Genomic DNA, 65365 nt, shown 5'->3' with positions numbered 1-65365 from the left:
AAATTATGTGTCACCTGCTATTTCATTTCTGTTCCCTTCTTTTGTTTGAGTCTGTGCCAGTTGTTGGAATATTCTTGACAACATGGTTGATGTTCAAATAGTGTGCAAGGTTTTTTTCTCACTTTATCAAATAAAGCACTTATAGATTTACTTGTCAACAAATAGAGCAGAATACCCACCACACATATATCAAGACTTGTATGACAAACAGATGAAGATGGATAGGAAGCTGCAAAGGTTACTTGGTCATAGTAAAGTCAGATGATTGTCTTAAACACCAGTGAATTAAATAATAGTAGTTCAAATATGGAGAACTTTTCATATTTGTAATTGAAAATAGGATATTATTAAAAGAGGAGGCTGTTCGACTTATAAGCATAGCACTGCACTGAATCTTATTTCTCATGTCAGTGCAAGCAGGTTTCTAATACCTGGAGAAAGCTGTTTGTCATTCATATTTGTCTCAATGGCTGTGTCCCCTGTAAGACCCTGCAGTGCTAGCTTTACAAAATTACACCACAATGTCATTTTTTCATATTTAAACCAAAGTACATAAAAGCCTGTGGAAAATAAAGTAGGAGCATTAGTCTGCAATACTATTTCATTGGTCATGACTGCTATAAATCAAAGTGACAAGTCACACTGTATTGGAGTAAAGCATGGTACACTATACTGACCTTAGAACAGATCTGATTCAATAGCCGAACGCTGAACACACTGCTGCTCATTTCTTTCAAGGTGGACACATGCTGCTGTGACAGTGATGTCAGCTGCTGATAGGATATGTTCCCTGGAAAATGGTATTATATATATCACAGTGTCCATTTCTCTTATGTTGACAGAGTTTCCATCCAGTTCAATTACAGTATTTTCCAAATTGGTTACATTTTCAATTCAACTGGAGTCATGATAGCAAACACATCAAATGCATTTGAGGCAACATATTAAATTGTAACATAATAATGATACGAATAGAGTATTAATGGCCATTATTCTGATGACGTAAAATGGTTGCACTTTGTGTGCTACTGCCGCTACCTGTTGCTGTTTTTACTGCAACACAACTCTGAATAGACAACTCTGAAAATAAAATACTGATATGATGACTACAGCTGTCGAAAAAATTTACATGTGGTGATGGATATTAGTATAGGCTTAAACCAAATGCCGTACCTTCGATTTTTTTTTCCCCACAAGGAGTCAAAACGCCCGAATCTCAGGGGAAATCTGTGCTGAGAAACTCCTCCAGCGGCCGCAGCATCATGATTAGCATCGGCATGTTTACATCCCTAACAGGATGGCATAGCGTTTCTTGTCTCAGCCGTTTCTAAGCTGTTTCAGAGGCTGAGGTCTACTAAAAGATTCAAAGGCATCAGGGCTAAAAGTGGAGAGAAAAAAGCGGGTCTTAAAGAAGTTTTATTCGTCCATATGCAACTTCCCATTCTTTTCTCCTCTTCTTATCGCTAAGAAATCTGTGATGTCTTATATTGCTTCTCTTGTTGTCCTGCGACTGAAAATTTCAACCAAAAGCCACACAATGTGGTGTTGTATCAGTATTGTATTTTTTGAGTTGTTTATTCTGAGTTGTGTCATGGTAAAAAGCACCAGTAGCTCACCGAGTGCAACCATTTGCGTCATCTACGCAGAATGTACTGTGCACAATGCACATAAAATAATTGCGCCTCCCATATTGTAAAAACAATCAAAAAATTTTTTTTTTTAAATAACATACATCTTTCATGGGTTTTCTACTACATATTTAATCATTTTTGTTATGTTAAGCTGTGGTGCATGTGATTTTCTGGATCACCATCTTTGATTTTAGGAATAAATTATGGGTAATGTTAGGTTTAGTGGTAGGGATTGGGTTAAGTCAAAATTTTTGGACAATAATGTCGATCCAGGATCATCAAATTATGTCGATCCAGGAACATGTCCAACTTGTCAAAATCACGGCGACCATTAAGCTATACGTGTCCTAATACCCGGAGATCCCTTTAACCGTGAAGAAGGGATATTTGACAGATCTTCATGAAGTTAGCTTCTCAATCACTCTCTCTCTTATTGAAATTCATGAACTCGCTTTTCCAGGCGATTTTAATAATGGTTTAAGAAATCATTTGCAATGTACCAACCATTCTGACAGACACTGTGATCATCTGGTGAATCACTGTCAGTGTCAGCAGATAAAAGCAGATTATTACAGTCAATTGTTCAGTACTTTCCTGAGCAAAAAAAAAAAAAAAAAAAATGCTTGCTTGGATTGATTTAGCCTTAAGTCTATGAATTCCTAAGCAGAAAAAAAGGATGAATAAAAATCCAGCGGAAATGGCTTGCTTCCTAATTAAGATCTCATTTCAGTGCCCCAAAGCATTATTATCTTTTTTGCTACTGTGTCCTGAAATGTTTTGTTGTTTGAAAATTCAAGTGTATTCACTATTTCAAAAGGTTTATTTTTTTATTTTTTTTTATCTTTTATTATCATTATTAATTAGTATTTTATTATAATTATTATTTTCTGTGTTTTACTAATATTAATTCAGTACTAATATTTATTCTAATATTAAATGTTCACCTCAGTTATATCCAAAATGAGGACTGTGTAAAGTTGTTTGTGCAGACATGAGATATATATTCACAGCCGTTGAGTGTAGGCATCCCATAAAAGTCAATACAATGACAAATGTGTGATTCAGCTTAATCATATATTTTAGCCCCAGCAGCAGTCAGTGAAGGGTGGGGTGGTGAGCCTGCTGTTACAGTGTTACATTGCTTTCTCTGATGAAAAAAATGGTATGAAACTGTACAAGATGTATTGGTTATTATTGAGAAAGCCTTTGTTTGGCAGTCAACAAAGGTCGTTTATGCAGCTGTCTGACATGCCCAAACATGCCTTATAAGAAAAAGATTTGTTCACTCATTACATGCTCATCGTTTTAAGAAAAAAAAAAACAATTCTGATATTAACTTTTTCCTAATTTCTCATTGATGTTTATACTTTATTTCTTCTGCACAGAAGGTAACATCAATTCATTTCATACACTGCGGCACTCTTTTAAGAGAGGGCATTGCTTAAAGTGCACTCATTCACTGATGATCTCCAGTGGAGCCATTCATGTTCTGCGTCATCTGACATTAACCACAATTTAGTCTAAACAGCACTTAAACAAATATAGCAGCTCAGGGAATTTAGGACCATAGACCTGCAGTGTGTGTAGGATTTTGCTAGCTCTCAGGTGGCTGATGTTTGAGGACTTTATAATTGAATTTTATTTTATTTTATTTTATTTCAATATTTTATTCAGACTGAAATAAGGACTTCTTAAGACAAAATTATTATTTTTTGTTTTTAAATGAGGACTTCCTGTAGAGATACGTCACATTTCATGTGTCAGAACATTTTTACAAGGTGCTTTATACCTCTGATTTCTTCAAACCATGATAATGCATTAAAAGAATAGATACATTTCACAGACCAATTTGCCTCAACTCTAAAAAACGCTCTACACTGTTTGTTTGCCAAAGCACAAAGCGGTTTGTAACATTTGGGATTTTAGTAAGCTCATTGCACCAGCATGTAGCTTGACAGTACATGAAGGTTTGGTCTAATTAAACGCTAAAGCTCTTGTTTCAAAGGTCAATTTTCCTGGCTGATCTGCTTCGCTGGGCACTGATTAGATGTCTTTTGTCTGCAAAACCTCCGCAGTAACACCCCCTTTTCGCTGCTTTCCACGTCTTGACTGGACTCCTGAAATGAGTGGTGTAGGTGGCAGTGCCATTTCATCACTGCTCTGATGATGAAGCAGAGAGGTCTGAGAAGCGGTTGCCAATTGTAATGGTTAAAAGGAGAACTGAATTTTTGGGTCTCACCAGCTCTGGCCCACATGAGGGACCCATGTGGTTTGTTGCTATGGTGAACAATCATGGTGGAGATAGGAGTTGACAGGAGGAAGCACGGCTGTGGGCAATGAGACTGCCACAGTAATTATAATCCACTCTCAGCAGTGAGGTGTGTAAAATGACAGATTGTGACAACTTTATATGTGAGCTTGACTGTGCAATAATAATGTGTAAGTAGGGAATTTTTCGATAGGCTGCATGCATAAGAGGCACTACAGAAACAGATATTCTGAAGGAAATATGCAAAGTCATGAACACTGCTGTAAAAAGCCAGTTATAACAAGAGCCTAGAAACTCTCCATAACTGCATCATTATGATTATTCTGTTTCAGATATTCTTGCTGGAAAAGACATGCCCTGGACCCCTGACACTCATAGACCATAGCGAGGTGTGTGTGTATGTGTGTGTGAGTCTGTATACAGTACATACCCTCACCTAAAGGATTATTAGGAACACCATACTAATACTGTGTTTGAGCCCTTTCACCTTCAGAACTGCCTTTATTCTTCATGGCATTGATTCAACAAGGTGCTGAAAGCATTCTTTAGAAATGTTGGCCCCATATTGATAGGATAGCATCTTGCAGGTGATGGAGATTTGTGGGATGCACATCTAGGCATGAAGCCCCCGTTCCACTACATCCCAAAGATACTCTATTGGGTTGAGATCTCGTGACTGTGGGGGTCATTTTAGTACAGTGAACTCTTTGTCATGTTCAAGAAACCAATCTGAAATGATTCGAGCTTTGTGACATGGTGCATTATCCTGCTGGAAGTAGTCCTCAGAGGATGGGTACATGGATGTCATAAAGGGATGGACATGGTCAGAAACAATGCTCAGGTAGGCCGTGGCGTTTAAACGATGCCCAATTGGCACTAAGGGGCCTAAAGTGTGCCAAGAAAACATCCCACCAGCAGCCAGCCCAGTGGTAACAAGGCATGATGGATCCATGTTCTCATTCTGTTTACGCCAAATTCTGACTCTACCATCTGAATGTCTCAACAGAAATCGAGACTCATCAGATGAGGCAACATTTTTCCAGTCTGCAACTGTCCAATTTTGGTGAGCTCGTGCAAATTGTAGCCTCTTTTTCCTATTTGTAGTGGAGATGAGTGGTACCTGGTGGGGTCCTCTGCTGATGTAGCCCATCCGCCTCTGTTGTGGCTTCACAAATGCTTTGCTGCATACCTCTGCTGTAACTAGTGGTTATTACAGTCAAAGTTGCTCTTCTATCAGCTTGAATCAGTCGGCCCATTCTCCTCTGACCGCCAGCATCAACAAAGCATTTTCGCCCACAGGAATGCTGCATACTGGATGTTTTTCCCTTTTCACACCATTTTTTGTAAACCCTAGAAATGGTTGTGTGTGAAAATCCCAGTAAGTGAGCAGATTGTGAAACACTCAGACCGGCCCGACTGGCACCAACAACCATGCCACGCTCAAAATTGCTTAAATCACCTTTCTTTCCCATTCTGACATTCAGTTTGGAGTTCAGGAGATTGTCTTGACCAGGACCACAACCCTAAATGCACTGAAGCATCTGCCATGTGATTGGTTGATTAGATAATTGCATTAATGAGAAATTGAACAGGTGTTTCTAATAATACTTTAGGTGAGTGTATATATGTATATATATGACCCTGGACCACAAAACCAGTATGTCGCTGGGGTATATTTTTTAGTAATAGCCCCCAAAAAATTGTATGGGTCAAAATTATAGATTCTTCTTTTATGCCAAAAATCATTAGGAAATTAAGTAAATATCATGTTCCATGAAGAAATTTTGTAAATTTCCTACTCTTAATATATCAAAATATCGTAATATTTGATTAGTAATATGAAGTGCTAAGAATTCATTTGGACAAATTCAAAGGCAATTTTCTGAGTATTTAGATTTTTTTCTGAACCCTCAGATTACAGATTTATTAAATAGTTGTATCTTGGGCAAATATTGTCTGAACCTAATAAACCATACATCAATGGGAAGCTTATTTATTTTCGAGAAATTGACACTTAAGACTGGTTTTGTGGTCCAGGGTCACAAATATTGTTGTGTGTATGTGTAATATAGGGGTGCACATAAGTTTTTCAGTTCTCATGAGAGCACATAGAGATTTGGATCGGTGCTTACATTACACACAGAGTCAGAATTGGGCACAACACCAGCACATAGCCTAGGTTTATGCTTACAGTTTGAATTGGAAATGTTATTGTTATGATCCCGGCCTGTGTTCCCCTGTTACACTCTTATTTTAAAATGTACTTCCCCAGTGTTTCTGTGTTCCCTTTCTGTGCTCACTAGTTCTAGCCTGCTTGTCAGCCTTGTTATCCTGTGTATACTCCTGTGTTTGCTTTGTTCATTGTCAGTTGGTTCTTTGTAGATGCTCTTGTCCTGGGGGTATTCTAGAAAGCAGGTTATGTGATATGCATAAAATGGACATTGAACAGAAGAAGAAAGAAGCAGTATGGCCAGAAATTGTTTTATTATTTACTTATCATTTGAAAAAGTGTAATGGCTAACTTTGATCACACGAGGCACCTTCTGTGAATCATACTATGGCAGTGACAGTTATAGTTTACATTTTACAATAAAAAAAGAGCGCAAATTTCGGAATAATTTCTGGTCACTGCAAGTTAAGATTAGGTAAAAAAAAAAAAAGCATGATTAGGCATACGCAACAGTTAAAATGTTATTTTTTGTTGAAATCTAGAAACCATAGAAAGAAAACCTTATTCATTAAAATATATTTTTTACCTTTATTCATTAAAAAGCGTTATATCATCGTCATGTGCAGCAGTCACAAGTCCCATTTCAAGTCTATTTTTTGATACTCTGAAGTCATAGAAAGAACATTTTATTTTCATTAAACAACAAGAATGTCTGGCATGTTAACCATGAACAGTGTTGGAAAGAGTACTGAAAAAATATATACAAGTCAAAATACCATTAAATTCCAAAAAATGTAGTGAGTAAAGGAAAATTACTTGTCTAAAAACTACTTGACTAGGATTAGCTTATATAAAAGTACTCATGAGTTAATCATAGTTCATTAGTTAATTTAATGGCTTGCTAAAAAACATCTCATTCCTATTTACAAACCTGTTTTAGGCTATAGAAAAAACTTATATTATATGATCTGCTTTGTAAAAAAAAAAAAAAAAAAACACAATTTAAGATATACTGTTATTGTACATCTAGCCTGTTATTTATAGGCTATGCTTTAATTCATTATGTTTAAAACAGTTTTATTTTTTTGTAATCAAATCCTATAATAAGAGTCCGATCTATCATGACACATAAGGAAATATGTGACAGAGATTACAAAACCATACAAATAAAGTATTTCTTTATTATATAAATCAGGGGTATTCAATTAAAGTTCAAAGGCACTGCCTTTATATTCTCTTCCAAGCAGAGGTCCAGACAGAAAACAAACAAAAAAACATTTATTGCAGTTTTCCTCCTGAAATCTATAATGTCTTAATATTTTAGCCTACTTAAAAGTATTATCTAAAAATAATGTTGCTACAATAATCAAAACGTTCTCATCTTCAGCAAAAAAGACAAATATAGCAATTTCAAAGTTTAATTTCCATCCTAGCCATCTAAAAACCAGATTTTACCAATTATAATTACGATTCTTTTGAAATGTTCTTAGTTTATTCTTAGTTATTATAATATTTTTTTGATTGCAGATTAATAATGCTAAATGTAGATTAGAAACGTCTTGTCACATCTGGTTTGAACAGTCAGAGTCATAGGTTATAGATAGATAAACAGATAGTATGAAAATAACTATCTTTGCAGCATTGTTGTTTTCTGCTGTGTTTTGTTGTTTCTGTAGATGTTAAAATAATCGCGGCATCCGCAGCTCTAACTTGAAGGAGAGAGAAAGCGCACGCAGCTGAAAGGTCTTGAATAAAGCTTGTTTGACTTTTGAAAAAAAAAACAAATACTAGAGGATATAGTGCTGAAAGATATTTAGCATAAACGACCCTGAACGCTTATTATATGACCTGCTCAGCTGCTCGGCTCGCGATATGGATGGATGAATATTGGTTTGCCTTTTATATCATTCCTATAAGTAGTTAAGGATAAAATACTCTAATTGCTTTTAAAGTTTTCACAAGTCCTTTTCATCGAGTCGAGTCAAGTCAGGAGTCATTTCAGTCTATAAAAATGTGACCATCTCTGCTCCTACTCTTTCTTTGTTCGCATTTCTACAACTACTTACTGTCCGACAAAAATAAAGTTTGTAAGGAAAAGTAATGCATTAAACAGGGACGTATTTCTGAGGAAACTTTTTCAAGCGAGAATGCACACTCTCTTTTTTTTATATATTACTCCCTTTTATTGTTGTTGTGTGTTTTATGACCCTTTTATATGTACAGCACTTTGGTCAATTACTGTTGTTTTTAAATGTGCTTTAGAAATAAATTTAACTTGAAACTTTGCGGGGCTGCTGTGGTCTGGCCTAAAATCTTCTCTATCAACAGCATCCACAACTGAATGGGAAAAAAAGACCTTGAAAAATGTTTTTGTGTGAGTGAACTTGCTAAATAAAGGCAGATTCTATGAAATGGATTAAACAAAAAACATTTGTTTATTAACGAGCTGCAGATTTATTACAACACGCGCTGACAGAGATGCAGTATAATAATGCAATGGGTCATCAATAAGGTGCACACTGAATCTGGTCCTCCAATTTCAGTACATTAAGCCATGGTAAGCGCACAGAAAATATTACTTTTTAGCACACTTTGAATGGGACCATTTGTTAATTCATAAGGCTTATCATATTTTCTCATGATTAATCTTTGCAACGATTTCAAACAAAGTCGTCATAAAAACACAAAATGCTAAAATCATATGGAGTTAAAATGTAAGCAATGAATCTGCACCCACCAGTTGACTATACTGTATGCATGGTTACTTCCTGGTTTTAGATAAGACAGCTCAGTCATTTCCGGTCAACTGTTTCTTTAAATAATCTATTTACAATTTGAAGAAAAGTTTTGTTTGTCTAAAAGACCAAATGTCCAAGTATGCAGTTTCAGGAATGACTAACACATAAAAAATTATGCAATGAATCTGCTAAATTGTGCCGTGAGTCATTGCTATGATTGACAGTGATAAAGCAACAGAAAGGAAACATCTGATGAGCTGATGTCAAAAACACAGCTGTGCATTAAGTGATTCAGACTAAATTCAGACTAACAAAACTAAGCTGCAACAAGACTGGCTGAATATATTTAGCAGCTTCTACAGCTAAAGAAAAAACTTAAAAATGTAGTTCTTAAGATCTATTAAAAAATATTAATGCATTATCATTTAATTATTATACCAATATAATTAACTTCTTTAATTTGTAGTTAACTAGTTAAGTATTAAAATAATTTACCCTTCTAGGCTGTTGGTGTCTGGGCTTATTTTTTTAAAAAAAATTACACGAGACTTTGTGACTTCCTGCACTTGCCATAGTTTATACTTCAGTACAGTAAAAGTACTCAAATATATTACAATAGTGATTTCATTCTAAATCCAAAAGCAAGTGAATTTTACTGCACAGCTGTAGATTTGAGAATAATAATGTGTAACATGAAAAATAATGTGATATAGTTAATAATATATACAATATAGTTATTTAACAATAACATTGATAAAGGTGTGTCCTTGTCACCGCGTGACTCTCCCGGACAATCGAAAATGTGCAAAAAGGCGGGAGCTGGTTGCTGAAACCACGCCCACCTAGCTTGACGGCAGTGTCAGCAGTGGCAATCCACCTGTCACTCAAGTGGCCTAACCCTTATTTATGCAGAACTTTAAGACTTATATATATAATTTAAACTGATGAGTTATAAAAAAATTCACAAAAAGATGGTGTTCTGACAGTGAGCAGAGGGGCTGCCAGACAATAGCAGAGGAGGAGATAGGAGAGGATGGGCATTTGTGAGCCTCTTGGCTTTCAGACCAGAACTTAGGAACAAAAGCCCTCTCCTCTTTATTCGCAATGCCATACTCTGTTCACCCTAGACTGACGTCACGGCCCCCGGCTCTGCGGTGATCCTCAGCTCTATCACTATCTCTGGTGATGGCTCCTCGGCTGCAGAGCCTCTGGCTCTCCACCGACGGTGGGCCAGGCCTGCAGATCCTTGCAGTGGGGAGATGGTGGGCTGGGCTCTGGGTATGAAGTGGTAAGAGATGTTTCTGTGAGGGTCTCAAGAGTCTCTACTTGTATACTACAACATCAAATGATGCTTTCCCAGACTTTTACGAGCTGGCTTATCTTTATGCAGAAGTTCTAAAGAACACCCTATGCATATGGTCAATTAATCCACAAATATCTGCTCTCTGGTACAGTAGGTACGGTATGCACGGTATGTATGTTATTGTGAAATGTAATTATTATTTTAGGAATGCTTATTATTTTTCTATTCATTAAGCTATATGTTAGTTGTAAATGCTCATTTAATGCTGAGAGAATTTGCTTGCTTTTAGAACAGGCACAGTAGTACTGAACACCACAGTTTGAAGCACTGACTCTTACAGAGATCCATACTGAGTTTAGAGAGTATGCTTTGATTATGACACTACACGCACTTTTAGAAGATTTAAGAGTAAATTTATAACAAAGAAACCCACCCTGGAGAGAGCTGAGGGCAGTTTCCTATAGCTTACTGGTACATTCTGTGCTAAGTGCAGAGCAGGGAGCTTATAGACCGGCACACATCACCGTGAATCTAAATGAAGCAAATCCACAGGTGTGGAATGGTGTAAGGCTTCCTGCATGCATATGTGTGAAGGCATGGAGGAGCGGATGATTAATAGATGTAGATACAGTAAAGCTATGGGCTGTAAGTTGGTCAGTAGGCTTGTTGAATAAATATATATTCACTGAAACTGTAATATTTTCTGTTTGTCAAGATGTTATGGCATTAGGTATATAAATGAGCTTGTAGCTGTATGGAAGAGATTCAGATTACTTATTACTCTTTTGTCTTTTGAGACAAAATTGTATTAAAATATTATTTATGTTGCTTATTATTCAGAATGAGACGATAACAAGAATGTCAGAAATGTTTTCATGGTGCCACATTCTGCTAAGAACTCTAACACTAGTGCTCCATCTTGTGGCTGCGTACAGAAGCATAAATCAATAGGTCAATGTTTGGCTGGTTAGCATGGATGCTATATATATTTTTTTAAAATCAACATTTACAATTTAAGTTTATATTGAATTTTTTTGTAGTAAACCTTTTTTTTTTTCAGTGAGTGACTATTTGGAGGGTTCTAAGAAGCAGGGAAATGGTTTATTTCTTTAGCTAGTCTGCTGTCACATCACAGCTCAGCATCGTCGCTTGGGACTTGTGATGAAATCAATAATTCAGCAATGTCCGCATGTCAGGATGTTCTTTTACTGTGGGCTATGAAAAAATGACAATTCAAATTATGTGCGAGAAAACAGACCTTTGAGATGAATACAAAATGCTAACTGCTAGCTTTCACTAGGTATTGTAAACCTTCTTGGCATAAACACATTGGTATGAATATGTGATTTATTAATACCTAGTTATGTGTAAGTTCATTGGTATATTATGATAAAGCTTTTACTTGTTATTAATAAATTATAATTACATTTAGGTTCTATGATGATAAAAAAAAAAAAAAAGAATAATGAGTATATATATTTAAGGGTCTTGGATTCGATTTGTCATAATTTAGCAAGGGTGAAAAATAATGATTTTTTATTTTCCACTAGATGTCAGTGCAAATCCTTTCCTTGAACTCCACAGACTGTTGCATGTTTAATCAAGGAATACCAACTGGATGTTTTTCAAAAATAGATTTATGTATTTATATCTATGATTGATTAGATCTTTTTTTTTATATGGAAATATAGTGAATAGATGGTAAATACACACACATTTATATCAGTATGTGCAGCTCTGTATTGTTCTTCTCTCTGTTCTAATGTTTCCTCTCTGCAGTGTAGCGATAAGGCATCTCCTTTCATAGCTCATCAGTGTATGTAAGTACGACTACAATAGCAGAGCTGATGGCTGCACATGATGTGCTCCATAGGCTGACACTGTGTTCCATTTTGTTCTGCCTTTTTTTTGGCAGTAATTAGTGGCTTGTTGCTATGGTTGTGGGCTACAGTGTTGTAGTGCTTGTGTTATATGAGGCAGCCAGACGTGGCAAAGACGTCATCTCATTAGTATCAGTCGGCAACAATGGAAAGGCAGACAAACTCCCAGGCAAGCGTGCATAATCATTGCTAAGAAATGTCAAAAAGTAACCTGTAATTAGGCTGCTGTGTAATAGATGGGATTCTTTAGGTTCAAGCTCTGATTCAGTGATATGTAAGGAGAATTAGATGTGGTATTTGGTCCTGCAATTAAAGAATATGATGTGTCAGTGGGAACACAGAAATGGCATGTTTTGAAAAATATGAATTTAAACATTTGACTAAATTATCTCGCAAATGAAGTGTGACATGTCCTGTAATAAATGATTATTATGGTGGTTATTATAATGGTATTATAATAGTTGTCACAGTTTTGTTGTTATATAAACCTAAGACTAAATAATAATAATAATAATAATAATAATAAAACTAATAATAATAATAATTGAATTATCTAAAAAAAAATAAATAAAAAAAAAAATATATATATATATATAATATATATATATATATATATATATATATATATATATATATATATATATATATGATGTAAAATGTATTAAACTCAAAAAACTTATAAGAAAATGATAAATGTTGCCTTAGTAACTAACTGAAATAAAATAAGTTTAAGATGTTATAAAAACTAAAACTTAAACTATATAGAAGTAAAACAAAAACAAATAAAATGTAAAAAAACACATAACAAAATTACTAAAACCTAAACAAATATGTAAATTAAACACATAATATACATATATAATTTGAATTTTTAAGTTTTAGTAATTTTATGTGCTTACGTAATTTTTTTTATTACAATTTATTCCTAGCTTTCATTTATTTCCATTTCAGTTTTAGTATGTAATTAATATAAAACATTATTAAATACTATTATTGTATATTAATAGCATTAAAATAAGTTGCATATCAGTATTTGTATTTGTATTTTTTTTAACTAACCTCCTTACAGTGAAGCTGGGCTGGAACAGAGTATACTGTCTACCACAGGGTGCTAGAAATCTTTTTACATAAGCTCACTTAAGAAAAGACACATGGTAATATGCGCTTTTTAATGTTTGTGAATGTGAACTTTAAAATGCTGACATTAATTTTATCTAATGATAGTGCTGTCATTGTTGAAAATTAAAATCATATTTATTTATCTTTATCATGAACTGCACACTTAATAGTTCAGTAAAATAATCTGCTTTGCTTAATTTTTTATAAATTTTTTATATGATTATTTAATAGACTTTTGTTTTATTGTCATAAGCCGCGTTTCCACCGCAGGAACTTTATCCAGGAACTAGGGACTTTGGGCTGGTACTCTGTGTGTTTCACTGCAGGAACCAGGAACTAAATAAAATTCCGGATAAAAAAATTGCCCCTCAGAAAGTCCCTGCTGGCGAGGTAGTACTTTTTCAAAGTTCCGGAACTTTCAGGGGCGGGACTTGGGTGCAAAACATCCTGATTGGGTGAGTTCACGCAGCATTGGTCGAGTTCAACCACCATTTATTTGGATCATTTTCAAAGTATTACTGTTATTGTGTCATGAAATGTAATTTCGAGAAGGCAAGAATTAGGGCTGCACGATTCTGGATAAATTGAGAATCACGATTTTTTGATCTCATATAGAGATCACGATTTTCCTACGATTCTTTATTATTATTATTACTATTAACATTATCATTATCACAAGTATATAAATTAATTATTTTATTTTGCAAGGATTCTTTAAATTGATCAAGTGTGACAAAGACATTTATAACAAAATATTTCTATTACACACAATTATTGTTCTTCTGAACTTTCTATCAAAGAAACCTGAAAAAAAATCTACTCATCTGTTTTCAACATAATAATAATAATAATAATAATAATAATAATAATAATAATAATAATAATAATAATGTTTTTTTTGAACGGCAAAACAGCATATTAGAATGATTTCTGAAGATCATGTGACACTGAAGACTGGAGTAATGATGATGAAAATACAGCTGCACACCACAGAAATAAATTACATTTTAAAATACATTCAAGTGAAAGCAGTTATTTTAAATGGTAAATATTTCAAAACTTTACTGTTTTTGCTGTACTTTGGATCAGATAAATATAGTTTGGTGAGCAGAAGAGACTTTAAAAAAAACATTACACATCTTATGGTTCAAAAACTTTTGACTGGTAGTGTATATATAATATATTTAAAACCCCAGTTTTTTTTAATATTAGAATGATGAAAAAGTTGTTTAGATCACTGATTCAACGACTCACTCATAAACCTACTACACTTGTTTCATTTCTGGATGAATCAGCGTTTTTGAACGATTCTCTTGAATGAAAAATTAATTCATTGACAAATAAATTAAGACACTTGTCGCCACCTATTGGTGAAACAATGCAATCGACACAAACGTTATTTAAAGCGCAGTACTTTCAAAAGGGGATTTGTTATATTTTGATCGCTGCCATATAGACATCAATGTTTATATTTAAACTATAAACTTTATCCCAGTATTTCTACAGTATAACTGTAAGACAGATATAATACTGTGTAGTTGAAAAGACTGTTTGTGAAGATGTTTCTTAACCAAACATGGTAAGAGCTCTCTCTGTGTCAGCGGCAGTGCGCGCACGGATTTGAATGATCCGGTAAGACTTTGTCAAAGGTTTAACAGACTCGGGGAATCGTTGTCTTTTAGAAATGAGATCGAGAGGGTGTCTGAATCGAGATCGCGATCTTTTAACGATTAATCGTGCAGCTCTAGCAAGAATGTAGTTCTTCAAAACTCATAGACAGTAGTATACCTATTAAAAAATGTGTTTTGCCGATTTTGGAGATGATTAACTCCATGCGATCCGCGGGAGCTCAGAGCTCATGTATCTGCTAGGGGTGTGCACAGATAGTTGAAAATTTGAATATTCCTTCTGCTGTAATTATTCGGTAAATAAAAATTATATTCGAATTTCGCTATATTTTTGCTTGCCATAAAAAAATTCAATAAATTTAAAAAATCCACAGTAAAACCTAATTCGGTAACTTTTTGTGATTTTTCTACGGCATATTTGAAAATGTCTGTAAGCAAAAAAAATTTAATGAATAAAATGTATTAAATTTTATTTTATTCATAAAATTTCAATTTTATTCATAAATTTAATAAAATTAATGAATGAATAAGAACTGCAGTCTTTTACAGTGCTTTAAAAATGCTGTGGAGAATCACAGAAAAAGAACAAATTTAAGAACATTGTTGCATCTCTCAAGCAACGAATAAACACAGCTAACTTGGAGAATGCAGGGAAAAGTCTTCTTCTCGTGTCTTTTCTAGACCCTCAGCACAAACATCTCAGGTTCCTCGACAAAAACATGAGAGAAGTAAGAAAAAAAAAACTTTCTGAACATTATCAGAGCATTTTCATTATCAGAGTGGCACGGATGCAGATCGGGATTACCCGATCATGTTGACATGCCTGTGTTCCTTAACAAGAACATGTAAAACAACAGGGGAAAAAAAGCAAAAAAGATTTGCAGACAGTTTAAAAGTTTCCAAGTTAAATGTAGGCTACGTTCTGTACAACAGCCTAATTGCTTCAGGCTGCTTTATTTATGTTATGTTACCTTTTCTTTTTTTTTTGCTTTTAATCTGTACTTTTTAAATTGCAGTATCCAAGGCGAGCTGACTAATGTTATCAAGTACGCTGCTGTTTGCAGAATTACTGGATTTGCAACCTTCAGAGTTTGCATTCGAACTGTCAGATGATATCACTAAGGTAGATTCAATTTCAAAGCATTTTGCAAGAGTTTTCTGATACTAAAGATAGTGTCAAAAGTGATGCATGGCATCCCTGGAAACACATTCCCTATATCTGTGTATCTCAAAACGTAGATTATTGTGATTCTGAACATGCTTTACTTTTTTTTTAATATACCAATATGACACTGAGTCAGTATCCCTAAAGAAATGAACACAAAAAGAAAAATAAGTTTATTCAAAAATTTGAATTTACTCAGCCTAAGGCCTTCCAAGATTTAGCACTGCGTCACTTGCTCACCAATGGATCTTCTGCAGTGAATAGGTGTCATGAGAATAAGAGTATATATAGAATATATAGAGTCCAAAGTGCTGATAAAAACTTGACAGGTAATCCACATGATCCCAGACCATCAACTAACATCTTTTGAAGCTAAAAACTGTTTGTAATAAAGAAATTAATCAAGGCTTTTTAACTTAAAACAGTTGGAAAAAGTCTTGTCTGAATCAGGAAAGAAATTTGCAAAGATCAAGCACTGTTTGCAAGCCAAACTTTGTCGGAGAACTTTAATGTGAGAGGACAAACAGGAGATGGATTATGCTTTTGGCCAGAAGCAATGGTTCAAATGTAAACACCTTAATGACAGGTTCTTACAAACATGCAGCTTTTCACTTCACAGGACATTAACTGATCAACTGGAGTCGTGTGGATTACTTATGGATTATTGTGATGATTATTGTATCAGCTGTCCTGAGGGTAAGTAAATGTTTAGCATATGTTCATTTTTGGGTGGACTACTCCTGTAAAGGGTACATCAGATGCCCATTTTCCACAAGTTGGTATGATTCTTTAGGGTCTTCATGAAATGTCTTTAACATTTGGTTAACAATTTTGGTTAAAATTCCTTGTGGTCATGTAAAACAACGCCATTTTTTCACCTTGTCAAAAACAGCTCTGTTCACAGGTGGTCTTATTCAAATAGCTAGTTATCTATGTAGAAACCGACTGCAAATTGAAACATCTCGCTGGATGGCAGTATCAGACTCAGACAGCGCATAACAAACATGCTGTGAGTTTTCTTTTCAGCTTTTATGAGCTGGCAGACACACCAGAAACCTAACCGCATTCAAAAAAGGGAACATTTTATCCGATGTCCCCTTTAAGGAAAAATCTTGTATATACCCTTATGAAACAAAAAATATATTGCAGTATATTAGAAAATATCATGTAATATATTAGGCATATATTCTTATATATATTTATTTTTTCCAATATTTGTATATATTTTTTCAACATTTGTATATTTTGCAATATATTATATAATGTATGCATCATTAATATATTATTAAATGTATTCAAATATATAATATATTAGAAAATAAAAAGGGATAATAATATATTACAATATATGACAATATATTTTAAGAAATATATTGGTAAATATATTTTCCTTTCGTATGGGTAGTACACATTTGGATTCACATTGTTTAGTCATTTGCAGCTACAGTTATTATTAAGACAGATGGGATCTCTCCATGTGTACTGCTCATGATGACATTTTCAACTCCACATCATTTTCAATGCATGTGCATATTTCACGCTGGTGCTGGAGTGAAACTGGGGAATTTGTTGTAGGGCTGCAGTGATGCTGTATGAGTGCAGAAAGTAGTGGTGCAATGAGAGACAAGAATAACCTTGTGCCTTCTGGTTCCGCACCTGTGCTTTACATGACTGCTGCAGCTGTTGTGTTACGCTGCTCCTTTGATAAAATGGAAATTAACTTTCATTTAAAATGCTGAGTGTTCTGGACACTGGTAGGAGAGAGGAAAGCCAAGTACTGTTACATTTTCGGTTAGCTTTTATTTAACTACTAGAAATAGGATGGTAGCTGTGACCTAAATAAACTGAATCAGACTACTACTGTCACCAGTATGGACATTTGGTCGTGTTTTCTTGCCCCGTGTGCTCTTTGTGACCTAGTTTCTGTCTCCTGTTGATTGTCTCATGTGGTTCAGGTGTGTTTTGTTAATGATCCCATACGTAAGTTCATGTCTGTTCATTTTGTGTTGGTCGGGTCTACTAATCGTCATGTTTATATCCCTTGTTGATTATCCCTTGTGCTCAGATTTAAGTAATGTGGATTGTATAGAACATATTTTTATTGGACAATTTTGATGAGAAATGTTGTTCACATTGAATAAGAATGAGACTTCATATGAGAAAATCTGAGCACAGTTTGTGACATTCTTGTGAAAATCTAGAGCAGAAGTTTTCAGAGTTCAGGAGTTTCAGGGTGGTAGATCGAAGTCACATTGTCATCTTTAAGTATATTTACTCTAGAAAGTAAATATTTTACAGAAAATATTTTATAAATTTTATAATATTAGATTTGTTTAATAGTATAAGTGGGTCTCTGTACATAAATATACACTTCTGTTCAAAAGTTTGGGATCAATACAATTTATTTTGAATTTAATACTTTTATTCTGAAATTGATCAGAAGTGACAGTAAAGATATTTATAATGTTACAAAAGATTTTAAAAAAACTATGTATCTAGGTTTCTGCAAAAATATTAATCAGCGCAACCATTTTCAACATTGATAATATTAAGACTTTTTTTGAGCACCAAATCAGCATATTCAAATGATTTCTGAAAGCTCACTTGTTACTGAAAACTGGTGTGTTTAAAAGCTGCTTTTATATTTTAGAAAGAGTGTCACTTCCAGGAGATCATCATTTGGGGGTCTGCATCATCAAACATCTAAGAAACAAAAAAATTATGGCAAAGACTCAATTTCCTCTCAATTTAATCTCATTTATTCTAGAAGGAAAAACATTTACATTTAAAATATTTTTTTGTACATATTAGGGTTGTCAATCGATTAAAATATTTAATCACGATAAATCACATGATTGTCATGAATTAACTTGTGATTAATCACAATTTAATTGCACATTTTTATCTGTTCTAAATGTAACTGAAATTGATAATTTTCAAGTGTTTAATATTCTAATGACCAAGGGCATGGACAAATATGGATGTTTTATGCAAATGTATGTTTATTATTAGTGAAACCGTATTCAACATAGCACGAATTAAGATACAGATTTTCCCAAAACAAAGTTTTTAAAACCATTTTTTATATATTGAATCAAATTGTTATACTAATTTAAACAATTATTATAAATTATATTAATTAAATAACATAACTATATTTTACTGTCTTAATTGTTTAGCTTTTTATAATTCATTATCTTCTTATTGATCTACCAGTTCATATTTACAACTGCGTGTTTGCTGCATAAAAACATGGGTGAATGTTCCCAATTCTCTGAACAAAAACAACAGACAGGCTTATTGCAAATGCAAATTAATTCTTTGCTAGCAGATGACACTGTCGGAAATGGCAGAAATATAGTGGTTTCTCCAACTGTAAACAAAAAAACGCAGCAGCTGACTTTGAAAGCTGCAGCGCTCATATTTATTGTATGAAATCATCGCCTTTCAAAGTTTAATCGTTGCATTAAGCCATATCGCATTCTTCTCTTTCCTTCCCAAATTTAGGACCTCTTGAAATCAGCTTTCTTGTAGCTTTCTTGTTTAAGACTTTTTTTTAGCCTTAAAGGGGGGGTGAAATGCTATTTTATGCATACTGAGTTTTTTACACAGTTAAAGAGTTGGATTCCCATGCTAAACATGGACAAAGTTTCAAAAATTAAGTTGTACGTTTGAAGGAGTATTTTTGTTCCAAAAATACCTCTTCCGGTTGTCACAAGTTTCGGAAAGTTTTTTTCGAGTATGGCTCTGTGTGACGTTAGATGGAGCGGAATTTCCTTAAATGGGTCCTAAGGGCGCGTCTGCCGGAAGAGCGCGCGCTCCCGTATAGAAAAGCACTGAGAGCACAACAGACGTTCACTGATCAGAGCGAGAGACCGAATTGTCACAAAAGAAGTGTGTTTTTGGTTGCCAGGGCAAGACAACCCTGCACAGATTACGAAAAAAAAAAAAAAACAGCATTAAGGGACCAGTGGATGGAGTTTATTTTTACAGATCATCAACGGAGTTGTGCAAGTGTTTGTGTTTGTTTCCCTGTATTTCGAAGATGCTTGTTTTACAAACAAGGCCCAGTTTGACGCCGGATTTGCACATCGTTAATTTCTTAAGGATAATGCAGTCCCAACGAAAAAGGGTCACGATCGTGTGTTGGAACCGCATGCGGTGAGTAAAACTGCTTCAAATATTGTTGTTAATATTGTTAACTTAGCTATTGGCGCGTAAGCACATCAAGTAAACAACATGCGATGTTGTCATCAAACTGCACATTCCACATGTACAGCTTAAAAAAAAAAATACAAAAAAAAAGACGACATAAAGTGGAACTTAGTCATTTTCCAAAACCGCTAAGCAAATATATACAGTTTCAGTACATACCACATAGAGACGTTGTTGCTGGTGCTGCTCTTGTTAAATTTCAGCCTCTGGATCTGATTCTGGATCATAAATAAACGGCTGAATCTGACTGTAAGCCATGGTTTGTTTTGGATGTTTTTTTCCTCACTGTAATGTCACAGCTTCCAAACGCTCTCAACGCAAAAGCCTACTCGCGCTCATGATTCTTTAGCTCCGCCCACACGTCACCCCTCCAGCCACTCGTGTTTTTCCGGGAAAAATCGGTACAGACTATCTTTCTCTTATGAATATAATAAAACTAAAGACTTTTTGGAGTTATGAAGGATGCAGTACTACTCTATAGGTACTCAAGATTAACAGGATATTGAGTGAAAACGAGCATTTCACCCCCCTTTAAATATGATAAAACTAAATTGAAGACCTTTTAAGCCTTTTTAAGGACCCTGTGGAATCCCTGAAACAGAAAATGTGTGCTGCATTAATCGTGCATTAATAAAATGAGTGCGGTTAAAATTAATTTGCATACATGTGTGCATAGATGGAATATGGTGGAGATATGTAGATCTGGAATCAGATGATCTGTATATAGTCACCAGTGTGAGAACATTCTGCAGTACAGACACAAACGTGAGAGGCCCCACTACTGCATCACCCTTATCTGGCAATAAGAGTTCATGGCAGCATACTTGCCTTCAAGCTGTACACACTCATTCATTCATGTTATGTAAGTTCTGTTGCAGAACTGGGGTGAGTGCTTGTGCACTGTCATTAACCCTGAGGTTCTAGCCATTCGTGTGTCTCTCTTCTCCTTGTCTGAACTACTGCACTAAAGTATTTGAGAATTTTCATGTTGCTTGCCTTGTAAGATCCTGGCACTGCTTTAGCTTGGCAAAAATCGATTTCATTGGGTCTTTAGGATAAACAAATAGTTCAGAACAAATAGTACCTATAACCCTTGGCCACATTCAGAGAAATGTACCTCTAGTGTGGCTATGCAGGGTTTTAGTTTATTGGTCATACAGGTTTGGCATCATTCACTCATGACTGTGAGCAAATGATGACAGAATTGACATAAATCTTTCAAATGCAGTAGTGAATAGTCAGTTCATACTCAGTTCCCTTAGGAACATCTCTGGCTTATTAGCCTGTCATAGCTCTCTCTAGAGCTGAAGCATATTTCTAATCTGGGCATATCTGAAGCTCTGCTCCAAAAAATGAAGTAAATGAGGGAGCAGGTGATTTGGGACAAAGTATTGACCCCTTAGATATTAAATAGTTTTTGATACTAAATAGATTTTTCAATATATATATTTTTTTTATATTAAATCTGATAGTACATTTTTGTCCATAAATATCTGACTGTGTGAAAAAAGCTAAGAAGCCTTATAAAAGTCAAATTTATATTTTCTTTATGTCAGGAAAATGTAGTGATGTTTCTTTCTAAGATATTTATGTCTTAAGTTCATATATTGCATCATTGTCACGGTTTACATACTGTGTTGGAATGAGGTGCACAGAGATGAAGGAGATAAACAAATGGAACAATCTTTAATCTAAATAAAGTCTCCCACGGATATGAACACACATGTAGACTGGACGCAGGACTCTGGAAAACACAGGGCTTAAATTATATAACTAAACGAGGGAATTACAAAGACACACCTGGAATCAATAAACACAATAGGAACAGGAACAGGAAAGAAACCAAATATGGGCAGGTAACATGAGTGAAAACTAGGTCATGGGGAGCAGAACACGGCACAGACAGTCCATGTTCCTGACAATAATCTATTGTATCTGTTATCATTCTCATTCATTTCAGTGAAAGCTGTTCGGCTGTTATTCATTTTAATAGTAAATTATATTAAAGATAAAAATGATTTTGTTTAAAGCAAAACCTTTCAAGCAAAAAATATATTGAGATTGGTCTTGGGCTTTAACCATGACCTGGGCAAAATATCTACTAGGCTATAATATAATGAAATATTTAAATGTTTGAGACTTTTGACATTGACTATTTTGAATATTCATCAATGCAGAAAGATATCTTTTGTTGCCAGATGGTGTAGTTAATGCAGCCATGCTAACCTAACCTTGACCCTGTAGACATGTATTAGTCATCTAGACTAGACAGGGCACAGAATAATATAGAATGAAAGATTGTCTGTCTGTTATTTTTTTCATCCCTTACACCTCATATGTCTGTCTTTTTTATAGTGAGTCATCTGTGAATGAGATCTAAATGTCACCCTATAGATGGGTCTGTTCAGGCATGAGCTGTTATTTCCGTCATTGGGAATCGATGCAGACCATCAGCCAACATTTCTCATACTTCCTCTTTGCCATTCACCCTCACTTTTTTTCTTCACCACATAAAGATTTAGTCCTCCGTTTGGAATAAAGACTCCTCTGTTTATATAGAGCCTTCTCTACAAACCCAGCAAGCCATCTGGGATTTCCAGCCACTGCTAATGCAACCTCAATTAGATGTCAGTAAATATTTATCTTCACAATGTGGCTGTAATCACAAAAGGTCTATATCTCATTGAGAACCGCTGCCTTATGAATGGTTTTTAATGAAAAGGTCATCAGATTGTTTTTAAATTAGAACTGATGGCTTATACTTCTATGATCTAGTTTTTGCCTGAATCTCCGAGCTATTGACATAAAAAGAGGAGACAGAAAGCCTTGAAGAATTTCATGGAGTTTTAGTTTCATTTTGTATTGGTTTCCTGTGATTTTAATGTAATTTTGTGAACCTACGTCTCTGAGCTCATTAAAGAAAAAGCAGCCTTAGAGCAACTGGAACATAAGTTCATCCCCAATTAAAATGGAAAACCTTGGGATTGGTTTAAAATAGTGGGCAGAAGCAGGAATATATAATGTAATCAAAAGGGACGTCAGGATGCAGAGTCATTTCACTAGCACTCAAGATGAGCATGAGAGACTCTTTAACTTCGTATATGTCTTCTGTCTTTCTGCACAGTAAACATCCTATTTTAAATAATTTGTTCACAGGTCCAATAACTTATTTTTACATTATACATTAGTAGAACCACAATTGGGAAAAATCACAGACCTTTCCTCTGATTTGACAAGTATTTTGTTTAAGGCCCTGCCTTGTCCAATTTTTTTGTTTTATTATACAGTTTTACATATTTTACTGTTATTCTTCTGTTGCTTTTAAAAGTGGTATAAGTCCATAAGTTCATAAAACTTCAAAAATATAATTTTAACTTGAATATAGCATGTTTAAAGCAATCCTATTACTTTTAAATGTTGACCCTTCCTAAAAAGAAACCTTTAGCAAAACCAAATTCAAAGAAGAAAGTAAAATAGGTCAAATTTAATAATAATAAAGATTTTGTGACTTCTGCATCAGTTTGGTTAAAAGCAATATTTATGCTAATGTTTTTTTTTTCCTGCCATTTGATACAGTCAAGATAGCATAAGACACTGTGATGCACACATAATTGTCAATGACAGTGTCATTTGATCAAAATAAAAAAGAAAGATCTTACACGCACATATGCGCCCACACACAAAGCAGTGTAGGTTTATGTTCATTCATCAACAACTGTTGGCACCCCATGTCCTGCATGGCTGATGGAGTCTCTGCATTATTAACAAAGCTCTTCATACTCTGGCTCCGCAGCTGCCCGCATGCTGGCCTTGGCAACATTAGCAAGCCCCATGTTACACAGAGACCCCCTGTCATGGCTATTCTCAACACTGACTCACTACAGTGCATCAAAACAGCCAATTTCTACTTTGCATTTATGCAAGTGTCACACTTTATTGACTCTTTTTGGAAATTTGTCAATCAGGGTAGCAGTGTGCGTTCACTGTTAGCACAGCTTGATGGTGGACTTCATAATTTTAGGCATGCTGGCCGTAGGTTTAGCTAATGGATCTGCCCAGGCGATGAGCTCAGTACAGTGTGATTTCAGACGGCTTGCAGCACCATCAAATATTTACCAGCCATGCTGCTTTTCCACCTGCTCTCCCTCTGCTGGAGCAGCATCATCCCACCATTTTCACTGTTTTTGACTGGTGCTCGGATGAATGTTGACCTCGGCTCCCCTGCAGGAACTGTTTGCAGGTCTCTGATGAACAGTTTTGGCCACTGAGTAGGATATGATAGTATACATTTCTTTTTTGAGCACCAGATGAAAGCAGGACAGATGTTTGTCTTATCTGTGCTTCTGTTCTTTTGTGTGAAAGCAAAACTAGCAGCGACTGTCCTCCTTTCAGAGTCATATAATAATATGCTTTCATGTGGCCCAAGTTAATAATTAATTTATTAAATAATTAAATAACTGCTCTGATATGAGTTCCTTTTTTGAGTTAAATCAATTATATACATTTGTATAAGTGTTCATGGTCTCCCAATCTGATAACCGGGAATACAAAGCTGTCTTTGGGAAATTGTTTTTTTCTTTATGATCAGAGCTCCTAAGACAAGTAAACTGAACAAGAGAGATTAAAACCACAGATTCACTCTATATTTCCTGAACATGCTGCATTGTAACATTTCAGTCTATAAGACATACTTGGATAGTTTGCAATATCCAGCTCTAAACTGATGCCATTATTTAGAATTGTGTTTTATTGTCATTAATGCTCAACCTGGATAAAACATATACATCACAAGCACAGAAGTAGAAGACTCAGAGGTAGTGTAAAAAAAGTATTAATTTACAGGCATTTCATGTTAAAACAGCAGCATGTTAAACAGGTGAGTATATTATTCAATGAAGATAGATACCACTTAGTTTGTGCATAAACAGTACTTTGTTGTAGGTGCAGGCAGGTGTTTGGGGAAGTCTTAAGCCCCTTTCACACTGCACGTCGGACCCGCAATATTCCCGTAACATTGCCTGGTCGCCTTCTGTGTGAAAGCAACCACGTCCCGGAATTGATTACCGAATCGAACCCGGGTCGGGGACATAGTAACATTGCGGTAATTGATCCGGAACGAGCGGTGTGTGAACAAAAGCCAGATCTAATTCGGTATCGAAGTGATGACGCGCGTTATCGCGCGACTTTTTTACCGGCTGTTTTGAAGGAAGATCAACATTCGCGACGAAAACATATGTGCAAACTGTAATGAAGCAGAGATCAGTTAGTTCCTCACTTTCCGCGCTGACGCAGAGATCGTTTGCTTGCTTCAGTGAAAGTATAACGTGCCAAGCGTTGTCGACTCGTACATTACACGTCACGCGCTGATGTCACGTGTCGTTACGGGATCTTCAGGGGTTGTGTGTGAAAGCACGCACATATACCGGGTCATCACTGGCAGTGTGAAAGTGCCAAATCTAGCGACCAGGGAACAATTACAGGAACACTTTACCCCTGTATTTGCCGGAATGGCAGTGTGAAAGGGGCTTTAGTAAAGACTGGAATTGAAGCCTTACTGAAGACAGTTATGCATCCAAGGAAGTAGCTAGGCAAGTACTCATATGTGGAGAGACGAGACCAGACAAGGAAGAAGTGGAGAGTAACTACTCTCTCTCTATATATATATATATATATATATATATATATATATATATATATATATACGTATATATATGGCTTGATGAGATCATCTATGGCAGGTGTGTTGATGGCTGACTGATTGCAGAGTTGACCAGAAGGGATGCTGGGAAATGTAGTTCCCAGTGGACTGAGCTGGTTAGGGGTTGGAATCACTTCTTTCTCCGCCTCCTCATATGGGCTGAGGTTAGCTGGCATCTTGGTCTGTACTTTCGAAATTGTATGTGCCCCAAAACAGACATGTAGCCTGGAACACACATATGAAAAGCCATGGAATTGGTTGGGGTATTCTTATTAGAAGTGGACAGACCTAGAATGACTGAACTGGGTTTCCTGTAGTGATGCAAAGTCTGAATTATTTCCATATATAGGTTCTTTTCAGACAGATCAGCTCATTGAACCAGTTCAAAAAGCCTATTCATCGGGTTCTGACATTATAAAAGCAATAGCGTCTCTACGCATTTATTTTCTAACAGCTCAGTGCAATCTTATATCAATGAAAAATTCAAATAAGTCATTTGTAAACACATTGATACATTCAACAAAGTTATTCTTGCAGATTATTACCATACAGTTCACTTACAGGTGCATCTCAATGAATTAGAATGTAATGGAAAAGTTAATTTAAGTAATTCAACTTAAATTGTTAAACTCGTGGAAAAGTATGATCATTTACTGTACATATACTCAGTACTTGGTAGGGGCACCTTTTGCTTTTATTACTGCCTCAATTCGGCGTGGCATGGAGGTGATCAGTTTGAGGCAGAGCTGAGGTGGTATGGAAGCCCAGGTTTCTTTGACAGTGGCCTTCAGCTCATCTGCTTTTTTTTTTTGTCTCTTGTTTCTCATTTTCCTCTTGACAATACAGAGAAAGAGAATCTATGGGGTTCAGGTTTGGTGAGTTTGCTGGTCAGTAAAGCACACCAACACCATGGTCATTTAACCAACTTTTGGTGCTTTTGGCAGTGTGGGTAGGTGCCAAATCCTGCTGGAAAATGAAATCAACATATTCAAAAAGCTGGTCAGCAGGAGGAAGCATGAACTTCTCTAAAATGGGTGCAATGACTTTGGTTTTCAAAAAAAAAAAAACAATGAACAAACACCAGTAGATGACATTCCAGCCCAAATCATCACAGACTGTGGAAACTTTACACTGGACTTCAAGCAACTTGGGCTACGAGCTTCTCCACCCTTCCTACAGACTCTATTACCTTGGTTTCCAAATGTAATACAAAATTGGCTCTCATCTGAAAAGAGGACTTTGGACCACTGGGCAACAGTCCAGTTCTCCTTCTCCTTAGCCCAGGTAAGATACTTCTGACATTGTTTGTGGTTCAGGAGTGGCTAAACAAGAGGGATACGACAACTTTAGCCAAATTCCGTGACATGTCCATATGCCTTGACCCCAGCCTCAGTCCATTCCTTGTGAAGTTCACTCAAATTCTTGAATTGATTTTGCGTGACAATTCTCATAAGGCTGCGATTCTCTCGGTTGGTTGTGCATCTTTTTTTCCACTCAGCTTTCTTTTAGCATGCTTGGATACAGCACTGTGAACTGCCAGCTTCTTATGGCAATGAATGTTTGTGGCTTACCCTCCTTGTGAAGGGTGTCAATGATTGTCTTCTGGACAACTGTAAGATCAGCAGTCTTCCCCAAGATTGTGTAGCCTAGTGAACCAAACTTAGAGACAATTTTGAAGGTTTAGGAAACCTTTGCAGGTGTTTTGAGTTGAATAGCTTATTGGCATGTCACCATATTCTAATTGGTTGAGATATGAGATGAATTGGTGGGTTTTTGTTAAATGTGAGCCAAAACCATAACAATTAAAAGAACCCAAGACTTAAACTACTTCAGTGCAGTGCAGTGGCTGGAACTAAAAACTGACTGAAGACAGGTAACTATCCAAGGAAGTAGCCAGGTAAGTCCTCATACATAGACAGATGCGACCAGACAAGAAAGAAGTGGAGAGTAACCGATCTCATACTAGGCTTAATGAGATCATCTTTGGTGCATGTGGTGATGGCTGACTGAGTGTAGGTGTTGACCAGAAGGGATGCTGGGAAATGTAGTTCCCAGGGGACTGCACTGGTGACTGAGGATAGTGAATTAAATCTCTTGAAAGATATTCAGCTTTCTATAAAACACTTTTGAGCCATTTACCAGCAAGATACTCACAAGCAGATGTTCTGTGTAATAAAGTATGTGAAGATATAGTCTGAGTTAGGTCTAAGTGGACTAAATTATTGGAGAAGTCCAGCATATATCACCAGAGGGAAGTCTGTAATTTTTACAGACAAAAGTTAAACGGATATACATGGAAATATCATTGACAATAATATCAGTAACATGCGTTTACAGGATATTGGCGAAGCTTCATTTCATGCCGACGTCTCTACTCTGTTTTCAGAGCCATTCACAGAGACTGCCATGCTTTTTGATTGATTGATTTACATGTCATTCATCAGACTCTTCCTATCTGAACATACTGTTCTAGTCCAGAATAGGCTGTAATGTGGACCAGACCTTTTGCAAGTTAATCAATGGTGTTTCTACTCTTGGGACTTGTTTAATGCATGGTTCTTTCCTAAAGTATTGTGCTGTAGTTTTACTTGTTTTCTTTCTGATTTTACTTCATATATTCTGATTCATTTAACTGGCAAAAACAGCACACACGCACACAAAGCGCCAAGAGCATTTTACTGGTAAAGGAAGTGTGTGCCTGACCCATGCACTAAATCAACATGACTAAGTGTGACACTAAGAAAGATGAGGGAGTCCAGAGGAGAGATGAAGAAGCTGATATACTGTAAAACAGAATACACTTCAGGCTCCATGAGGATATTAGAGGCTTACAGGAGTGTGCTTGAAACAAATACGAAACGACATATAATTTAAAACCATACAGGAAGCTGAGGAAGATAAATTTTTCATTTAGATTAAAGGAGCCACCATCATGTTTGATTAAAATTAGCATAAATGATTACAAACTGCTGCAGAAGTCATGTATCATTCTTAAATTCTGAATATGATTTTAGCATAGAAAGACAACATGCACAATGACGACAAGTTAATTTACCTTTGTTCTTGGTGGCAGCTAATGAAGGCGGTGTGATAATGCTGTTATTAAAATATGTATATGAAGTGAGACTTCACATTTAGCTGAGTGAAGTACCGGGGACCAAAAAAGAAAAGAAAAGCGGAAAGCCAGTAAACAAAGAGAAAATAATATGCTGAGTTTGGATTTAGCGTGTTAAACCAAAGACAATTACAACTGTGCTGCTCTGTCCCATGTTAATGAGCCCAGTGCTGAATTAAGGGATGAATAAATCATGGCTCAGAAAACCCATGTGAGGCTCCCGCTTTTCAGAGCTTCGTGTGTATCTGTGTGTGTGTTGATGGACCAGCAGAGCATCGCGACGAACATCAAAGCAGCTAGACAAAAGGGATTCACTATATGTTCTCCCTTCTTGGGGCTGTGTGTAATGTTATAATGACAGTAGTCTGAAAGAGAGAACAAGTGAGAGAGTGAGAGAGAGAAGGGAGGGAAGGAGGCAGTCGGTACAAGGCAGAGTGAGCGAGAGCCACAGTACACAGAGCAGCATATAAGATGATGACGAGAGACACACATTGAAGGTGAACGGAAGAATAAAACACAAGGGATTGTGAACAAACAGAAAAGAAGCACATGTCGAGGGAACTGGAGTCACACCGAGGCAGCTGAGTCCAGCTCACAATGGAAAGGATCCATTGCGGATTGCAGGCAGAATATGTGTGAATGGAAGAGACTGTAGATCTGTAGATAGTGGAGACAGAAGTGCAGGGAATGGTTGGGCTGAATGGGCTCTGTTGGCATCGCTGCTACTGTCCTACTCTGTTGCTGCTACTCTTCCTCCTGCCCTCGGAACCTGTTCAACGCATACAGATATGAGCTCCAAACACTCATCTGACTGGATCCCTTACAGGTACATATGTTTGTTGGTGAGAGAGTGATCATGTGTGTTTGGTTGGAGTGGATAGGTGTCTTTGATGGGGGAAATACCTGTAGGATGATGAATGGAGTGGTTTGCTGACAGGGCTGTAAAGGTGATCCTCTCGTCCTTGTCTTTATCTGTTGTACTTTCATGTTTCTCATGCTGCTAGTTTAGCGCTCAGAGCTAGTTTGTGAGTGTCTGGTTGTGTAGATGCTGCTGAAGTTTTGTTTATATAAGCTGGTCTAAATCTATTAAAGGGCTCAGCAATAACTATGGCCCTTTCTGAGCCGGTTGACGTAACTGTCACTGCTGCATTGTCACTATACCTTGTCTGTCAGTGCTATGGCTGTATTGACTGTATGTCGTTTGTGTTTGTATGCTTTTGGAACTTTTAGAACTCCAACTGGCTCCCATAGATGAGATATTTATTTATTTATTTATTTATAATATACTTTCCTAACTAAAAAACAAACAACAACAACACACCATACATAATAATAAAACAAAATTCATTCATGCAGCTCACGCTTTTATCCAAAGCGACTTACAATTGCTATATATGTCAGAGGTCGCACACAACTGGAGCAACTAGGGGTTAAGTATCTTGCTGAATGCTCAGGGACACATTGGTGTCTAACAGTAGATTTGAACCCGGGTCTCTCACACCAAAGGCATGTGACTTATCCACTGCGCCATGCATATGTATTGAATTTCCCTTTCAGAATGTAAACACTTTGTGACACTTATTAAAATGTGTGAAGTCAGAGTTTTTCCCTGATATATATTAACTAGGCTCATTTATTTTTTCAGAATACTCTGCATTAATTTTGCATATAACTTTTTTTTTTTAATTTAGGTGGGGTACGATCAATGATTATCAGTGTAAATAGTAATATAATCATGCTTTTGATTTATATTTGCTGTTGGAGGCATATCTGCTGCTGCTTCTTATAGGAGGCTCATTGCCATGGCTGCACGGCCTCTGCTCTCTCATTGGCTCTTGGTTGCTATAAGTTACAAGCCCACTTTCCTCCACTCTTTCTTTGGAAAATTACATCAGGGAGCACTTGCCGCTTGTTGCAAAGAGCTAAAGGTACCGCTCAACCTACCCTGGAGGGTCTAAGACGATCTCTATGGGAGTGTGTTTTGATTGTGAAGATATGTCCTCTCCCACACCCCAGTTTCTTGTGTGTGAGGTCTGTGATTGTGACCTGAAAGGATCTGAGAAATCTAACCAGCTTTGGCACTAGAGAAGCTCAAGGGAACTGTAATGGAAAGAGAAGCACATGAGTCACTTGTTTTAAATAAACCCGTAGAAAAGAAAATCATAAATTATATCTCTCACTTGTTGTTGTAGTCAGAAGTGGGATAAGAAGGAGAGTTATTTGAACCTTAAGAAATGTTTTCCATAATTTACTATAATTTGCTGTTGTTCAAAACCTTTAAGACTTTTTTTCTGCAGAACAGAAAATAATATTTTCAATGAAAGCCATGCAGTACAATGTTATCACTGGGGTCCAAATAAAATATTTAGTGTCCCACAGAAAATATAAATTCACACAGCTTTGGAATGTCATGAGGGTGTGTAAATAATCATAAACTGCATTTTTGGGAGAATATAGGACAATACTAAACTCCTTGAGAGATGTCAACAGCTCAACCCATTCTATCTATCCACTGTATATTTGCTAACATAAATCTGCAATTAATCATTCAATAACTTCCTTGGCCAAGAAAGAGCAACCTATGAGCAATAGCTTTTTTCCATCTGAAATGTTCTTTGTTTTTTGGTTTATAAAAATATATTGAAAAAAAAAATGCCCTAAGAGCAAGTTATTTATTTTTCATTGGTTCTAGTTAAAATATAGAAGTGAATCATTACCCTACTTTTTTTTTAATTGGATGAATAAAACTTTTTTTTTCAGTGTATATATTGTGCCTTAGAGCTGTGGTTGAATATTTGGATCACTCATATGTGAATTTCAGAAATGATTTCCATCCTAAAAAGAAAGTAGGTCAATAATTAGAGAAGCATCAGTAGGGTGATTTGCTATTAAGTGTCTTGCTTTCAGGCAGACTGGTAATGCAGCAAGATCTGGATCTCTGCCTTTGTGATGGTAGTCAATATTCTTATGTTTGACACCCCCTGCAGTCTAAAGGACTAGGAAACAAACAGCAGTGGGAAGGTAATGTGTCCTTCTCTCATGTCTCCCTTTGTCAGCAGGGCCATTGGGCTCTTCATGGCTTTTTTTCCTGGTGTGATGGGCATCTCCTCCCCTGCAGATGGGGCTTGCTATAAAAAATGTATTGAACTTAGAGATCACGCTGGCATAGCTGGGGTTGCCTCAGCTGGACGTTCTGCATCACAATCACAAACACTAATTTCACAGCCTTGACTAGTTTATGAGTGAGCCAGTGTGCTCTGGTAGGTTACAAACCTACATGGACAAACCTTCCTGTTGTTGTCCTGTGACGCACTCAGTGAATAGCAGCAGATAGTTGTGAAAAGACTGAATCAAAATTAGAGTCTCATTGCGTAATCACAGAGAAAGAAACATGTGGCTCCAAGAAAAAAAAAAGACTTGCATAACTCTTTAGAAAAGTGTGACTGACCTTCGTTCTTGAATTGTGTAGCAGAGTAGTGTAAAGAAATACACAATCATCCCTACTGCTTTAAGGGGGAAAATGTATTCTGTTATTATCACTTGCTCTCAAAATCTTTTTTTTTTTTACACTCCATGCAATATAAAGAAGCAGAAGAAAAGTGAACTTAATTTAAGATCTGTTCTCTAAAAACAGACCTTTTCTGATGTCTCATGCAATTTTACTTCTTGAGTAAATCCTAATTTAGGATTTTTTTTTTTATATTTTTGCTGGAATACAAGACAAAAATGAGTATTATTTTTTACAGTGCTCATAATGCTTGAACATTCTTGTGGGTCATAGCTCGTTTTGTTTTGATTTTAAATAAATTATTCACCGTTTCTTTCTGTAGTGCATTTTAATTGTTTTGATGAGAATTTGCAGTTAAAAGTACAGCATGCAAATCAGCAAATGTTATTTTCTTATTCCATTACACACACATACAAACACCCACATGCACATACACATACACACACACACACACAATGACACACAAAGTGAATTGTCACTGTCATCAGCGAAGCTTGATAGTGAGGGAGAGAAATTCTACTGCACATTGCAGGCAGCTGTCAGAACATATCAATTTATTTCTCATCCCTTGTTGACCCTCATTATAACCGCTCTGTTTATGTCATTATCCGCCAATCTGATGGGAACTGACACTCTTGACTGCTAACATATTAGGCATTATGCTTCGTGCATGTGTGCATTTATGTATTTTAGCTTTAAAAGGGAGTTCATGAATGTGTGCAAATAAGCATGACTATTTCTGTATCTTGAGGTTTGAGTAAGTGTGCGAGTTACCAGAATAGTTGTCAGTATTCGAGTGTGTGTTTGTGGGCATGTATCTTCATGCCCATGTGCATGTGTGATAAAAGGGTGTCAGTGTTGGCAGTCCACAGAGAGTTCGATTTCTCAGGTTTAAATAAAAAAAGTTGAGACTCTAAGGTTTTTGCAGCTAGGCACTAGAATATCCATCCGAGCAAGAGGAAGAAAGACTCTAGTATAATCCTCCTGAAAAGACAAGTTTAGAGCATCATCTATCTATAGGTCTGTCTGTCGTTCTTTCTGTTCTTTTTAATGTTCTGTCACTCAGTCTATCTTGTTCTAGCTTCCATTTTATCCTTCTAAAAACATGTAAAAATGAGAGCTTTTGATTAGCATGTTTGTTTGTGTTTTATAATGCCATCAAGGAAATGAGTAAATGCCTGTGGTGTTCTGAACTGCTGTACATCTTTTTTTAATGATTTCTTTATTGTCTAATGACATCCCTTGATTTCTTTACCGTATTTGTAACTGTGCATCTCTATACGCTGATTGATTGTGAAATACGTTCCTATCAATTGTTCAAACCAGCACCCTGGTTGTGCTGTACAGATTATACAGCATAAATCCTTTTCCACACCACCCTTGATCTGTCACACTTCTTCTCCATGCATGACCCACCACAGCCACAGAGGAAGCCCTCCATTGCCATTTAATTAACACAGCTTTTGGTTCAGCAATAACAGGCAGCAGAAATGCATAAGGAGGTCTGGAGTGAATGTCACAGCTGATTAAAGTGAATGAGAGGAGGGACAGGCAGAGCACAAAAGCATCACTAAAGACCTCCCTCCTCTCAGGACCTGAAAAAGCTCAATGAGTCATAGGCATGACCAACACAGCAGCATTGTCTGTGTCATTAAAAAAATTATTTTCATATGTGCTATTTATATACTGTTTTGCCCATATTATAGGTTTAATGACTAGTAAATAAAGAGCGACTGGTGGCTTTTTCAATAATGTATGAGCTAAGATATGCTGAATACTGAAGACTTATGTCATATCCTGTGCAGCAGAGTTTTAGTGGAAACTCTTTTCTGTAAAGAGCACCTTTGGTTAAATCATTGATAGGCTATATTTTTCTTTCACCGTATGCTTCTCTTGGCGCTGGACTATCTTTGTATACACAAAAGGACCTCTAGTAATTTCGTCTCTGTTGGTGCTATTCTCTCACTGTGGCACATCTTTTTTTGATAGGTTTCCCCATTAATCTTGTTTTTGTTCTCCTGCAGCACCTTGGATGATGAGGGCACGAACCTACGACAACAGAAGCTTGACAGACAGGTGAGTCTTCCTTTGGTTTCTTTTCAGCACTGTGTTCAGAAGACTCGGCTCAAAGGAAATTAGATAAATAAATAAAAAATGAACAAAAACAAAACAGGCAGAAACAGAGCAATGAGAGAGAAACCGTTCATTGAGGAGTCACGTCATGGAAACATATTCTCAAGACAGTTTAAAGAAAAAGGCTTTGATAAGATTCCATATGCCAACAGTCCCTTTGCCTTACGTTATGTGCTGTTACTTCAATAGACTTGCCCCAGATAGCTTTGAAAACTTATGCCAAGATAGATTCTTTCAGTTAGCCAGACTCGTTCCTCTGTGGTCTTCAATAGCCTTGCAGTTTGCATTTGGAATTCTGATAATCCTTTGTTATTTAACACACTAGACGCTTAGAACGGCAGATGGTTTCCTTGGAAACCTTCACAAAGTTTTTGGGCAGTCCATGTTAGTACTCTATGAGTTAGTTATTCTTTTCCACAAGTATATAATTTTCCTCAAATTTCTTTAGGCATTAAGTACTGACAGTTGGAATTAAACCCTGACCAGGAGCAGTGCAAAACACTGCAGGAATGTAAGATTTTTTATTTAAATTATTATTTTTTTTAAGTGACTATCTGGTTGTACATGGTCCAGGGTCATCACATGTGGTTGCGGCAACCCCCGGCCGATCCTTTGTTGAATCCGCTGGCCATTACTTGTTATAGCCGCTGGCTGCTGCCCACTCATGCCATTCCTCAATCTTTGCAAGGACAATCACGGCAAGTGCTTCTGACTCACGGTATGGAAGTAGGTTTACATATGTAAAGGATTTGCCAGCGACGATTCAAATGCGAGTTTTGAGAAGTGTAGAGTACTGCTTGTTGTTTGTCGTTTCTCCGATCACAAATGCAGACATGGTTATATGTTTTCGTGGCGCGATATGTAACACAACGCATAGTCATTATAAGCTGTAATTATGTTACCACTGGATGCAACAACTGCCTCGTTTGTAATGGGTTTTATTGTTTTTGTCCTGTCATGCCAGTATTCTGACTGAGACACGCCATAACAGTATATTTTGAGAGGTGTAACATATTAAGAAATGCATAAAACTATACTGAACAAAATTATAAACGCAACACTTTTTGTACAAACGCAAAGTGATTGTACTTGGACCACACCCCACACTTTGTGACTGGCTCCTAGACTTCCTGACTGGCGGACCACAGTCTGTTAGGATTGGAAATAGGACCTCAGACACCGTAATATAAAACACTGGCACCCCACAAGGGTGTTTTCAGTCCCATCCTCTACACACTGTTTACACATGTCCTGTGTAGCATCCCACAAGGACAACATCATACTGAAGTTTGCTGATGATAGGACCGATCACTAGATCAGTTTCTGTCTGTTACTGCTGCTATTGTTATCAAGTATTTGCACTCAATTTGCACGTTTCTGCACTATTGTTTTTTTTGCACAAAAGTTAATACTGTACATTTGCATATATAGATATCATATACATAGTCTATATTTCTATTTTCATAGTCTATATTCCTACTACTGCAGCATAGTTTTATTATTATGTTTCTTACATTGTATGTATGTATATATATATATATATATATATATGTGTGTGTGTGTGTGTGTGTGTGTGTGTGTGTATAGTTTGTGTATGTGTGTGTATAGTGTAAAGTGTTGGCTTTCATTGTGGACTGCAAAGTAAGAATTTCATTGCTCAGGGTAACTTGTTTTCCTCACTGGGTACATGACAATAAAAGCTTTGAATTGAATTGAATTTTATTTTTGCCCCCATTTTTCATGAACTGATCTTAAAGATCTAAGAATTCTTCTATGTACACAAAAAGCCTATTTCTCTCAAATATTGTTCACAATTCTGTCTAAATCTGTGTTAGAGAACACTTCTTTGCAGAGATAATCCATACACCTTACAGCTGTGGCATATCAAGATGCTGATTAGACAGCATGATTATTGCATAGGTGTGCCTCAGGCTGCCCACAATAAAAGGTCATTCTAAAATGTGCAGTTTTACTGTATTGGGGGTCCAAAAACCAGTCTGTATCTGATGTGACCACCGTTTGTCTCACACAGTGCAGCACATTTCCTTCGCATATAGTTGATCAGGATGTTGATTGTGGCCTGTGGAATGTTGGTCCACTTCTCTCTTGAATCAGTTTCTGTTTATTTCACTTATAAAGTACACATTAATACAACAGCTGCTGCCCAAGGTGCTGTACAAAAAATGTGGTTATGCGAAGTTGCTGGATATTGGCAGGAACTGGAACACGCTGTTGTATACGCTGATCGAGAGCATCCCAAACATGCTCAATGGGTGATATGTCTGGTGAGTATTCTGGCCATGCAAGAACTGCGATGTTTTCAGTTTTCAGGAATTGTGTACAGATCCTTCCAACATGGGGATGTGCGTTATCATGCTGCAACATGAGGTGATGGTCATGGATGAATGTCACAACAACGGGCCTCAGGATCTCGTCACTGTATCTCTCTGCATTCAAAATGACATCAATAAAATGCACCTGTGTTCATTGTCCATAACATACACCTGCCTATACCATAACCCCACCGCCACCATACACCACATGATTCACAATGTTGACATCAGCAAACCGCTCACCCACAAGATGCCATACAAGCTGTCTGCCATCTGCCCTATACAGTGAAACCCGGGATTCATCCGTGAGGAGAACACCTCTCCAAAACACAAGACACCATCGAATGTGAGCATTTGCCCACTTGGTTACGGTTACGAAGACGAACTGCAGTTAGGTCAAGACCCCGATGAGGACGACGAACATGCAGATATACTTCCCTGAGATGGTTTCTGACAGTTTGTGCAGAAATTCTTTGGTTATGCAAATCAGCCAATATTGTCCAATCAGCATCTTGATATGCCATTAAGCTCATGAAAAATGGGGGCAAAAACAAAAGTGTTGCATTTATAATTTTGTTCAGCATAATAAATGCATCCGTTTAATGCATTCTTGCTGAATAAAAGTATTAATTCCTAAAATATCTTGCTGTCCAAAATCTGAATGGTAATGTATACTGTGGATATATATATATTTCAATCAGGACCACTTCCGTCAAGTATATTTAATGACAATTATAATTGCATACAGTTAGTGTTGGTGGTATGGTTATGTTCTGGGCAACACTCCACACGCCTGTCCATGCAGCCATGCTTGGAAAGAGCGGGGAGAGCAGCAAGACAAACCCCCCTGGGGTACAGAACAGAACCATTATAAGCATACATAATTAAAATTCACAATTACATGAGTTGTAAACAAAATGTCATACAGACTGCTTCCAATGAAGACACTGTAAAGAGAGAACAGATCAGATTACAGGTTCAGTTGGTGGAGTTGGGGTTGGAGGAGGGAGTTAATTGCAAGCAGAAATGCGATGGAGAGACACTGAATAATGGCAATTTAAATAGACCTCAGGTGATAGGTGTCAAGACTGGATTGGTACACGTCAGGAACAGCTGACTGTCAGCTGATGCAAGCATGACTAACATGACCTGACTGAACTAACGCGATGCTCGATATATATATATATATATATATATATATATATATATATATATATATATATATATATATATACATTATTACGGATGTGCTTCAAAGTCATTTTTACTACAATGAGTAGCTAGCTTTTTTTTCAGAAATTAAATGTCATTATTTAAGATGATTATTATGAGATGTAGTTCATAATTAAACATGATTAGGAATTAATATTGAAATACTAGTGACATTCAGCAAAATACTGTAGTTGCAGGTAGCAGTATCGCGATCAGGGTATCTGGGTTATTCAAACAGATTTAGTTGGTTTGCTTTCAGAATTCAGACAGATATAAAAAGATTTAGTGACGTATTCTCAAAGTATCAGAACTACAGAGCTAGGACAGATTTAGGGTGTTAGAGGAGACAGAAAGAGCATCTGCCTCAGCCTTGAAACCTTTTTTCAGAGAAAACTGACAGGCCTGTCAAAGTCCTTCCTCTCATAAGCTGTCCAAAATGTCTAGAGGTGGGCTGTAGATGGGAGATAGGATTTTAATGAGCTGTAAACATTAGGAACCCAAACCTTTGTTTTCCTTGCCTCTGCAGTGGGGGAGTTTGGAGGATATCTCCTTGAGGGTGCTTTGCATCTGTTTGTTTGCTGTTGTGTTGTAGACACCAGAGGTTTCTGCAGCTGGATAGGGAGACACGCATAATTTGCTCCAAATCTGGACTCAAGCCAATAGGTTTAGCCCACAGCACTCGGCTGCTCTTTAATGAACCTCCCACACTCTTCACAAGACCATGAGACCAAATTACCATGTTTATTGCCTATCTGCTTTGCATAATAACCTTGAAGGAGCCAAGCCTGAAATTGTTGAGCATCACCTTAGCCAGCCTCTTTGTGCTCTCTATGGCCTCATGAGTCTTTGACCACTGCATTTCAATGAATTTTAAGGTGCTGTATCAATGCATATTTAGAACAATCACTTTCAATGATACTGAAACATTATGTTTTATGTGGTAGCGCTGTTTAGCATCAGCTCTGAAAACAGTGGAGAGCACAGACGGCGAACGTGTTTAGGCAATGTGTTCACAGATAAACAACTTTTTATTAGAACATCAATATGGAGATCTGTGTGCGCTGCACAAAGGCATGTTTTCCCAAGCAACAAGGTACCGCAGATAGAACGAGCTTTGTGTAGAAACCCCTGAGGGAGATGCAATCTTGTAGGAACATGAAGCATTATTAAAAACACATGAATTCATTGTCTTTGCATAAGGATGACAAATTTTAGAGCCAAACCAAATCATAAGATTCAAATCTAAGGATTTTAGCTTTTGTTTTAATGGTGTCTCTATGATATTATGAAAAGAAGACTGTGTATTGACACATTACACAGATCTGTTTTATTCCGATTCACAACCTCTTGATCTGATTTGATTTTGATTTGTTTGGATATATATGTCAATTTTTCTTCATAAAAACAATCTCTCATTACTGTGCATTACTGTATTGTTAAATGGTTCATCGATGCCCATTTTCCACAAGCTAATTTGATTCTTTAGGGTCTTAATGAAAAGTCTGTAACATAGTTTGCTTCAAATTTCTCAATGGTAGTGTAAAAAACACTTTTTTTTACCCTGTCAAAAACAGCTCTTTTCAGAGCAAGCCGTTTTGTAGCATTTTCCTTTAAATGTTAATGAGCTCTGCTATCCCCACCCCCTTTTCTGAGCCACTCTCAGGGAGACTGTTTACTTTTATTGTGAAACTTGCTAATTAGCACATTATTAGGAAAGGCGATTTGCAAAGATTATACTCACTTTTTCTGTTGGTGAAGCTGGACCATGAATGATTTGCGAAATGTAGATCAGATCAGATGTAGATCAGGGTTGTATTCCCTTCAGAAACAAATACAATCCACTGCGTCTTCAGTGGCTCACATCGGGAGTAATTAATGACTGCTTTGTTCATTATTACATCCAACAAGAGAACACCTTAATCACTTTGGAGACATTTTTGTCTACATCTGGTGGTGAAACAATGGTGGACTGATGACAGCTCACTCAGGGCGGGTCTAAGCCTTAGGTAATACGCCAGTCCAGTCTGTGCTGAAAGACTACTGTCAATCAAACTAGCGTGATAGGGGCCTGTCTGTGTGATGTCACAAAGACAGGCATCTTAAATCAGCTTGATTTGAGAAAGTGGTAAAGATTTCAGTAGAATAATCAGGGTGGTTGTGTACACACACTGCGAACACAAATTTCTGTTCAAATAACTTGTAAAAGTGCATGTAACATCTGACGACCCCTTTAATTTTTAAGATTAACCAAATTCATGGCTATTTATTTATTTTTAGATATAATGATCAACACTCAAATAAAACTGTGTTCAATTATTTAAATTGCATAAAATCCAGTTTTATGCAAAAAAAATTAAGATATAATTGTTTCAACATTCTGCAATGTACATTTAAACTCATTTTCACAAATTTGTATTCAAACATAACTACACTGTGAAGTATTTTCCAAAGTTGCAAATAAAACAATTATTGGTTTACATTTTACAAGAAAGTTCTATTTCAGTCTTATTACTTAAAAATGTAATGTTTAATTCATGTTCTTATTTGCAATTTCTTTGTGAATTTATTGCCAACTTCTGAGTAAAATTTTTGTACACTGATATTTCTTCTAATATACAAATAAATGAGACATCACTAACAAGTAAAAACAGAATTATTATTTAATATAGTGTTTTTATTTATCAAACCTCTCCTCTTTGTAGTTATTTTTTTCTAGTTTACTAATGAACATTGAATGGCATTCCTGAAGTTAAAACCTTTTATTGATTTTGTGATATTTACTGAATATCACACAGAAAGCACAAAGCTCAGTCAGGGGCGTGTTTAGAGTGTTGGGGGCCCTAAGCAAGTGGAAACTGGGGGTGCCCCTTGGTAGAAATTGCAATGGTTTGCGTGATGCCTAAACACTCAACTGAGCTTAGTGTGATTATTGGATGAGAGACATGCTGCAAATAATGTTTAGTAAGGTTTTGTTCATGCATCAACAGAAAACATTCAATTCAGGTTTAGTTTATTTGTTTAGCGCTTTTAACGATACAAACCATTGCAAAACAACTTTACAGAAAATTACGTTTCTATAATATTTATTAGTAGCTTAGTAGTGGTGACTGTCAGTTTATGTGCAAATGATAGGAATTTTCAGAAAAATGAATACAAGACTGAATTCATTCAGAACCCATTTTTGTCATTTAGAAAATTTATATTGGTTCATCAAAATGAAGATTGATTAAAATCGATTCATCAGTATTGTTAACTAATGACAATGAAGAAAAGGCTTAATATATGGAATTTCATAGCAGCTTCTGGTGTGTTTCTGCTTGCATAATCCATGGTAATAGGTTCTTTCCTCTCATCTGCACACCCACAAGCTAGCACAGGGGAGGATGTTTTTCTGCCTGACTGGACAGAACTGCTATTGGTCTCAAGCCCACTACTGTATAACCATAAGGATTCCTTTAATGTTTAATAGACTCCAGAGCTGGGATCCCCCCAGAACTCTTTGCTATAGCTGTACATACTGTCAGGTTGCTACGAAAGTGAAGAATGTTGTGTGGAGAAACCCATGCTGGGATGAACATGCAGTCGGGTGTGAAGGGAAGGGATGTTGTAATGGCTGGTTTTAGTTCTAGGACGTTTAAAGTTTTATGAAGAAGCAACAGTCTGTGCACTCCAAGTGGTTCTTTATTTGGCTCCATTCCATTGTTGTTGAAGCTCAAATGTTTCAAAGGTTTAAACATTATTTTAGTGCTCATCTTTAGTGCTTTTTCTGACTTTGTTACTTATTCTTTTCATTGATGAAACTCATTCATTGATGGAGAGCAGAACCACTGCTTAAAATGTGCTTTTACTTTGTGAAGAATTTAATGTCTTCATTATGCTCATTATGCTCCTATGCTCATCAAGGCCGATGTGTTTGACTAAAAATACAGTTAATCAGTAATATTGTGAATTTATAAAATTTGAAGTAACTTTCTTTTTTAATATAGTTTACATTTATTCCTGTTATGGCTCAGCTAAATTTTCAGCAAGCATTTCTCCAGTATTCATTTTCACATGATCCTTCAGAAACCATTTTAATAGGCTGATTTGGTTTCTTAAGAACCCTTTCTTCTTATTATCAATGTTTAAAACCAGTTGTGCTGCATAATATTCAGTGTTGAGTACAATGTTCAAAAGAAAATTTAAATGTATGCATTTAGCAGATGCTTTTATCCCAAGTGATTTACATTGCATTCAGATTAACAATTTTCTCCTAACATGTGTTCCCTGGGATTCTAGCCCCAAACCTTGCGCTTGCTAACAAAATGCTCTACCACTTGAGCTACAGGAACACTGTAAAAAAATAAAAAGAATAAAAAGAAAATAAAAAGAACAGCATTTATTTGAAATAGAAATCTTTTGACACATTATAACGTCTCGGTTACGTACGTAACCCTCGTTCCCTGATGGAGGGAACGGAGACGTTATGTCGACCGACAAATGGGGTCTCACTTGGGAGGCCAATCATCTCTGATTTTAAGAGAAAACGCCAATGAAATTGGCAAGTGGATTAACACACCTGAGCCACTCCCCGTGCCAGCGGGTATAAATAGGGCGACAGGTGCATCCACTCATTAGGTTTTACGCTGAGGAGCCGAGAACGTGTCCCGGCAACAGCGAATGGTTCAAGGTTGTGGCATGGGGACATAACGTCTCCGTTCCCTCCATCAGGGAACGAGGGTTACGTACGTAACCGAGACGTTCCCTATCTGTCGGTCACTACGAGTTATGTTGACCGACAAATGGGGTCCTATGGAAAACGCCATAACCTGAACCACGTCACAACCCTGAGGCGCTGCAATTGTTGACAAGCCGTGGCGTGCCACAAAAGCTACGCTTAAGGTCGTAACCTTCCCAAAGCCCCAGCGCAAATTCACTGACCTTGGTACCGAAGGGGCCAAAGGGTGAGTACATCGCTGCTGGAGAAGGCCATGCTGCTGTTCCGCCCACATAAAGTAAATGGAAGGGATTTCAACCTTCAGTGAAAGATAGCTTCAAATCTTCCCTATTTGTTCTTTCAGCTGGCAAGACAATGGGGAAGCGAGCCTTTAGGAAAGGCCGCTACGGAGACCACATCCTACCCGTAGGGAGGTGACATGTGGATATACCGATATGGACTGACCCAGGGGGCAGTACTACATATGGAAAGGGTCTCTGAGGCAGGTCCTACCTTGGAGCAGGGATGGAACGGCTGCCAGAAGAGACTGACAGAGCGATCTGTCAAGGGAAGACACGGGTTTGCCAAGAGGGAAACCTTACCGTGGAAGAATACACATATGGGATTACCCGTAGGGAACCCAGCCATATGGACACCTAGCCCAGTACAGGGGCTGACCGGCTCCGGGCATGCTAACGCCAGTACTGGGCCTGGCGACAGACTGCTCCGCCAAGTCTGACGCCGAGGGTGCTGGAGGATGCTCGACCAGGGTACGCCAACCGGGGCACTCTACTGGGAGAAGAAGGCGCTCACATCCCCGTGTTAGGGGGAATGGCGCAGCAAGCGAGACACCCAGCCAGCCCTTCCCGCCAATTACCTGTTACCCAACACACGGGAGGAAACTGGCTCTACACGGAGGTTGTAAAACCTCGCAAAGGTGTTAGGTGTCGCCCAGCCCGCAGCTCGACAAACGTCTGCCAGAGAGGCGCCGTGCGCCAACGCATAGGAGGAGGCCACACTCCGTGTGGAGTGGGCCCTCACCCCCAGGGGGCACGGCTCGCCTTGGGAATGGTAAGCCAAGGCGATGGCGTCCACTATCCAGTGGGCCAACCTCTGCTTAGAGACAGCCTTTCCCTTCTGCTGACCTCCAAAGCAGACCAGGAGCTGCTCAGAGCTTCTGAAGCTCTGGGTGCGGTCCACGTATATGCGAAGCGCTCTTACGGGACACAGCAACGACAAGGCTGGATCTGCCTCCTCCAGGGGCAGCGCTTGCAGGTTCACCACCTGGTCTCGGAAGGGAGTGGTGGGAACCTTGGGCACGTATCCAGGCCGGGGTCTCAGGACAACGTGAGAGTAGGCCGGCCCGAACACAAGGCACTCTTCACTTACCGAAAATGCTTGGAGGTCCCCGACCCTCTTGATGGAAGTGAGCGCGATCAGGAGCGCTGTCTTGAGAGACAGGAACTTCAGCTCAACCGAATCCAGCGGCTCAAAGGGACCCCTCTGAAGTCCCGCCAGGACAATAGAGAGGTCCCAGGAGGGAATCAGGGGTGTCCTAGGAGGATGTAACCTTCTGGCACCCCTCAGGAACCTAACGATCAGGTCATGCCTCCCCAGGGACCGGCCGTCCACTGCATCGTGATGTGCTGCAATGGCAGCCACATACACCTTCAGGGTGGAGGGTGACAGCCCACGCTCCAGCCTACCTTGCAGGAAAGAAAGCACGACTCTGACCGGGCATCTCCGGGGGTCTTCTCGGTGAGAAGAACACCAATTCGTGAACAGACTCCACTTCAGAGCATAGGCCTGCCTCGTAGAAGGGGCTCTAGCCTGAGTGATAGTGTCTACCACCGCTGGGGGCATCTGTGCCCAGGGGGGCCTGGGACAGGGAATAGTACAGCTGGCAGTGGGAGGACTCGTGGGAAGCAAACAGGTCTACCTGGACTTCCCCGAATCGACTCCAGATCAGCTGGACCGTCTGGGGATGGAGTCGCCATTCCCCGGGGAAAGTGAGCTGTCGTGAGAGCGCGTCGGCTGCACGATTGAGCTCCCCCGGGATGTGGTTTATTTTAGCCACGCTCCCAGATACCGTACAAGTGGCACCAAAGGGACAGTCGACATACCCGCAGTGGTGCAGCGATGGGGAGTCGTGCCGGAAGGCCCAGAAGGCACTGCGTCCTGGGTCATCGCAACCACACTCCTCGTGTTCCCGGAGGAACTGGCCAGTGGCGGAACAAAACAAAACAGAAACTGAAGATTCTCCGCCCAGCCCTCCTCCGGGGGAAGGAGTGGCGCTGTCTTCGCCATCTCCTGAAGAGCAGTTCTCCGCATCTCCGAGTTGCCCGTGTCAGGGCCGCTTGGTCGACTTCCTGGAGGACTTCGCAGCCGGGAGTGACACGGGGGGCGCCGCTCTCCTGCGCGGGGCTCGACGCGCCGGCCTCGAAGAACTCTCAGCACGGGGCGGAGCTGGCGTAGAGGACGCAGGGGGGCGCCCACGGCGACGAGCAGGCTGAGGCGCTACCCGCGACGGAACGGTGGCAGCCGGAGAGACACGTCGGGGCAGGATGTGCTGGATTGCCTCAGTCTGCTTCTGTACCGCCGAGAACTGCTGGGCAAAGTCCTCGACAGTGTCGCCGAACAGGCCTGCCTGGGAGATGGGGGCGTCGAGAAAGCGCGCTTTGTCCATGTCCCTCATCTCAGCCAGGTTCAGCCAGAGATGCCGCTCCTGGACCACCAGCGTGGACATCGCCTTCCCGAGGGACCGCGCCGTGACCTTCGTTGCCCGTAAGGCGAAGTCGGTCGCCGTGCGCAGCTCCTGCATCAACCCCGGGTCGGTACCACCCTCGTGCATGGTTTTGAGTGCCTTGGCTTGGTGTACCTGCAGGATAGCCATGGCATGCAGGGCAGAGGCAGCTTGGCCCGCAGCACTGTAAGCCTTGGCAGCGAGTGCGGCCGTCAGCTTACAGGCCTTGGACGGGAGGCGCGGACGATTCCTCCAAGTGGCGGCGTTTTGTGGGCACAAGTGCACCGCAACCGCCCTCTCCACCTGGGGAACCTCTACGTACCCCCTGGCTGCCCCGCCATCGAGGGTGGTGAGGATGGAAGAGGGAGAAGAGCGGCTTCTGGCCGTGAAAGGGGCCGTCCACGACTTCGTCACCTCTTCATGCACCTCCGGGAAGAAAGGCACCGGAGCAGAACGAGGTTGTGAGCCGCGTCCCGCGCCGAGAAACCAATCATCCAGCCGTGAGGGCTCGGGACTGGGCGGTGAAGTCACCTCCAGTCCGATACTCACGGCTGCCCGGGCAAGCATGGCCGACAACTCCAAGTCCGATTCGGCAGTGGCGACAACACCCGAGGGGGGCAGCCCCGCCGAACCTTCATCCTCAGAGGTCGATAACCCATCCCCCGATGCAGCAATCGACATCTGGTCCTCGGGCGGCGCACCGAAAGACACGCTGGGACCGCTGTGAGACGGCCCAGCAGAATCAATCGGCAGCTGCACGGGACAGTCGCTGCGTGAGGAGTGAGAGGTCCGTGGGGCGTGGCCCGGCGGAGAAGCTCTCACTGTGATCCTCAGATCTCCCAGAGCGCCAGCCGGCGGCCCTCTGCTCGAGCCAGAGAGACCGGGACGGGTGGCGACAGAGGGGTCTGCTGCACTCCCCTTGAGGAGTGAGAGACGCGATCGCAGCGCTGCCATGTTCATACGCCCACAGTAGAAGCATGAATCATCCACGAGCGCAGCCTCAGCGTGTTGGACGCCCAGACACTGCAGACAACGCTCGTGACCGTCAACCGAAGACAGGAAACGACCGCATCCAGAAGGACACGGACGAAACGGCATCTTGAAAAAGACGCGAATCGTCCGTGATTTGCTCTTTTAGAACTGTCTCTTTTAGCCGAAGCGCCCAGGGGAATCGCCGACTCGCAGGGACACCGCTGTAATGCGCCGTCACACCGACCAGGAACAGTTAGAACAAAACAAAGATGATGGCTTTGTAGAGGTTTCTTCATCCACTACTCGGCTCCGAAGCAAAAATCTAATGAGTGGATGCACCTGTCGCCCTATTTATACCCGCTGGCACGGGGAGTGGCTCAGGTGTGTTAATCCACTTGCCAATTTCATTGGCGTTTTCTCTTAAAATCAGAGATGATTGGCCTCCCAAGTGATACCCCATTTGTCGGTCGACATAACTCGTAGTGACCGACAGATAGGGAACTGTCTTTACTGTCATCTTTGATCAATTTAATGGTAGTGTTTGTGGTGTAATTTTTTATGTTTTATTATGACTTACATGAGGAATAATAGAGAATAGCAAATTTAATTACACAAGCATTCAGTATATTTTTATTATTAAGATTTCTTTAGCTTATCAGTTGTTTAGGATTTCAGAAAATTCTGCAGATGCTTTTCACATTGTTGCACAGCAGTATCCTTCTGCGATTTAAGTTTTTGATATTGATAGAAATATATTATTTATATATAGAGATTGCAAAGGAATGCATCCCTGAGTGCATCTTATCCTCATCTCTAGCTCTATTTTTTTTTCCAAATATTCTCTTCAGAAGATGTAAATAAACTTTGGCAGAAGTACAGAAACTTTGCCATGTACAATGAATAATGTTCACTAATAAAAATACTTGCTGTAATACTGCAGTAATTTTGGGCAGCATTTTGTTATGCCTTGGGCCTTTTTTGCCTTTTTTTTCGCCAGGCAAGATGGGATTTAAACTGCAACTGCTAGAGGCAGTTCTCTCAGAAATAAATATGTTTGGTGCCAGTTACTTGTTGTTCCCACATTTCATTTTAGCATTTCTTTCATGTCAGACATATATGTACATATAATATGGGTATAACGCCTTACACAGTAACTGTGTATTGCAGCATTACTGGTAATTCAGTTATGTAATGCATTACATTTTAAATTTGTGTAATTTGATTACAGTTAATAAAGTCAATATAATTACATTACTTGCGTTACAAATGTAGTGTTAAGGGAAAAATATTATGCCTTATATATTATGCCTTTTAAAATCACGTTTTGTGCGGGGTCGATGGTGGTGCCGACGCGATCACTTGCATTTTTCCTGATAACAGAGAAAAGAACTTAAAATGCTCTGCCATTTGTTATCATACATACAAGTGTTATACATAATTTGAATCTGGGAAGGGTCTTCTTTTATTTGTGTACACTCACAATATCAACAAAACGTTGTGCTTTTGTAAAATAAAGAAAACAAACAGGGTGCACTTTCGTAAACGAATAAACAAGAACCATTTTTAGCATTCAAATATGCTATTTATTTTCATCAATTTTGGTTTGAAATGTTATCAGAATATTTTTCAGTGTTTTATATATCTTTAACGCTCTCACAGTTAATCCAGCATACACATATACCCTACACTCAGCAAGCAATGTTGTATATAAAACACTGTATAGGCACATTTAAAGATATATTTTTCATTGTTAGGCAGGTTTATACTAAGAACTTTAAGTTTTAGAAATGGTGTAATTTAAATTAGTCAAGTTGCTGTTTTCGTACCTTGTAATATTCTTCAGTCAGTGTTAAATTACTCGAACTACAATTTTATTTATTTTGTAAGTTTTATACATTTTCAGAGTAGCTTAAAAGTAAAGTCATTAGTAATCTGATTACTTTTTACATGCAGTAATCAGTAGGGGTGTGCCGGTTTCAGAATTGGTGATGACGGTTATGACGTGAGTCAAATGTGACGGTTCATAACATAACCGTTGGGGGGGGGGGTAGTGGATCTGCCGTAGAGTCAATTGGTTGTTCTTGGACATAGCGGGTTAACTCCGTATCAGCGCCACTCTGATCGGTAAAGGTACAGAGATTTCAGACCTCCGTTTATTAAGGAGATATGTCACAAAACTCATCATCCGCGCCAACGTTTTTTGAGCAAATTTCAAAGCCGCACCCGCCCGCCATCCACTGATTGTTTTGCGATGCAATGCTTTGCTGATGCGAGCCGCAAAAAAAGCCATTGTCTGTTCTAGAAAGGATGCAGCAAAGATATTTAATGCTAATGTATGAGGCATAGGCCTACGCTGAGTTTCATTTACGATGAGATGCGCTCTAGTTCACAGTGCAGTGCAAGTGAACGCGGCGCGCTGGTGCTTCCATGTCATTGTCTGCTATATTTGCTTTTTATTTATTAAAATACATGCAATTGGTTGATGAAACATTTATTAAAATTAAGATAAAATTTGTACAAAACGAAATTCGTTTTTAAGAAAGGTTTTCTACAAAGCAAAATTTTATGAAGTGGTAAATATCATGTCTGACGATTTACAAAACTTCATTAAGTGGTAAAAACCATGTCTCCCAATATATTGCGCATCTTATGATCCTATCTAAAAAATGAAAATAATTTTTGATAAAAAATGTTTGTAAAAAATATTTTAATGACACGGTTTTGGCGGTTATAGAGTTCTAATGACGGTGTTCAACTATAACCGCAGGTCTCACAGTTATATACTAACCGTCACACCCCTAGTAATCAGTAATGTAATCAAATTACAGTTTTCAAGTAGTAATCAGTAAATTGTAATCTATTACTTTTTTGAGTAACTTACCCAACACATCTAATATAATGTAGTGTTTGGCTGTATACCGACTGCACACTAAATATCACATGTGTCTGTTGATGTGTGTTTGTAGCGAGCTTTATTGGAACAGAAGCAGAAAAAGAAACGTCAAGAGCCCCTGATGGTGCAGTCTAATCTGGACGGGCGCTCTCGAGTGCGCAGGACTCGGCAGTCGGAAGAACAGGCTCCCCTTGTGGAGAGCTACCTCAGCGGCAACAGCAGCACCATCTATCATGGTACAGTTCAAAGCCACATATCAAAAATACATAAATAAATACTCTCTCTATTTCAAATAAACATAATGCCACAGAGACTCTAGGGTCACGTTCACTCTTGAGGGCATGAGACGTTATTCCAAGCTGTCATTACGCTGACATGCTAATATCGACCCAAGCTGCTCAAACAGAGTGGCTCACAAAGGCAGATGATTGAAAATGGAAATGCTTGTTTGCTTATTATTCGGCAAACAATGCTGCCATTCTTCATACTGCCAGCAGTACTGGCTTGAGTTACTCTATTGATCTCTGTCCCAGACTGCTCAGTGCTAGATAAACTCTTCCTACAATGTCAATGCAGACCTCAGTCATCTATGTTAAAACATTTTCTAGTGTCAGGGGTCTTTCCTTTGAACTTTGAGAAGCCTTTTCTTCATTTTGGCTGACTTGTGAGCAAACATTGTGAGCCATTCATGCTGCATTATTATGCCAGGTTTCTGTTTGCCATTATGGCTACCTTATTTGTATTATATATCTGGTTTGATTAAAGTCCTAGTTGGAACCAGTCTCATTTTAGTATTATTTATATAATACTATTGTAGTGTGTAATATTTTGAATTAGCTTATAATTCTAATATATATATATATATTAATTAGTTTTATTTTGACTTTTGTCATTTTTATGATAATTTAAACTTTTGTTTTATTTCAGTTAGTTGTCAAGGATTTTTATTTCAGCTTTATTTTAATCAGGGCTTGAAAACGAAAAGAAAATTAAATCGGTTCACTCCGAGCAGAATCGATATTTTAATGTTTCTGTTCCTGCGTTCCTCTGAATTATTACCGTTCCGAAGCCGGTTCGGATGGAAAAAATACCGGTTAATAATGTTATTTTAAAAAAATAATATTATGTGTCTATAATTTGCCTAATAATAATGTAACGTGCTTCGTTTCTATATGCAGGGTTTACAGTTTTTACCGCGCTAGCTCGTTGGCTTTGTTGGAAGGAGGACACCGACAGGGAGTTTGGCAGATCATAACACTTGATTCATTAAACAAGAGGTGAACATTAGGAATTAGCCACATCTGATTATACAGTGTGCGTCATTGTCTCTCTCTCTACCTCTCATTACTGCGTGCAGACTTTTATCTCCCGCGTTCTGTTCTCGCGATATTACCTTTATATCTTATTTAAAGTTATAGAACATTAATTTTAACCTTAAATTTCACATTTCAAGGATGAAAGCGAAAAAAAAAAATTAAGTTGTGGCATTGCATTTTATTAGCCCTATTACTTTACGAAATAATGAATAAAAAATGTTTCCATGTTCCCGACACATCTGGATTCTAAAATATTATTTATTATATAGTGTTTGTACTTTTATCTACATAAAACGTCATCCTTCAAATCGGCTGTATCAGCACAGAGGTGCTGTCACTCTGAACGCAACATGTACAACGGAGCAGTCTAACTTTTTATTTGTTTCTTTAACTCTATTTTATTTTGTTAATGTACAGGCTTTAATAAAGCAAAATGATGTTGTGTCAGGACGATGGTCATACCAAATCCGATTGGTTATAGAAGCAAGACATTATTCAAAGCTGTCAGCTTTTGCAAAATAATTAAAACTGTAATGCTTTTGCAAAATAAAGAAAACGTCTCTCTGCAGTTTCATTTTCCTTTCCGAAAACTTTGGAACGTGTCACAATGAACCGTAATCTAGCACACTTTTTCTTTTGTTTCGTTAATCTGTCAATATGATTTAAGTGAAATATATTTAGTGTATATGCCTATATTCCTTTTTATGTAAGCCTATATGGGTTCGTTTTTCAGTATTCTCCATTCACAGAAGGCTGCAGGTGTGTGATCTGTTGAATTTATCTCACTTATCCTCAGATAAACTCTAAGAGCTGAGCGGACATTACACTCCCTAGCTTAGCGTCACATTTGCATATGCTGTACTGCTGGAATTATTATTTCTTCAACAGCAAATTTCAAATATTAAATGGAACGATAAAATAACGTTATTAACCGGTTCATGGCCATTTCAAATTTTCGATTCTGTTCGGAACTATAAAATTTGATTTTGTTTCTGGTTCTGGTTCTGTTCCTGTCAAAATTTTGTTTGTTTCCGGTTTTCATCTTCATTCCTTGAACCGTTTCAGAGCCCTGATTTGAATTACTGGATACTATTTTTAATAGTTTTTTGTTTAAGTTAACATTAACAGCACTACTGTGCATACTGTAAGCAGTCTTTGAATGCTTATTATGACATGCAGATGAATTTGATTACATTCTGACTGTGTCAGAAATTGTGTGACCGATCCTACGACCTCAGTCTAATGAAGAATCAGCAGAGTTTTTTTTTTTCTTTTACAAGGTGAGGGACATGTTAAATTTTTATTTTTTCAGTGTTCATGATGCCACACATTTTGTCAATAGAGTTTAACTGGTATTGAAACCAGAACATTCCTGTAAATCATCATTCAGTTGATGATTTGATTTGACAGCTGATGATTTGACACCTGTACTGTGGGACTGTTAGTGCATACTGTATTGTATATTGTATACAGTATTATGAATAATTTACAGTGTTTCCCTCAGTGTTGTGCTGTCTCATCAAAGAGTCTTTGGCACTCATCCAGCATGAGCTTCAGTGAATTGTAACTGTATGAATATGCTGTGCATATTATTTTCTTCTTTGTACATTTGTGTTTGTCAGCCCTATTGGATGATATGAAGTGGCATGTACTGTATACCTCATAAGATGCATTTTCACAGAATATTTTGCTGCACAACGGGCCATACAGTAAATGCATTTACACAAAAATCTGAATTGCAGAAGCAATGTTATTGCATAAAAAATTAAATTATAAATAAAAAATCAGAAATTAAAATGCCATAATTTTGTCCTATCCAGTTGCATGAAAGCTCAGTTACAGGCCTTTCTGTAATTACCAGGTTTGGTCTGATAATTATCAATTATTTGTGTGAATGAGACACAGTGCATAGGAAATGCAAACAGACCTTAACTTTTATAATATAATTTCAAATTTAATGATTTAAAGAACTTTCTCACACTTTATAGCTATAATCTTGGACAAAATGACACCTTCCTTCAGTGTTTGCTTTAACAATACTTTACATGATTGTGGTTTAATTGTGGATTTTATTTCACTTATTAAGCTTGAGTAATTATTAGGCCCTATAATTTAAGTAATTGACTACAACAACGTTTAAGGGTTTCATTGCACATTTATGCAGAAATTGAGGCATATACAGAGTCTGAACAGAGAAGCTTTTAATCACCTGTGAACTGATGCCTTCAGTCTCCCAAAGCAAGTAACAAAACGTAACTTCATTGTTTAACACTGCGTCACTCTCTCTTTTCACAAATAGCAAGTCAGTGTCTCTGTAGTTACTTTCCATAACTAAACCATTGATCACCTTTCTCTCTTTATGCCTTTAAGTGGTAGTGGTGTACTGTAGCTATTGACAAGTTTCAAACTGACAGTAATATGCACTTTTATGAGTGAATCCTCCAAATCTGTTGCTTGCAGGAAGCACAGCAGTTCACGGCCTTGAAGGAGAGTTAAAAGAAGCAGACTGTGAGAGGGAATGAATTGTGTCTTAAAGCTTTGATGTCCTGGTTGTTCTGACAGCCACTGAGTCCCCTTAAATTAAAATTGCTTCCAGGGGTGTATGGTAGCAGTGGAATACTTTTGTTATTATTATTATTATTCATTTTTTGTGCTTGCAGCTATCTTCTGTGTGTAAGCTTTGTTTATGCTTTGTGTCTTTGCTAACTCTCTTTCTTCTCCTCATATACTTTAAACTTCTCTGGCACTATCTTCTCTGCTCCTGCTGGCTCATCCTGCACCTCCTCGTTTAGTACAAGAAGCGGAACAGGAAGAAGTTAAAGCCGTAGCAGAGGTTCAGGCTCCTCGCTCGGTTAAAAAAACCAAACCGCCTACCTCCACTCCTCAGACTGCCAGTGCCAAGAAGGAGAAAAAGGGCAAGCACAAAGGTCAGCTGAGCAGCCTGTTAACCGTCAGGCCCAGCATGTGCATGAAAAACTGTGTGTGTGTGTTTATCTGTATGCGTAAAGGACATTTGTGCCATCCAGTGATTAAGTTTGTGTCATTATCAGCATTACAAAGATTGAGGATGTTCATATTCATCACAACAACATGCAAAAAAAATGTGTTTGTTCCTTTATGAATGTACACTACTGTCCAAAAGTTCAGGATCAGTAATATTGATTTATTTATTAATTTATTTATTATTATTTAGCAAGAACATTAATTCGATCAAAAGTGGCAGTAAATACATTGTTACAAATATATATATATATCATATAAATGCTGTTCTTTTGAACTTTGTCATAAAAAATCATGGTTTCATGATTTCAACGAAAATATTAAGCAGCATTATTAATATTAATTATTATTGATTTCATGAAATGACATTGAAATGTTTCAGGAATAGATTGCATGTTAAAATATAATAAAATAGTACAAATAGATAAAAAAATTTAACAATTTTTTTAAGTAGAATTTTTACTCTATTTTTGATCAAATAGGGAAAATATTTATTTGATCCCCTGTTGATTTTGTAAGTTTGCCCTTTCTCTTACAAAGGAATTAAGGATCTGTAATTTTTATGGTAGATTTATTTTAACAGATTTATTTATAGAACAGAATATTACCCCAAAAAATCCAGGAAAAAAACATTATATGAAGGTTAGAATTTGATTTACATTTTAGTAAGTGAAATAAGTTATGTGTCCATGTGGAACACAGATTAGTCCTGCCACTTTTAAGAAGTTACTACTTATCTCAGCTCGTTAGGTGTTCAAGACATCTGTCCACACAATCTGTATCTTCCACCACCACCATGGGTAAGACCAGAGAGCTGTCAAAGGATATCAGAGACAAGATTGTAGACCTTGTATGATCTCATCTCATGGGGTAAGGATGACCATGAGAAAAGTGAGGGATCAGCCCCAAACTACATGGGAGGAGCTTGTTATTGATCCAAATCAATTTCTAACCTTTATAGGATGTGTTTTTTCTGGATTTTTATTTTTGTTGGTATTCTGTTTTCAGACGTTACAATAAATGTACCATGAAAAAACTTAATTTCGGGGCAAACTTACAAAATCAGCAGGAGATAAAATAAATATTTTCTCCACTGTAAATGCATCCTAGTTGAGAATAAGAGACTTCTTTCAAAGTATTTAAACTGTAGTGTTTTTTTTTTCTGGAGTTTTCACATTGATTTCAAAACTGCCTTGTTGCTATGCATATAAAGTATATGTGTGCATGCCATACAGGCAGCAATTTCAGTTAGCATTTTTATTATTTTTCTGCATTGTTTAATTGTTATACTACACTATGACATAGCCTTAAAGGGACAGTTCACCCTAAAATGAAAATTCTGTCATCATTTACTCACCCTCATGCCACTCCAAACCTGTATGTCTTTCTTCTGTAAAACACAAAATAAGGATTTATGGAAAATTTCTCTCTCTCTCTCTCTCTCTCTCTCTTTCTCTCTGTCTCATTCTCTTTCCCCATACAATGAAAGTCAATGGAGTCCAATGCTGTTTGGATCCAATTAAATTTTAAAATATTTATTTATTAACTTTATTTAACAAGGAAAAGACTCACTGAGATTGAAATCTCTTTTACGGGAGTGTCATGGTTAAGATAGGCAGCCAAGTTTGTGTAAACAAATAAACAACAAAGTTACAACATACAATACCTAAACTGACATAACACAGTATGTATAACCAATTAAAACAATCACACACCACTCTCTAGACTGAAGACCACTCTCTAAGTAAAAATAAATATAAAAATAAGTCTCCTTTTGGAGAATATTCCAATCTGAAGTGGTGGCATATTTAAAGGAAGTTTTACCAAGATCAGTTTTGACAAGGGTCACACAAAGATTATAATTTGATTGAGAATGTAATTAATAATTGTCAGACAAAATCTTTTGAATAAAACAGCAGGGATAAAATGGCTTAATATCAATAGATATGCATTTTCTCCAAATACTCAAAGAAGGTCTTGCAACTCTTTTGTATGGTTCACAAAAATGTGTTGGAAAATTTACAATCAGTTATAAATCTCAAAGCACCATGGCACAAAACATCCAAGGAGGCATGAAGATAAGAGGGAGCATGCTGATACACTTTATCCACACAATTGAGAACCGGTAGAAGAAAAAAAACAGACACTAATTTCAGTAACACTTTGTATAAAGCCTGTATTTATAATACATTATAATGGTGTTCTTAAGGCATTATAATGAATGCATAATGCAATATAAAAAAAATGTATATGTTGTATCATCTCATGAGTATTCATAAGAACAGTTGTAATATATTATGTTTACTTATTTGTGGTTATAGCTTTTAAGAGTATGATGATGTGTAACACAATGAACATGTTGCATCCACTTTTACAATGGATTATATTTCTCATAGTTATAATTTTTGTATTATAAGTCTTGTATCTTGACATTTTTCTTATGTTACTTAAAGCGGTCAAAGACCACTTATAAGTAGTAGTAATAATAATAATAATAATAATAATAATAACAATACTCTCAAACAGCCATAAGATCAGATATCAGATCAGATGAATGTGTAATATGACATGTTTGCTTTGAACTATTTTTATTGTAATATCGGTTTGATTATTTTGATGATACCCTTTAGACTTCTGTTGATAAGTAACTCTGCAACTACATATCAACTACCAGTCATTAGAGTATTAGTATGTCTGCTACTGTAAATGTATGCTAATACTTTATTTTGATGGTCAACAAACATATAAACTGAATTTAAGTGTCTTTGCAAGTACATCAACTTATTCTACTACACTAGATTTGACCATTCGAGCATACTAATACTCTAATGAGAGTTAGTTGGCATGTAGTTGCATAGTTGCTTATAGTCGATTGATTAAGGGGCCATTAAAAAAAAAAATATAACCATATAAAACTTCAAATTTTTTCAGTTGTAGTATTACGCTCACATCAATTAATTAACATTAGCTCCACAGGAAACACTCAAATAACACTCAACATCTAACCACTCACAAGGTGTAGTAAGATACTGCCCAGATCTTAAATGTCAAGATTGATACAGCCCATTATACTATAAATTAAGTAGATTTAATATGGTGTTTATTGTGTGTTATAAATAATCATACTCTTAAACTTAAAACCACAAATAAGTGATTGTTTTTATGATATATTATACTTTTTTCTTTTTTTATAATGCATTATAATGCCTTAAGAATACCCTTATAATGTATTATAAATACAGGCTTCTTAGAAAGTGTTACCCTAAATTCTTCCTCCCACAGAATGAAACGCACAACTTAATGTAATGTGTTATCAATAATAATACCCAGGTATTTTTACTCTGACATCGAAGTAACTTGGCTCCCCTGAGAAGTCCGAAGAACAATAGAGTTTTCTTGGGAAGTTTTAGAATTTGAAAATAACATGCATTTTGATTTTCCAACATTTAAAACTAGCTTCAAATCACAAAACCTGTGTTGGATAATATCAAAAGCAGACTGTAAAAAAGCAATAAAAAAGATTGCTGCTTAGAAGTGGGTGAACAATAGATGATAGTATCATCTGCATAAAAATCGAACCTTGCATTATCAATATTAAAATTAAGGCAGATTACTGAATAATAACAGCCCCAACACAGATCCTTGTGGGACTCCCTTAACAACCTCCAGAGGATCTGACTAAACACCTTCCATCTGTACACATTGGGTTCTACATCGGGAGCTTAGATGAGGGTCTATAGTTATCCATTAAAGAAGCACCAAACCCCTTTGACAGGGGAACTACAAATGCAGATTCCCAGATCTTAGGGATTGTATTAGTTAATAAAAAATTAAACTGATTTGTCAGCGATAGATAAATAAAATCAGCCGCTAATTTTAAAAACAACGGAGAAATATGATCTGGACCTGGCTATTTATTCACATATAATTATTTTAAAGCAGAACAAAGATTGGAGATAGTAATTTGTTGAAAATCTAACTCTCTTGTCCATTTATTATGTTCAGCTTTAAAAATTCTGTTCAAATTTCTATAATTATTTGCTTGAAAAAAACAACAACAACCCTGATGCAATAAAATGACAATGCAATAAAAAGCATTTGCTTTTTATCTAAAGGTTTTGTAGAATCTGTCATTATATAAGGGGGAAGCTCTGTGATTGTTTTGTTACCAGTTTGAAACTTATTATTCCTCCATGTGTGTTCTTTTGTGTTCATCAGAAGAAAAAAAAAGTCATACAGGTTTAAAACATAGTTAATTTGCTTGCAAATTGGATAAAAGTAAACCAATAAAAAGCACATAATTCCAGTCAAACATCAGCTATTGTAATCTGCCATCTCTCATGTGGTGTGTTTGTTTTAACTTCCACAGCTACAAACAATCTTATCATGTCTTCCTGTTCCCTGTACTGTTTTTGCATTTAATTTCCCCTCATCTAAATCCATTTCCCTTTGAAAGTGTGTTGAGGGTTTTCACTGCTTTCTCTGTCAATGACAGCGTGGCACGGCATTAATGATCGCACCCCTGGAGAGGAACCAAACTGCTGTTGTACTGCCAATAGTTTTTCAAGAAAAAAACAAAATCCCTTCTAATACTCCTTATAAGAGCAGTCACTGTCTGCCTGCCAAGAGCAGTTCTGAGATGACCTACTGCGGCCTTCATCAATACAAGACAAAAACTTTCATGAAATAGACAAATAGGAGCAGGGGCTCAATCCATCAAGTGGTGATGCTTTTAGCTCAACTTCAGCACCAGTATGACACACAAGGGAGCATTTGGATTTCTTGGGGGCGAAAACATTTATTTTTTGCCTTCATATGCTGAAGGTGTTGCTTTACATTACAATAATAAAGTGCTGCAGGGATGGTATGCTTTCAAAGACCAACCCAGAAACCTGGAATTAGCCATTGACAAAAAGCCAATAGGATTTTCCATTTCCTTTTGATCACTGCGTAAAATAATCTATGACCGACAAAAGTTTATAGTTCTTAAATATTTTGTTTATCAAGATAATCTCTACAAATGAACACAACTTTTATGAATTTTGAATATAAATACAATCACCAAAAGTCAATAATCAGCAGCATATTTATTTAAAATCTACAAGTTTGATTTAGAATGGCTCGCGAGACTTTGAATATACTGTAAACACAACGAGTCTGTGCATTTAAAAGCAAACTAGTTATTATTCGATTTTATAAGTAAGTAGTTCTAAGTAAGATCTAAGCAAGTAGTTTTCCTGTTCTGGGTGATCACATTAATGTCTCCACCAACCTCTTTAGTCCCAATTATCCACTTGTTTGCAACCACCTTTCTCAAGACAAAAAATCACTGGTGGTGTTATCTTGAATAAAATGTGCAAAGCAAGTGTTAGCCTCAGACATTATTCCAGGCATTTAACTAAAAACCCATGTATTAACTTCAGGACAATGGAACTGGAAGTTCAAAGAATAACATTTATTTCTGGGTTCTAAGACTTATTCTTTCAGCACTCTATTTTGTGAGAAGAGAACCTACTGTAAGCACTTCCTGTAAACATAACATGTTTGGTAGTTTTAACTTTACCAATCTAGGTTTGAAGACCGCTTTCTTTAGTTTTACAAAGTAGGTTTGATGTACACAACATTTATCTGGAAACGGGTATGGATGTGGTTAGAAAGAAGAAAAAGACTGCAAAAAACTGAAACTAATTGAGCCAGATATGCTTTAAAAATAATAATAATAAAAAGTTCTGCTTGTCTGAACAGAGCTACAGTATTTAGTCACCTGTTGCTCTTTTATTATGGTGCTTCTGAGACTGTGATAGCAGAACATCATCTCCCCCACAATCGTGTAGCAGCCCTTGACACAGGTCATGGTGCTTTATCTGCAGAATAACCTGCACAAACAGATCTGTGACTCACAAATGATGATTTCAAATCATAGATTTGTTTCTCAACCCAAAGCTGTGAAAGAATAAGCTGATGCAAGAATCTTGTTCATTTTATTCTTGATTAATCAATATTCTCTGTCTCTCTGGCTTTTTCTCTGATGATTACTTACCTTGTTAGGGAGCCCCAGCATCTAAATGCAGTACTGATTATTCTGCAATCACAAGCACTAATGCCTCTCAGCCATCTAGTCAGAGCTAATTCTCTGACATTGTACAGGAGACGAATCCCTGGAGGGGGAAAAGAAGGGTCTCAGTAGCTATAATGACTTAATATGGCCTGGTTGGATGCATGGATAGATGGTAGCTATAATCTGGACGGTTGCATGTAGCTGTGCTTGACTGGGACAACATGTTCTTTCACTAATAGTGACTATTGGGTGAAATATAGAATCCAGGCTGACATAAGAGCATCTGATAAAAAGACAATTCTTGAAACCCCAAGGGCACTTAAAAGCATCAGCACATGAAAAGCTAATTGAGAAGGTTATATATTGCATACACTACCAGCCAAAAGTTTCGAATAATTAAGATTTTTTTGTGTGTTTTTAAAATAAGTATCTTACGCTTACCTTTGATCAAAATACATAATAATATTGTTATATTGTAATGGTAATATTAATAATTTATATCAATAGCAATAATTGTAAATATTTTTACAATTAAAAATATTCAATTTGAGTCATCAACAGCCATTACTCTACTCTTTAGTGTCACATGATACTTTAAAATTCCTTCTAATATGTTGATTTCTTAAAAAAAGGAAAATAAATAAATACTTTTATTCCGATTAAATAAATCAAAATTGAAAGTAAAGACCAAAGATTTATATTTCAAATTAATGCTCTTCTTTTAATCGTGCTATTCATTAAAGAATCCTTAAAAAATTATATTTAATATTTTCCACGAAAATATTAAGCAGCTAAAGCTGTTTTAACTTAGCAAAACAAAATCTGCATATTAGAATGTTTTCTGAAGGACTCACGTGACACTGAAGACTGGACTAATGATTTGTCATCACAGGAATAAATTAATTTTAAAATATTTACACAATATTACTGTTTTTACTGTATTTTTTTTTATCAAATAATTGCAGCCTTGATGAGCATAAGAAACTTTTAAAAAGTATTTAAAAAAAATCTAAATAATCCGGTAGTGTTTGTGTGAAAAAGGTCCATCAATTAGACTCTAATACTGCAGAGGAAGTCATTCACGCATTATGATTTAAATGTCTGTCTCCATATTTCCATGTATACCATCATTTATGTGATACCAAAGAGTGGATAGAGGTTGGTTGATATGGTGGAGTTAACAGTGTTACTGTGTTGTGGTGGTACCACAGGAATTGATGGGCCCGCTGCCTTCCAGGATGAGGGTCAGGAGCTGGGCAACCAGATTCAGATCCTGACAGTGGGCCACTCACCTGCCCTGGAGAGTGAGGCAGAGGGCCAGGGTGAGGCAGTGGGCAACACACAGTCACAGGGCAAACAGGACCTACGGGTCACCATGCTGAAGAAAGGTACACCAGCGATAGTCCTCAGGGTAACGCAAACGAGAGCGGAGAGAGAGACAGATGGAGAGAATGCTGCCATCTTGAGACATGATTTGTAGATTGTTCTTCAGTATCACCGATCGCCTAACATGCAACACAACGTCATGTTCCTATAATAACATCATCTGGTGACAAACACTTTGAGATCTTACATGCTATATAGCACTTAGATTCAGTGTCTGCCTCTCTCTCCTCCTTCTGTGACATATTTGGATTAAATCATGTCTTTACTGTCTGCATGACTTATTAGAATCGGTATGATTGGATCTGGACTATGGACAATAATTTTGTCTTAATATAATTTTCTATTTTCTGCTAATTTATAGAACTGACTAGGAGTGGTGGTTTTTTTATCCTAAATGTAATCCGTTGGTTTTGTGTCTAATGCTCTTTTGGCATCAGAGTGCAGTTATTTGCACTGCATAATGCCTCCATGTTTGCTTAATGCCTGCTGCTGTTCTCTCCACATGTTCTGCTTTTGACACACTATTTAATTAACTCCTCAATATTTTTTCTTGTTCAAAGGAATCTCCAGTAGCATGAACTTTGATGAAGAAGAGGATGAAGATGATTTGGTCAGCTCAAGTTCATCTCAGCTCAACAGCAACACAAGACCTGGATCTGCCACCAGCAAAAAGTCCAGCAAGGTAGACTGTTAATAATGGTTACCATAATTACCTTTTCATAACTAAGAGGAGACTGAAGATAAATATTTAATATCCGATTCAAAACTTTGGTGTCATACATTTTTGTTTTGTTTGAAGAAATGCCTTTTTTATTATTATTCAGCAAGGATGCATTAAATTTATCAAAAGTGACAGTAAAGACATTATCTATTACACTGATTATAAGAAATGTTGAAATTTCTTGTGCTTCAAAGCATTGAATACTGGAGTAATGGCTGCTGAAAAATCTGTTTTACCATAACAGGAATAAATTACATTTAAAATGCATTAAAATAGAAAACAATTATATTTAATTGTAATGAGTTTTCACAATTTTATTGTTTTGGTCAAATAAATAAAAACTCTTGATCTTTTGAATATAGTGTATTTTGTCGTTTGTTTGGGGGGGGGGAGGTGTGTGTGTGTGGTTTTTGGCACTTCAAAGTATGCATTATATAAAATAGTAGAAAATAGTAAAAAAAAATTGAACTTAAGCTAAAATTAAGAAGGTGGAAGTCAGAAAAACGTTTCATTGTTCCTCCCACATTAGACTTTTTTTTAAAGAAGATAATCTTTTAAAATGCTTTAAAATTATATTGTTATATACATATGACTTTGAATAGCCTGTACAGATATGATTCAATATGGATTCAAAGGATTATTTTAAGCATCATAATGTATGAAAATGCGTTAGTATGGTACTATATACAAGTTATGAGATCCTTAATGCTGTCATGCTTAATATATAAAACTCTTTTTACAGTATGTAGAGGGTCACTCGTTCTGTCACTAAGTACACCAACGGGACCTTGGCCTGCAAAAAGTAAAGATCTGTGGATTAGATGCAGTCAGTTACCAAATAAGATTCTGACTTGACACCCACAGTATATAATGCATTGCTGACCAAATTTATATCATTTTTGTTGATTCCCAACTGCACTTTTGCATAGTGAAGGTCATTCCTTGTCCTTTGCTGTCTAAAACTGAAGCTTGCCTGCTATTTTGAGCAGTATATGTGCGTTAGCTCCAAATGTGAACTCATCTGTGTCCAGTTATATTACATGTACAATGCTGACACAAGCAGTCTGTGGATTGTCATGCTAGGATGTATTCTCTTGTGTCTATCTTGGCACAAGCCCTGCAATGCTGAAAACAGAGGGTCAGAGTCCCGTTGTTTCCTATGGCAACGGAGAAATGATTACTTTCTTAAAATAACTTGATGGAAACCATGCCTGTATGAAACCCCTGCTCTTACCACTGTTTCACTGGTGATCACAATGTACAGTGTTTTGTAGAAAATAAAAATCTATTACTAAGAAAACTGTATTAGTAGATAAGTCAAATTGGGAGAATTCCTGTAGTGTTATGCATTGTGACTGTAATATATTCTGAAGAAAAAAAATTCAAGTTTATTTTTATGCTTTTATTATTTGAGAGACTACATGGAGATTTTTTAAATTGTATTTATTTGTCACACTGCAAAAAAAAAAAACATTAAACTAAAATCTGTAAACTTTAAAGAAATGGTCCTTATCTCATATTATTCACTTGTGCATATCACATGCATATTTACCTATATATATATATATATATATATATACTATATATATATATATATATATATATATATATATATATATATATATTTATTTTTTTTTTCCCTCTTGTTATTTGTCTGTTATCCGAGCTCTTCCAGTAAACTAATTTCATGGGAGTCTAAATTCGGATGTTATTCATTTGGTTGTGTAGTTGCTCATCCATGTCTCTTGGGCCTGAACCTAATAACGTCACTGGGTTGCTTTGTTGCTCTTTAACATTTCCATTTTAATCCAGCTGCTTACATTTCAGACCACAGGGACATTTGATTAATATACACTGGGGTCCAAATGTCAAGCAATGAGTGCACTAGTGAAAATGCTTATATAATGTAATCTGTGCAATTAAGTTCAACTCACACTTTTATGTGAACATTTTTTTTTCTTCACAATTTGTTGTTCTTGTTGCTTTCAAGGTTTAAATATAACACATATCTTATTTTTCAGTGGGTGTTCAGATTTTTATTTATTTATTATTAAATCAGCTTTTTTTCCTCATGTCTCATACTTTTTGATTTATATATATATATATATATTATATATATATATATATATATATATATATATATATATATATATATATATTTATTTATTACACTTTTTACCCTTCTCTTAACGTAAATTTATAATTGACTGGGATCAATCTGTATCTGCCTAATCAATGACAGGAGGCGACCTCAGCTTCCAGCCCATTGGCCAATGAACCATCCATCGACGTAGATGACCTGGAGGAGTTCACTCTCAGACCCGCACCTCAAGGAGTGGCTGTGAAATGCAGGATCACACGGGATAAGAAGGGCATGGACAGGGGATGTACCCCACCTACTACCTCCATCTGGAGAGAGAGGATGGCAAGAAGGTCAGACACACACCGAAACAATGATTATTTCCATGTTTTCCAAGAAGTCATCATTGTTTAGCACCAGCAATCAAGCCCAATCAGTGACACTCCATTCATCCAATTTGCCAAAGGGCTTGAAATGATTGATTCTGATGAAAGGAACCATATTTAGCCTGCAGGAGAGCTAAATGACAACTCAGCATAATATTGCTGCGCTTGTTAAATGCTTATCCTAAAATCAAAAATCATATGTTAAAAGCCATGTTTTATAGCCATCTTTTTTACCTTGTAGAATAATACATATAGCCAACTTCCCTATATGTATATGTATATCTATATGTGTTATATAGTTGGTTGTCATTTCTCAAAACAATATATGGAAACGCCGTCTCTGATTGTTTGTTTGTTTATGTCTCAATCTCTATCGGATGTTTTTGATGTCCGTTTTGTGCTGCTGTTTCGGTGTCCAATTAAATTCTGTTATACATTAGGTTTTCCTTTTAGCCGGGAGGAAGAGAAAGAAGAGCAAAACATCCAATTACCTCATCTCCATCGACCCTACTGACCTATCACGGGGCGGCGAGAGCTTTATTGGCAAACTGAAGTAGATTTAAAGAGTTTCATTGTGTCGCGTGATTCATAAGATACAGTAGAGTAACGTTAAAACTTAACTATGCTGTTTTTTTTAGAGACAAGAGACATCTGTCTCTGTCTAAACATTCAAGAGGACCTTTAATGAGTCTGTGTGAACCTATTTAAAACTGTAATTTGGGTTCATTGCTGTTGTGCAGGAGTGTCCTCGTTCATATGAGGAGAAAGCCACTGTGTGCGTTCTAATGTCTGTGAGTCTCATTACAGCTGCTTAAAAAACATACATCTTTGATTTTGTATATGTTACTATTCCATAATTTTTATTAGTACTAAAAAGAAAAAAGCTTTAATTTGTATTATTTTCTTCTTTTGATTTGGTGTGAAATGTGGCCTGAACATATTCTTGACAGTCTTTGGAGCTTCATTCCTTTGCTGTGACACGCTGAAAACTTCATTG

General features: G+C 37.3%; 1 pseudogene; it reads left to right on the top strand.

Moving 5' to 3' along the window:
* The first annotated feature begins 29223 nt into the window (after positions 1-29223).
* On the top strand, positions 29224-64925 carry LOC113072667 (tubby protein homolog; annotated as a pseudogene).
* The last annotated feature ends 440 nt before the right edge of the window (positions 64926-65365 follow it).

Source organism: Carassius auratus, unplaced genomic scaffold (assembly GCF_003368295.1).
Source record: "Carassius auratus strain Wakin unplaced genomic scaffold, ASM336829v1 scaf_tig00009843, whole genome shotgun sequence".
Taxonomy (NCBI): domain Eukaryota; kingdom Metazoa; phylum Chordata; class Actinopteri; order Cypriniformes; family Cyprinidae; genus Carassius; species Carassius auratus.
This window is presented reverse-complemented; position numbering and strand designations above follow the sequence as displayed.